This window comes from Triticum aestivum, chromosome 5A (genome assembly GCF_018294505.1).
Source record: "Triticum aestivum cultivar Chinese Spring chromosome 5A, IWGSC CS RefSeq v2.1, whole genome shotgun sequence".
Taxonomy (NCBI): Eukaryota; Viridiplantae; Streptophyta; class Magnoliopsida; order Poales; family Poaceae; genus Triticum; species Triticum aestivum.
The window spans coordinates 445,390,905-445,460,010 of NC_057806.1; the positions used below are offsets into that span (position 1 = coordinate 445,390,905).

Sequence of the window (69,106 nt, forward strand, 5' to 3'; positions counted from 1 at the left end):
AACCACCTTGAGCAGCTGCCGCACACACCGCCGGATCATCTGGTCGAACATGTGTCTTGCCATTGTCCTGTTGGATGAAAATAGGCTTGTACCGATCCTCTTGCGGCCACTTCTCCTTGATTGCCGGCAACACCTTCGTGATCAAGTATTCCCGGCTCTTCTCCATGCCGACTTTATCGCATGGCTTGAGCTCCAACGTTCCTCTAGGCCTGTTTGGGCTTCTCCTCTGTGATGGTTTCCACTCAACATAGGGCCAAATTCCAATTTTACCATCAAAAGTACAATTGCCTTGCATATCATATCTTGGCCTAGCAACAGTAGCAAGAACCATGATCTTCTCAATGTGTCCCTTGTTTTTGGCGTGCCTCACGGGGTTCGGCTCGTTAATGCCCAAATAAACCCCCTGGGTTTTCCTTGTACGATAAAACCACTTTTCATCAATATGGACCACATTAAACGAATCCTTGAAGACAGGGTTCTCCGGCATACTAGCGGGTTCTAGGTTTGAAAGGCAATACATGACACGAGCTTTCTTGTTTTCTTCCGCTAGCATAGGCTTGAGCTCGTTGGTGTGTTTGCGTAACTCATGCTCCTTCAAAAGCCTGTGAACGGTGGTCTTCGCCATGTTCAATGCACCGGCAACATCTCTAATTGTTGTTCGATCATTCGGAGGGACGGCGGCTAAAGCATCTGAGTCCAATGTAACACGCTTTCTACCAACTCTGCCCGGCCGCTTGTTGATAACCGCATTCACACCACCTCCTCTCCTACCATTATCCCATATCCGCCGAAGAACCCTAACTGACACTTTATATAGAGCTGATATTTTCTTAGTCACCCCACGTTTCAATGGACCACGTCCATTTATCTCCAAAATGGCCGTATACAGTGAACGCTTTTCGTCATCAGTATGAAATGTCCTTCTTTTCCTATTGGCCATCACATCTGGGAACAAACATAAGAGTAGAATTTTGTTAAACAACAAGTGTGAAAATAAGTGTTCATACATCTGGGAACAAATATAAACAATATAAAAAAATACCTATTGCTCATTCTGTAAAGTTGCAGGAAATATACATGTGCAAAATCCATCTATGAAACCGATAAAAAATATACGCACTGTTCCATTGCATATTCGAACTAAAAAATAAGTGTTCATACACAAAGCAAGCAAACCTACTTAGATCGATGATGTTGTTGGTCTCATGATCTTCAGCGTTCTGGTCCGTGCCGTCTCCTTCTTCCTCGACGTGCTGGTCCATGCCATGTCCGTGCTCCTCGCCGTGCTGGTCCATGCCGTGGTCGTCCTCGCCGTGCTGGTCCATGTCGTGGCCGTCCTGGCCGTGCTGGTCCGTACCCTGGCCATCTTCCTCGCCGTTCTGGTCCGTGCCGTGGCCTTCTTCCTCGACGTGCTGGTCCATGTCGTGGCCGCCGTACGCGCCGCCATCGTGAGAACGGAAGGCGCCGCCGTCGTGGGCACCGTACGCGCCGCTGTCGTGTGCATAGTACGCGCCACCGTCGTGGGCACCGTATGCGCCGCTGTCGTGTGCACAGTACGCGCCGCCGTCGTGGGCATCGTACGCGCCGCCGTCGTGTGCACAGTACGCGCCGCCGTCTTCGTGCCTTGTGAACCAACGACTGCCCCGCCAGCCGGACATACTACCATTGGAGGAGCTCGCCACCGACGGCAACCGACCAGCAAGACCGAGACGAAGATGGCGTTCAGCGCCGGACGAGCTACCTATGTCGCGAACGGCAGCGTGTCCTCCCCCGAGGAGCGCGGGGCTGTGCTCGCAGCCTTGTCCACGGCCAGGCGATGAACCTATGGATGCAGGAAAACGCCCACACCGGCGTACACGCCCGGAAAGACCGAGGCGTAGCTGGCCTTGCCCGCAGCCGGCATGACCAAGACCTGGCCGGCCTTGCCCGCGGCCGTTGCCGGCTTTGTGGCCGATGTAGAAACATATAATAAGTTCAGGCAATCACCGGAGCCTCTCCGGTTTACTAAATACTACTCCCTCCCTCCGTTCACCATTATAGGATGTTCTAACTTTTTTCTGAAACAGATGTATATAGCCGTATTTTAGTGTATTTGTTCACTCATTTCAGTCCATATGTAGTCCATATTGAAATATAAAAAATATCTTAATAGTGAACGGAGGGAGTAGAAGATAAGGTTTAGAAGTGCTCCTCTACTGCGTATGAACGAAGTAAATTATGGAACTCGCGGCGGATCTTCCTCAAGTATGTACAGATATAAATAAAAGATTGACGTGGGATCTCGGTGCATTTTATTTTCTTGATCAAAAGAGAGGCCCCCCTCTCCGATTTCACTAAGAGAAACCAAGGTTCACAGCTACTACTAGGGTTTTTGTTACCCCGCACACGACATACTATCTTACATGACCGGGATTACGACGAACCCCAGCCCAGCACCTCAAAAGGATCGTGCAAGATCTGAAAATAAAAGCAGAGCACCCACACAACACTTCAGACACAGCATACAGTAGTTGGAAGCAAAGCCTAGCACATCATAGCTAAAGCAAGAACTAGATAACGGCTGAGACAGCAGCAACGACGAAGAAGGTAAGCCACTGGGAAGACGATCGGGACCTCAGCGCATGCTCATACATGATCAAGCATCGACGGATGCAATGTTGGTGGCATCGTTGCAGAACCGGCCGCACGCATCGCCGCAGCGCCCCACGCCGACTTTCGTGTCTTCGCCAAGCTCAGCTGATGACAAGATCAAGATATGTGCAATGCTCATTCCAAACCGAAAAAAAACTTTTCCCTCTTATGATAAATTGAAAGTTATATATACAGATGATGAGTTAATTCAGATACTACCTGAATTGACGTTGTCACAGACTGAGAGCCTACATCCTAATTTGCAGTACTCAATGGCGTCTGGTTCTTCTTCCGCAACAGCAGGAGCAAGCATTAGTCAACCAGCCGTTAATTGCAATTTCTATGCATCTGGGAGCAAAATGATGTAGAGAAAACAGGAAGGGTGGCTTGGGTTCACGTACCAGCTGAACCGGGGAGAAGGTTGAGCTTAGGGTATTCCCTGGGGCATGTGCTGTCCCTTGTGAGCACACAGCCACACATTTTTGAGCAGGGAGTACTGGGGTGCACAAGAAGGCACACGTTGTAACAGTTTCTTGACCTGGTGTCTCTGCAGCAGCTCTTGCCCTCTGCTACTTGGATTTGTCCCTGGACAAGCAGTCCCAGTATCAGTATGAGTGCACACATGATCACGCTCTTGAAATGCTTGCTCTCCATGGCTGCCTTCCCTGCTGCGAAAACGCACAGGAACAAGACTCGTATATATGGCCCCAATTTATAGGAGACGATGCTCCGCATGGGCAGTAATTGTTGAGAAGTGATATGCATGAATGAGCCGTGCTCCGCTGAGAGCCACGTACACGGTTGAGATCGTCTACGTGTGCGCTGCGTGCCCTAGGCGATTATGCGGTGCCCGCTAACTCCTACCTGCCTCGTGCATTAAGTTTTCACGTGCAGCTCTTGTGCCATGGCCGACTAGGATGTTTTTAGGTGTATTTTACTTTACTCTTGTGTTATGGACAGATACGTGGCCACTCGACCGGTTGTCCTCGTCGACGGTACCTCGCCCAGAAGATGCCTACTCTCCATCCTCATTAGCTTCCGTGTTCTTCTTCTTTTTTCTTTTCTCTTATTTATTTTTCAAGAAAACTTCCGATATATTCATCTGCAATCATGGCACTACAACAAACATCTTAAATAATAAAAATTATATCCAGATCCGTAGACCACCTAGCGACGACTACAAGCATTGAAGCGAGCTGAAGACGCGCCGCCGTCATTGCCCCTCCCTTGCAGGAGCTGGACAAAACTTGTTCTAGTAGACAGTCGAAAAATCGTCGTACTAAGGCAACCGCCGCCGATGAAGAGAGTAGTGTAGATCGAAAGAATTCAATCTGAAAACACATGAACATAGACGAACTATGATCAGATCCGAGCATATCCAGCAAGAACAGATCCGCCGGAGACACACCTCCACATGCCCATCGATGATGCTAGACACACCATCGGGAGGGCAGGCTGGGAGAACCTTATTCCATCTTCAGGGAGCTGTTGTCGTCTCGTCTTCTTGAATAGGACACAAACTCTAACAAAATACGAAGGAACAACTGAAAACAAAGCCCTTCCCCAACAAGGGCCGAGATCCACCACACCACCATGGCCCTAAAACCATCGCAGACGACATGTACCGACGACAGTACCAGCAGGAGGTGGGGGAACCCTAGACCAGCAATTTTGTGGCCCAAGTTAGCACCTAGGAAAAATTCTTCTTCTACTACTTCTTCTCTCTTAGGCTGCCCGTAATGGAAGTATCATACTCCCTCCGTCCGGGTTTATTGGGCCCCTGGGCGGAGGGAGCTCGTCCGCTCTTATTAGGCCCCTTAATCGATATGGCTGCCAAAAGCAGAAAATGCTTCGTTGCTTTCTCGATCTCCTCAGCCGCGGTTCATCTTCCGAAGCGCATTAAATTTCCATCCGCTGGCATGCAGAAGAAGCTGCTATACATTGAGCGGACTAGTACTCCTAGCACAACGCCACAACAGTAGTCCCAGGAAAGAAACCAGCGTCTCGCCGGCCGGATGCAGCGATGTACCAGCAATGTCGTCGCGACCGAAGGCGGAGCACAGCGTCGACGTTGATCCGGACGCGGAGACCCAGTCCGGGCTGGGCTTGGACGCGTCGCCGACCAACCTCGCCGCTGCTGGGCACGCAGAGCTCGGTGTCCATGGTGCGTCGCTGGCGGAGCACAGCGTGGACGTCGATCCGGACGCGGAGACCCAGTCCGGGCTGGGCTTAGGCGCGCCACTGCCAGACCTCGTCGCTGCTGGGCACGCAGACCTCGGCGTCCATGATGCGCCGCAGGCCGAGCACGACATGAAGGTCGCTCCCGACGCGGAGACCCAGGCGGAGCTGGGCTTGGGCGTCCAGGACATGCAGGTATGTATGCATGCCTTATCCAGGGATCATGGTGATGTTTAGTCGGTGCAGTTAGGCCGGCCATGGTACTTAGCTTTTGTAGGATGAATAGCAAACGATGCATGCTCCACCCTTGTCTTTACATGATGGCTACATGCAGGGCGGCGTGCTGGACGTGGGGCAGGGCATCCTCGCGCATGCCCACGACGTGCTCGACGTCGCGTAGGGCATCCTCGCGCTCGCCCAGGAGGGTCCAGACCTTGGGGCGCTGCTGGACCAGGTGGAGGCTCTCATGGACACCGTCACGGCGCTCGTCGACGACGCCACGGCATTGGTGAACCAGCGACCGGGTGTGCTCGGCAGGGAGGAGGGATTCGTGGTGCCAAGGAGGACTGCATTCGGACTGAAGAGAGTTGAACACGCCAAGATCTAGGGCGTTAGTGTCCGGAGAATTAGGTGGCTGCATCACAACCCTAATGTCCCAACCACCTTGAGCAGCTGCCGCACACACCGCCGGATCATCTGGTCGAACATGTGTCTTGGCATTGTCCTGTTGGATGAAAATAGGCTTGTACCGATCCTCTTGCGGCCACTTCTCCTTGATTGCCGGCAACACCTTCGTGATCAAGTATTCCCGGCTCTTCTCCATGCCGACTTTATCGCATGGCTTGAGCTCCAACGTTCCTCTAGGCCTGTTTGGGCTTCTCCTCTGTGATGGTTTCCACTCAACATAGGGCCAAATTCCAATTTTACCATCAAAAGTACAATTGCCTTGCATATCATATCTTGGCCTAGCAACAGCAGCAAGAAACATGATCTTCTCAATGTGTCCCTTGTTTTTGGCGTGCCTCACGGGGTTCGGCTCGTTAATGCCCAAATAAACCCCCTGGGTTTTCCTTGTACGATAAAACCACTTTTCATCAATATGGACCACATTAAACGAATCCTTGAAGACAGGGTTCTCCGGCATACTAGCGGGTTCTAGGTTTGAAAGGCAATACATGACACGAGCTTTCTTGTTTTCTTCCGCTAGCATAGGCTTGAGCTCGTTGGTGTGTTTGCGTAACTCATGCTCCTTCAAAAGCCTGTGAACGGTGGTCTTCGCCATGTTCAATGCACCGGCAACATCTCTAATTGTTGTTCGATCATTCGGAGGGACGGCGGCTAAAGCATCTGAGTCCAATGTAACACGCTTTCTACCAACTCTGCCCGGCCGCTTGTTGATAACCGCATTCACACCACCTCCTCTCCTACCATTATCCCATATCCGCCGAAGAACCCTAACTGACACTTTATATAGAGCTGATATTTTCTTAGTCACCCCACGTTTCAATGGACCACGTCCATTTATCTCCAAAATGGCCGTATACAGTGAACGCTTTTCGTCATCAGTATGAAATGTCCTTCTTTTCCTATTGGCCATCACATCTGGGAACAAACATAAGAGTAGAATTTTGTTAAACAACAAGTGTGAAAATAAGTGTTCATACATCTGGGAACAAATATAAACATTATAAAAAAAATACCTATTGCTCATTCTGTAAAGTTGCAGGAAATATACATGTGCAAAATCCATCTATGAAACCGATAAAAAAATATACGTACTGTTCCATTGCATATTCGAACTAAAAAATAAGTGTTCATACACAAAGCAAGCAAACCTACTTAGATCGATGATGTTGTTGGTCTCATGATCTTCAGCGTTCTGGTCCGTGCCGTCTCCTTCTTCCTCGACGTGCTGGTCCATGCCATGGCCGTGCTCCTCGCCGTGCTGGTCCATGCCGTGGTCGTCCTCGCCGTGCTGGTCCATGTCGTGGCCGTCCTGGCCGTGCTGGTCCGTACCCTGGCCATCTTCCTCGCCGTTCTAGTCCGTGCCGTGGCCTTCTTCCTCGACGTGCTGGTCCATGTCGTGGCCGCCGTACGCGCCGCCATTGTGAGAACGGAAGGCGCCGCCGTCGTGGGCACCGTACGCGCCGCTGTCGTGTGCATAGTACGCGCCACCGTCGTGGGCACCGTATGCGCCGCTGTCGTGTGCACAGTACGCGCCGCCGTCGTGGGCATCGTACGCGCCGCCGTCGTGTGCACAGTACGCGCCGCCGTCTTCGTGCCTTGTGAACCAACGACTGCCCCGCCAGCCGGACATACTACCACTGGAGGAGCTCGCCACCGACGGCAACCGACCAGCAAGACCGAGACGAAGATGGCGTTCAGCGCCGGACGAGCTACCTATGTCGCGAACGGCAGCGTGTCCTCCCCCGAGGAGCGCGGGGCTGTGCTCGCAGCCTTGTCCACGGCCAGGCGATGAACCTATGGATGCAGGAAAACGCCCACACCGGCGTACACGCCCGGAAAGACCGAGGCGTAGCTGGCCTTGCCCGCAGCCGGCATGACCAAGACCTGGCCGGCCTTGCCCGCGGCCGTTGCCGGCTTTGTGGCCGATGTAGAAACATATAATAAGTTCAGGCAATCACCGGAGCCTCTCCGGTTTACTAAATACTACTCCCTCCCTCCGTTCACCATTATAGGATGTTCTAACTTTTTTCTGAAACAGATGTATATAGCCGTATTTTAGTGTATTTGTTCACTCATTTCAGTCCATATGTAGTCCATATTGAAATATAAAAAATATCTTAATAGTGAACGGAGGGAGTAGAAGATAAGGTTTAGAAGTGCTCCTCTACTGAGTATGAACGAAGTAAATTATGGAACTCGCGGCGGATCTTCCTCAAGTATGTACAGATATAAATAAAAGATTGACGTGGGATCTCAGTGCATTTTATTTTCTTGATCAAAAGAGAGGCCCCCCTCTCCGATTTCACTAAGAGAAACCAAGGTTCACAGCTACTACTAGGGTTTTTGTTACCCCGCACACGACATACTATCTTACATGACCGGGGATTACGACGAACCCCAGCCCAGCACCTCAAAAGGATCGTGCAAGATCTCAAAATAAAAGCAGAGCACCCACACAACACTTCAGACACAGCATACAGTAGTTGGAAGCAAAGCCTAGCACATCATAGCTAAAGCAAGAACTAGATAACGGCTGAGGCAGCAGCAACGACGAAGAAGGTAAGCCACTGGGAAGACGATCGGGACCTCAGCGCATGCTCATACATGATCAAGCATCGACGGATGCAATGTTGGTGGCATTGTTGCAGAACCGGCCGCACGCATCGCCGCAGCGCCCCACGCCGACTTTCGTGTCTTCGCCAAGCTCAGCTGATGACAAGATCAAGATATGTGCAATGCTCATTCCAAACCGAAAAAAAAACTTTTCCCTCTTATGATAAATTGAAAGTTATATATACAGATGATGAGTTAATTCAGATACTACCTGAATTGACGTTGTCACAGACTGAGAGCCTACATCCTAATTTGCAGTACTCAATGGCGTCTGGTTCTTCTTCCGCAACAGCAGGAGCAAGCATTAGTCAACCAGCCGTTAATTGCAATTTCTATGCATCTGGGAGCAAAATGATGTAGAGAAAACAGGAAGGGTGGCTTGGGTTCACGTACCAGCTGAACCGGGGAGAAGGTTGAGCTTAGGGTATTCCCTGGGGCATGTGCTGTCCCTTGTGAGCACACAGCCACACATTTTTGAGCAGGGAGTACTGGGGTGCACAAGAAGGCACACGTTGTAACAGTTTCTTGACCTGGTGTCTCTGCAGCAGCTCTTGCCCTCTGCTACTTGGATTTGTCCCTGGACAAGCAGTCCCAGTATCAGTATGAGTGCACACATGATCACGCTCTTGAAATGCTTGCTCTCCATGGCTGCCTTCCCTGCTGCGAAAACGCACAGGAACAAGACTCGTATATATGGCCCCAATTTATAGGAGACGATGCTTCGCATGGGCAGTAATTGTTGAGAAGTGATATGCATGAATGAGCCGTGCTCCGCTGAGAGCCACGTACACGGTTGAGATCGTCTACGTGTGCGCTGCGTGCCCTAGGCGATTATGCGGTGCCCGCTAACTCCTACCTGCCTCGTGCATTAAGTTTTCACGTGCAGCTCTTGTGCCATGGCCGACTAGGATGTTTTTAGGTGTATTTTACTTTACTCTTGTGTTATGGACAGATACGTGGCCACTCGACCGGTTGTCCTCGTCGACGGTACCTCGCCCAGAAGATGCCTACTCTCCATCCTCATTAGCTTCCGTGTTCTTCTTCTTTTTTCTTTTCTCTTATTTATTTTTCAAGAAAACTTCCGATATATTCATCTGCAATCATGGCACTACAACAAACATCTTAAATAATAAAAATTATATCCAGATCCGTAGACCACCTAGCGACGACTACAAGCATTGAAGCGAGCTGAAGACGCGCCGCCGTCATTGCCCCTCCCTTGCAGGAGCTGGACAAAACTTGTTCTAGTAGACAGTCGAAAAATCGTCGTACTAAGGCAACCGCCGCCGATGAAGAGAGTAGTGTAGATCGAAAGAATTCAATCTGAAAACACATGAACATAGACGAACTATGATCAGATCCGAGCATATCCAGCAAGAACAGATCCGCCGGAGACACACCTCCACATGCCCATCGATGATGCTAGACACACCATCGGGAGGGCAGGCTGGGAGAACCTTATTCCATCTTCAGGGAGCTGTTGTCATCTCGTCTTCTTGAATAGGACACAAACTCTAACAAAATACGAAGGAACAACTGAAAACAAAGCCCTTCCCCGACAAGGGCCGAGATCCACCACACCACCATGGCCCTAAAACCATCGCAGACGACACGTACCGACGGCAGTACCAGCAGGAGGTGGGGGAACCCTAGACCAGCAATTTTGTGGCCCAAGTTAGCACCTAGGAAAAATTCATCTTCTACTACTTCTTCTCTCTTAGGCTGCCCGTAATGGAAGTATCATACTCCCTCCGTCCGGGTTTATTGGGCCCCTGGGCGGAGGGAGCTCGTCCGCTCTTATTAGGCCCCTTAATCGATATGGCTGCCAAAAGCAGAAAACGCTTCGTTGCTTTCTCGATCTCCTCAGCCGCGGTTCATCTTCCGAAGCGCATTAAATTTCCATCCGCTGGCATGCAGAAGAAGCTGCTATACATTGAGCGGACTAGTACTCCTAGCACAACGCCACAACAGTAGTCCCAGGAAAGAAACCAGCGTCTCGCCGGCCGGATGCAGCGCTGTACCAGCAATGTCGTCGCGACCGAAGGCGGAGCACAGCGTCGACGTTGATCCGGACGCGGAGACCCAGTCCGGGCTGGGCTTGGACGCGTCGCCGACCAACCTCGCCGCTGCTGGGCACACAGAGCTCGGTGTCCATGGTGCGTTGCTGGCGGAGCACAGCGTGGACGTCGATCCGGACGCGGAGACCCAGTCCGGGCTGGGCTTAGGCGCGCCACTGCCAGACCTCGTCGCTGCTGGGCACGCAGACCTCGGCGTCCATGATGCACCGCAGGCCAAGCACGACATGAAGGTCGCTCCCGACGCGGAGACCCAGGCGGAGCTGGGCTTGGGCGTCCAGGACATGCAGGTATGTATGCATGCCTTATCCAGGGATCATGGTGATGTTTAGTCGGTGCAGTTAGGCCGGCCATGGTACTTAGCTTTTGTAGGATGAATAGCAAACGATGCATGCTCCACCCTTGTCTTTACATGATGGCTACATGCAGGGCGGCGTGCTGGACGTGGGGCAGGGCATCCTCGCGCATGCCCACGACGTGCTCGACGTCGCGCAGGGCATCCTCGCGCTCGCCCAGGAGGGTCCAGACCTTGGGGCGCTGCTGGACCAGGTGGAGGCTCTCATGGACACCGTCACGGCGCTCGTCGACGACGCCACGGCATTGGTGAACCAGCGACCGGGTGTGCTCGGCAGGGAGGAGGGATTCATGGTGCCAAGGAGGACTGCATTCGGACTGAAGAGAGTTGAACACGCCAAGATCTAGGGCGTTAGTGTCCGGAGAATTAGGTGGCTGCATCACAACCCTAATGTCCCAACCACCTTGAGCAGCTGCCGCACACACCGCCGGATCATCTGGTCGAACATGTGTCTTGGCATTGTCCTGTTGGATGAAAATAGGCTTGTACCGATCCTCTTGCGGCCACTTCTCCTTGATTGCCGGCAACACCTTCGTGATCAAGTATTCCCGGCTCTTCTCCATGCCGACTTTATCGCATGGCTTGAGCTCCAACGTTCCTCTAGGCCTGTTTGGGCTTCTCCTCTGTGATGGTTTCCACTCAACATAGGGCCAAATTCCAATTTTACCATCAAAAGTACAATTGCCTTGCATATCATATCTTGGCCTAGCAACAGCAGCAAGAAACATGATCTTCTCAATGTGTCCCTTGTTTTTGGCGTGCCTCACGGGGTTCGGCTCGTTAATGCCCAAATAAACCCCCTGGGTTTTCCTTGTACGATAAAACCACTTTTCATCAATATGGACCACATTAAACGAATCCTTGAAGACAGGGTTCTCCGGCATACTAGCGGGTTCTAGGTTTGAAAGGCAATACATGACACGAGCTTTCTTGTTTTCTTCCGCTAGCATAGGCTTGAGCTCGTTGGTGTGTTTGCGTAACTCATGCTCCTTCAAAAGCCTGTGAACGGTGGTCTTCGCCATGTTCAATGCACCGGCAACATCTCTAATTGTTGTTCGATCATTCGGAGGGACGGCGGCTAAAGCATCTGAGTCCAATGTAACACGCTTTCTACCAACTCTGCCCGGCCGCTTGTTGATAACCGCATTCACACCACCTCCTCTCCTACCATTATCCCATATCCGCCGAAGAACCCTAACTGACACTTTATATAGAGCTGATATTTTCTTAGTCACCCCACGTTTCAATGGACCACGTCCATTTATCTCCAAAATGGCCGTATACAGTGAACGCTTTTCATCATCAGTATGAAATGTCCTTCTTTTCCTATTGGCCATCACATCTGGGAACAAACATAAGAGTAGAATTTTGTTAAACAACAAGTGTGAAAATAAGTGTTCATACATCTGGGAACAAATATAAACATTATAAAAAAATACCTATTGCTCATTCTGTAAAGTTGCAGGAAATATACATGTGCAAAATCCATCTATGAAACCGATAAAAAAATATACGTACTGTTCCATTGCATATTCGAACTAAAAAATAAGTGTTCATACACAAAGCAAGCAAACCTACTTAGATCGATGATGTTGTTGGTCTCATGATCTTCAGCGTTCTGGTCCGTGCCGTCTCCTTCTTCCTCGACGTGCTGGTCCATGCCATGGCCGTGCTCCTCGCCGTGCTGGTCCATGCCGTGGTCGTCCTCGCCGTGCTGGTCCATGTCGTGGCCGTCCTGGCCGTGATGGTCCGTACCCTGGCCATCTTCCTCGCCGTTCTGGTCCGTGCCGTGGCCTTCTTCCTCGACGTGCTGGTCCATGTCGTGGCCGCCGTACGCGCCGCCATCGTGAGAACGGAAGGCGCCGCCGTCGTGGGCACCGTACGCGCCGCTGTCGTGTGCATAGTACGCGCCACCGTCGTGGGCACCGTATGCGCCGCTGTCGTGTGCACAGTACGCGCCGCCGTCGTGGGCATCGTACGCGCCGCCGTCGTGTGCACAGTACGCGCCGCCGTCTTCGTGCCTTGTGAACCAACGACTGCCCCGCCAGCCGGACATACTACCACTGGAGGAGCTCGCCACCGACGGCAACCGACCAGCAAGACCGAGACGAAGATGGCGTTCAGCGCCGGACGAGCTACCTATGTCGCGAACGGCAGCGTGTCCTCCCCCGAGGAGCGCGGGGCTGTGCTCGCAGCCTTGTCCACGGCCAGGCGATGAACCTATGGATGCAGGAAAACGCCCACACCGGCGTACATGCCCGGAAAGACCGAGGCGTAGCTGGCCTTGCCCGCAGCCGGCATGACCAAGACCTGGCCGGCCTTGCCCGCGGCCGTTGCTCCCTTCTTCTTCGCCATGAACTTGCAGCTCTGGTGGTATGTTAAGATCGAAAGGAAGCATAGCTCGATGACTTTGTGGTTGGAGGATGCTTAGAGCATGCCTATATTTATAATGGACACACAAGTTCCTTTCAAAGCAAAAACATGGCGCGAGCTCTACTAATCAAAAACATGGCGCGAGCTCAGAACTGCAAAAACATGACGCCAGCTCAAAACTGCAAAAACATGGCGCGAGCTTGCTCTCCAAACCAAAACTGCAAAAACATGGCGCGAGCATGCTCTTCTGATTTTTCCGCTGCTACGTTTGTCTCCCAACCAGCCAATGCATGCGCTTCTAATCCTCCTTGATTGGCGCATGCATGCGCCATGCAGCGTCCGAGCGCACGTGAAAAAGTAGCAGCAGCACCGCGTGTGAAGTGGCGTCTGGTTCGGAAGCGCCAGGGAATTAAATTGAGCGTGGGGCTGCATGCGGGTGAAGTTGGATTTGTTTTGGGCAGTAAATCGTGCATGGAAACCGAAGGACAGCGCTTGTTTCCAGGGAATTAATCACGGTGCCTTGGTACCTGCGATTTGGTTGGGGGGCCTAATAAACCCGGACGGAGGGAGTAGGTAGTATCATGCATGCCAACTAAGCAATTTTGATGAAGTGGCTTAGAATTAAATGAAGAAAGAAAGGCTTGAGTATCATATCATGATACTGTATCATATTAAATGATGTGCTACTTCGTATCTTGCATGGCAATAAATGTAGTCCTCTATGATACCAACATATGATACTATGCATTAGGAATGTAGTATCATAGACTAGTATCATATGCATGATACTAGTATATGATACTCCCCATTACAACCTACCTTATATGTTCCTCCTGTGCCTTCGTTTACGATTCATGAGTGTGTGCTGGACATCAGCTAGGCGAGCAGAGCGAGTACTTGTCCTTATTTGATTATTTATTTATTTATTTGCAGATCTGTTCGGTAAATGGATTTAGTTCTGCTGTATTTGTAGATCTAGTTAGGATGCATTTTGTGAAGCCGAAGCAAATATCTTTTTGGTGATTTTTATTTTATTTTATTTTGAAACTAGCAAAGTGGCCCGCTCAATGTGCGAGCTAGAAATACCTTTAACTATTTATTTCTATTTCTAAATATTGTTAATCTATCACAACATGATAGGTTTAGTGGTCAACGATTGTAAATAATGTACATATTGTTGAAATATGGAAAATGCTTGATGTTTGTAGTGCAAGGAAAATGTTAAAGTACATATTAATATATTTTTTTGAAAAACTGGCTCCTCCTTTATTCAATCAGCAGAGTAGCATCGTTTACACAAAGGGAAATCTAAGATAATAGGGGAAGGGTACTTAGCTAGCCTTAATACATTGTGTTTAGTTAGTAAAAGGTGTCTGAAAATAACATTTTGGAGCATTGGTTTTATTTTTTTGTTACATTTTACAGGGTTGTCATCTGGTGATGAAATTTTGCAAGCTATCAAAACATCTGTCAAAGTTTCACACACATTTTTTTTTAGAATTTTCTGTTTTTTCCATTTTATTTTGATTTTACTGTTCATCCGAGCTCACATGAGCTCGGGACTAGAAAAACACTTTTGCTTACATGTATTACATGCTTATAACTCAAGTGCCACATCGCATCAGAATTTAAGATCTACAAACAATCATGAAGAAACTATGACACATTATTTGCAATATGCTCTGAGGAGCTTAATGGAGATGCATAAATGCAAAAGCATGCCATGCATCCAATTCTTCTTCTCTTCAAATCCCCCTTTCCCTCTACCCTTTGAAAATCCTACAACACAAACTTGAAGAAGCATACCACTAAATCAAGATGTTGCAACATTTCAACACTACTACCCCAAACTTTCTCCCTCTAGCCACAGAGTTAGAGAAGTATATATCGGATGTGATATAAAATACCTTTGTACATACAGTGATTCGTTTATTGCATGGGCTGAGCATGATCGTGCCAACATGGAACTGAAACCTCGGCTGCGAATAAAGGCTAGAATCGACGCAATGTGTACAATAAATCCGCTGTCGTTTTGAAGGACTAAAATCACTAAGATTGGCCATGAGCTTATCATTTTCTTCTCCACTTTGATCTCTTGTGCTCCTTCTTGACATTACGCTTGCTAGTTGTAGCGCATATTAAGAAATACTCTACAAATTTTTTTAGTCTATTAAAGAAATTGCAAAAGCCCCCGCAAAAAAAGGAAATTGCATAAGCTCAATGGAATAGTTATAGTTAACATTTCTTTAGGACAATAATAATCCAGAAATACCCTCAAGCAGTCGCAAGTTTTTTCTATCTACTAGTGGGGAACATTGGAGTAGGTTTTGCAGTTGTTTGTGTGTTTTTTAGAATAAGTTGTTTGTGTTTGTTTGGTTGTCATGTTTTTGTCGTGTTTTCAACATGAATGGACTTTCCCATGTTGTACCAATGTTCGAGTGTGCTCATGTACCGGTATTCTCTAGTTTTTCTGCTAATTAACCTTGAAACAATCCGACGGTTTCACAAAAAAAGTTAGTCCCGCAGGAAGTTAAAGCCAATACCATCATGCAAACTAATTGAGCAAGACAATAAAAAAAAGGAGAATTGGACATGCAAATGATTAGAGTTAATATTGCAAGACTGCATTGACACGTCGTAGTGACGACCTCTACACGACCACACGGTCCTGATAAAACTGATGTGCACTTGATGGGTTTCCTTTGATCTTGGCAAAACCGATGGACTCATCGCCGATGGCACCCTCTGACATCCGCAAGCTGCATCGCCAATGTCTGCAACTCTGTCATAGTGCATTTTTGTGTGCCATCGGCTTTGTGCGGTTTCATCATTCACAACCACTACACCATCAATCATGACTACCTTGACCACGACTACATCATCATGATCGGCTACCTCAACATCGACATACAGGGCTATGTCTATAGCTACTCACCGGCAACAAATCCAGTCAACAGTGTCCATGTCATCACTAACGTCCATGCCACTCCCGCTACGACTGCAAGAGAAATAGAGGAGAGACAGGGAAAGCACCTGGGACGCAAGTCACCGCCCTAGGTGCCGACCCATCAGGGACACAGTTGATGATGGCGCAACGGAAAAGACGACGAAAGCACAAGACTTCAAATTCAGTCGCAATTGTTTGCTTCACTCTCGCTACGACTGATGGAGAGTTAGAAGTATAATTGGGTTTAAATATAAAGATAAGGAGATAGAGACAGAATATGTTTAAGCATGTATTATCTGTCTTGTTCCAAGTCTCTCTCCCTCATATCGCACCTCTCTATATATATCTCATACGAGGTCATATCAATACAACACAAATATTAGCATCCTACAATTTCAACATGCTACACCCATATGGAAGAAGGCCAACGAGTGGTCGCCATGGGTGGGGCGCACGATACCCACAAGAAGCCTGTGTTGCTCATCTCACGCAGCGATGGCGTTGCTTATTTCTGCAACCTCACGCCGTTCAAGCCAAGAGGGCGGATTCGCTGAAACAGTAAGGTTAGAGATTGAGAGGATGCACGAGCTATTTGCATGACGACTTGGGGAATAAGAAGGTCATGGCTTCCAACTCTTGCTTGTGGTTGTCCTAAGAAGGAGCCGAAGGTTCAAATGGCTCCTCGGACATTGAGGGTCAAGCATCTAATCCATCATATCATGTTCTTCATGGATGTAACCAAACGTTGTTTTGTGAAAGCAACTTTTAATCCAAACAAAGAATTACACTATGAACTTCCGTTAATAGAAAAATGAACTAAAACTAATTTTCCTAAAAATTCTCCTAAAACTTATCTTCTGAAAACCTTACACTAATTCTTACACTAATTTTTTAATTTAAATTGATGCTAGGAAATGAGGTCAAAATCTTCACCAAGCTGAGTACAAGATTGAGACGACTGTGATAGAACCATTATAAGATATGAAATTAACACCAATGACAAAGTCTACTTCTTTCGTAACGCCTCAAAGAGAGAGAAATACACGCCCTCGTCGCCATGTACACGTAGAGATGACAAGGACAAGGATCTTCACCCGAAATTCAACCAATAAAAGTTAGCACAACAACAATAAACGATGTTTTCAACAAGATAAGACGAAAGTTGGTCCCCGTTGAGCCCGACTAATAAAAACCATTGCAAAGGTTTCTCACCCCGGACACGAAGCAATGTGCTCCAACACCAGAGCGAGGGTTTTTCGCTGCAAAACCAGTTGAGCTGCGATCTGCAAACCGCGCGAGGCGCGACCCATTTTCGCCCCATCGGAAGCAAATCGACGGTGCGGCAGAAAACCATTCCCGCGCAGAAAACACACCACCAAGCCAAGTCAGACGCAGAGGCGGAGCCAAAGCCAGCCGACCATGTCTAGCCAAGCCCCTCGTCGTCGTCGTCCTCCTCCTCCTCCTCTCCCACCCAACCTGCCCCCTCACATCCCCTACTCCCGCGCGCTGCAGCAGCGCCTCTACCTCCTCGCGCAGCACGCCCGCCGCCGCCCGGGCGCCACCGCCTCCCTCCGCGCGCTCGACCAGCTCCACGCGCAGCTCCTCCTCAACGGCTTCCACCGCAAGCGCTTCCTCCTCGCCAAGCTCATCTCCCTCGCCGCCGCCGCCGCCGACCTCCCCTGCGCTGAGGCCCTCTTCCTCTCCTCCTCCTCCTCCCCGCAGCACCCTCCCGAGCCCCCCACCCTCGCCAACCTCCTCCTCCGCGCCGCCGCGGCGTCCCGCGCGGGGCCTCCCCAGCTCCTCTCCCTCTTCTCCCGCCTCGTCGGCCGCCACGGGTTCCGCCCCAACGCCTTCTCCTTCTCCACGCTCTTCGCCGCGCTCTCCGGCGCAGGCGCGGCCGCGGCCCCCCACGGAGCCGCCCTCCACGCGACCGCGCTCGCCGGCGGGTTCGCTCTGTCCAGCTCGCACGTCATGACCAGCCTCCTTGACATGTACGCCGCGGCCGGGCAGCTCGCGGATGCCAGGAAGGTGTTCGACGAAATGCCCGGCAGGACGGCGGCGGCGGCGGCGTGGAACTGCATGCTCTCTGCTTACGTGCGGTGCCGTGAGGTGGACGCGGCTCTGCGTTTCTTCGGTGAGATGCCTGGGAGGGACGCGGTGGCCTGGACGACGGTGATAGCTGGGTGTGCCAGTGCTGGGAGGGCGGCGGAGGCGGTTGATCTGTTCTGGAGCATGAGGAAGGCAAGGGTCAAGGACGACTCGGTGACGATGGTCGCCTTGTTGACGGCGTGCGCGGAGTTGGGGGACCTGCGTCTCGGGCGATGGATACATGCGCGAGTGGACCAGGAAGGCCATTTGCAGCGGACGGTGTCGCTAGACAATGCCCTCATCCATATGTATGTGAAGTGTGGGGCTGTGGAGGATGCGCACCGCATGTTTCTCGAGATGCCGAGGCGGAGTACCATCTCATGGACTACAATGATTTCCGGGCTTGCGGTCCATGGTCGTGCCGAGGAGGCTCTAGAATTGTTTAACCGGATGGAGGAACGTCCTGATGGCACAACGCTGCTCGCTGTGCTGTCTGCGTGCAGCCATTCACGGCAGGTTGACGACGGACGGCAATACTTTGAGAGCATGGAAAGAGTTTATGGGATCGCCCCAGAGATCCAGCACTATGGATGCATGGTCGACATGCTCTGCCGCAGCAGACGATTGCACGAAGCACTTGAGCTCGCAGAGACAATGCCGTTGCAGTCTAATGAGGCCGTGTGGGGTGCACTATTGAGTGGATGCAAGAGGGAAGATAATCTTGAGCTTGCAGCCAAAGTAATTGATAGATTGACTGAGCTACAGCCTGATCGAGCAGCTGGGCACCTTGTCCTCCTGTCAAACATGTATGCGGGTGTTGGTCGGTGGGAGCAGGCTCGGATTGTGAGGGAAAGAGTGGCTGCACTGCATGCCGGGAAGCCTGCTGGAGGGAGCTGGGTGAATCAAAACGAGACCAGCATGTTGATAGCATGATCTCAACAAATTGTCTAGTTTCACTCACAAAATTTCACATGAAACATTGGGGCTTTGTGTTCCACATTTAAAATGCAGTAATTATCAGAACTCGAGGGAGCACATTGGGGCGTTGCAACCATCAGGTGTTTGCATTGACGTTTATATTGACACAGTAATAGAAAAAAGTTCAGATCTAGAGAAGATGAAATGATCAGTCTGCCACACACTTTCTTTTGACTTTTGGTGCAACTGTGGAATTATGCACCAGTTTCCATCTTCGCTGTTTCAAGGTTAGAACATGATACATTTGACTTGCTATTAATGGTTCTAAACTTCTGTTTGCGGTACTTGCCAGATAATAAGTTAATAACAATGCTAGAAATATGTATAGATCCGTCAATTATTATAGTTGTAATGATGAGGTCTTTGAAGCGTAAACTTCTCTGTCCACCTTAATTCATTTTTGTAGGAAAGAGTGTCATGACAGCCCACCCCGCTCTCGCAGTAATAATTAAACACCAATGCAAAATCATAGCAGAACTACATGCACAAGCTGACCTAGTTCGTCTCATTTTCCTTGCTAAATCTTTCTGAGAGATACGAAAGCATTCTTCTGGTATCAATTTGAACAATGCTCCTGTTCTCTCTTCTATGTAACCTATTCTGTACACCGTTTTTTATATCGGCAAGTTGATAGTTGCTGAATCTAACTCCTTCTGGATAAATTGAAATCAGCTATTCGTTGATAGCAGCAGGGTTGGTTCCAGTGTCACCCGAGAAGCTTATTGCATGTGCCAATGCCAATAGCAGCAGCAAGATGCCATGCAGCATGGATATAGGGGGTCTCTGGGAAGTAATCGTCGGCAATAAACAGCGCACCTCCCAAAAGAGATGACATCTTGTGCAGGTTATGTACGGTTCTGAGCTCTGGTTCAACTGATGCTCTCTTTGCGAAGGAAACCTGCCATTTAAACAGTTTGATTTATCCAACAGTTTTCTTTCAACAAAGACTTGCTCAACAAGCGAGTTTGCTGATCATTGAAATGGTTTGTTTTAGACAGAAGAATCTGCCAGGTCATTTGGATTACTTGCCTCCATCATTCCGGTGTGGACAGCTGAAACCATGAAAGGCTGAAACGGCAGCAGCAATGTTGATGCTGCCATCAGTAGTCCTGGGTTCTCATTCCTAACTGCCCTGGATAAACACTGCATAGAAAAGCATATATGTTTGCTATGATGTGCAAATTCTGATAATTGAACAGCCTTTTAGTGCAAAAATATGACTCACCAGCGTAGTGGTGGCAATCATAGTATAGTCGGCCCATCTCAGGATTTTTCTGATCTCTCCTCGGGAGGAATGATACAGGCCGGAAGCTATTCCTACTCCAACCAGCGAGTTGGCGTAGATGGCAGCGTTCAAGTTCTTCCTGCGGCACCGACTTTTCTTATTACATACAAACTCAGAAACAAATAGAGCAAAGAATGATCTTGTCTCAGAAGATGTCTTGCCTCGGTGTCTGCAGTCCAAGGACGATGAAGGGCAGAGAGGTGACAACATTTGCAAAAGTTTCACCGGCATGCTTGTCACCTGATCAAACAAAACCGTCAGACAAGAGGCTTCAGTTGGCAAATATTGTGGTACCGGTTGCTGGGCAGGCGGAACGGAAGCTGCCATACATGTGATGCTACAGTGGATGGGCTTCAAGCATGAGGGCCTTTGCTGCCACAGTCGTCTGCAGTTGTTACAAACGCAGGGTGTCAGCTCAGTCTGGTGTTGAGTGCATTTCTCCTGATTAATGGAAGCTCACCGTATCAGCAGTCTTTGATGTTGTTGTGTGACTGTTCCACCGCCATTTTGGTGTTCACAAGTTGGCGAATCGGTGAAGCTGGTCTGGGCAGCTTCGCCTTTGCTCGGTGCCTGTGGCGGCCGACGAACAATCTGCACGCCATAGAGCCCATCTAAGATGCCTGGGGGGTTTCCACCCCTCTGGACACACATTTTTGCTTTGCCCCTCCTTTAGCAGCGTACGGTCGATTACTCCTGAGGCCTGCAGGATGGAGTTGGACATGGATGAACATAGCCGCGGTCAGTTCTTCGCTTCATCTGGTGAGCTCTAACAAATTTTCTTCTTCCTTTGGTTGCGGTTGGAAGAAACTAATGCAGTAAGATTGTAGGAAGCGCACCTTAGCTATGCACGGCTGGCTACCCGAGATTGCGGCAGACCTTCTGCCTCTTCTCCGGCGGGCGTTGGTGGATGGCCCGGCCGGCCGGCGACGGCAAGGGGGAATAAATAGCGTATGGGTGCGAAGTTGTTGGAAATCCTGGCGCGCCGCGAGAGACGCAAGTCATGTGGGGAGCAGAGGATGCCGATTCCGAACGGATCTTCCCTCTGCTGCAGCGTGGCCGTGGCGCTCGGTCCGAATATCCTCTTGTCCACGGCGCGGCATCGTCAAAACTTACACGGAAGACAATTCCATGCAGGAAAAATACTACGTGGATTCTGAATGGCGCCAACCGAGCGATTAAGACGCAAACAAAGTACTAGAAAACTTGCTGGTGGAACTACGGAACGTCTTGCGACCGCACCAGTTTCTGCTTGGCGGAGGCGTGAAAGGTAGTACCACTAAAAACGAAACTTTGGCGAGTCTCCTAAGAGGCTCGGTAATTATTGGAAATGCATCTACTCTCTCCATCAATATAGTACTCCCTTCGTTTCAAAATATAAGTCTTTTTAGAGATTCCAATAGGTGACTACGTCCAGAGTAAAATGAATGAATTTACACTCTAAAATATGTCTACATACATCCGTATGTTGTAGTCCATTTGAAATGTCTAAAAAGACTTATATTTCGGAACAGAGTGAGTAGTATATAGTAATACTATTCATCATTCAATAAGTTATTCTTTACCCGAGGTAATTTTATGACCGTTTCATAAATAAATTATAATTGGAATACATTTAGTTATATTTGTATTGATTCACTATGTAAAATTTGGCATAAAAAATAAAAATATATGTCATAAGACTAGAAAAAAATGTATTTTATCTATGTTTTACACTATATTTTTACGTTTGTAATTTTATGTAACATATATGTTTTAGAACGATTATATATTTTTTTAGGTTCTTTTTTTACATATGAAATAAGACAAAAATGAATCGGAGCAGTAATATATGACATGCGTGTTACACAAAGCATACCGTTAGATTCATATGTGAAAGGACTTTTTAATGGTATAATTTTTATAGCATACATCTCATGTATTGTTAATCTTGTCAATGGTCAAATGCAACCTAAAAAACCGTATACCTTATATATAGAGAGAGGGAGGGAGCACAACTACCAAACTTATTAGTAGGCGTGCAGACTCAGGGACAACTGTGCTGTTGGTCATCAAACTTGCTATGTTATTATCTTCATAATGGGTATATTGATATCATGCAAGTTTTTATTTATTTAGATGTAGACTCATTTTGCATTGGGTCGCGTTATGTTATGGTATATGTTACCACAAGCACATCTTTCCTCATTAGCTACGTGCCACGTAAACAAACTTTTCTTAGGGTGGTCTAAGTTACTCCTACTACGACCAACCTAAGAGCATCTCTAGCCCTTTCCCTTATATTTAACTTCTCCAAGGACCACTCAAAACATAACTCCTTAAATTTGAGGAGTTAAAAAGTGTGCGCACTTAGCCTAAACCTTAGCTCCCTATAATTTTTCCTTCGCCATATCTTCCGTCCTTTTGTATACAAACTCCGTCTCAACCACATTTGTACAATACATTAAATTCAATACTTGATATTTCTAATGCAAGTATTTCAACAACATTTCAAAACAATGTTTTTAGATTTAAATATTTAAATTCAAACGCAACATATGGTTTGAATGAAAAAGTAATCCAAATAAAACATCATAGAACAACATTCAATTGTTGTGAAGTGCCCACAAATGCTCAATAAGATCTTTTTTTGAAAAAAAGTGCTCAGTAAGATCATCATGAAGTTGGTGACGAGCTTCTTGGTTCTCGATGCTGCGATGGGTTGCGAGGAATCTCCGAATCCTTCTTAGTCGATGTTCTGGCAATGCCACGTGCATGCCCAAAGCATACAATCAAAGGATCGAAGCATCCTCAGACAAAGACTTGTTAAAAACATTTCCCACAACCTCTTCATCTAGACAAATGCAACATGCAATGAGCAAATTGAGTGCATAAATGAAGAAAAACACAGAAAATGGGAAAGTTTAACCTTTGGGATAATTCGCCGAACTCTTTGCGGACAGAGAGAGGTTTGAGTGGCTGTGACAGACGTTGGTGCGTTGTCGATGCTGCCAAAGACGAAGATGATAATGAGGGAGGCATGGACGCTTCAAGAACTGATTCAAGCCTTGTCGTGATGTACATGCCGCCAAGGAAGCATGTGGTGACTTGGCTCCAACTTTTGGAGGATTTATGGTGTGGAAACAAGATGGATGCCAGTATCTCCCACATAGGTCAGCTAGACCTTTTGCTCCTGTGGCGGATGTGTTCCCATGGAACCATGGCGTCAAGGTGGTGTTCGATGCGGCGGCAAAAGGCGGTGATCTGGTGGCAGGGCTGGCCGATGGGCGAGGAGAGGGTGGGGGAGTCGGTAAGGTTGCGGGCGGGGTGGGGAGAGGGGTCATCATGGACAGTGTGGAGGGTTGGCTAGTCATCGATGTGGAGGTGGGCAGCAGCGGACGGTAAGAGATAGAACATGCGCGTCATGGGAGGAGAGAAAATGTTTAGGGAGATTTAAGATTCCTGGTCAAATTGAGTAAGGATTGATGGTTTGAGGAGTTTCTCCTAAAAAAAGAGTTATAGGATTTTATGGAAGGGCTAAAAGGGTTCAACTTCTCAAACAGAATTTTTTTAGGGAGTTAAAGGGTTGGGGAAAAGGGCTAGACATGCTCTAAAAGAGTGCATGCTTTACACATGTTGTATTAGGATGGAAGGGGGTTTCTCTTCCAGAGTTTTTTCTGTTTTGCCTCCTCACTTTTGCATATCTGAATAATACTAACGGACCAAATATAGTCATTTCTTAGGCCCCGCTTGGAAGCCCCGAAAAAATCTTACAGTCGGAACAAGTTACAACCGCATAATACTGGTCTCCAGTAATTTACAGCCGGATACAATTTCCGCTTGTAAATTCTGTCCTTACCCTTCACGGTTCCCACGTCCATAATCACGCGTCTTCTTCCTCATTGGCTGTCGTGGGGGATGAATGGATCAGGAAGCTGCCGCCGTCGCCGCCGCTCCCGTCCACCCCCTCCCCCCGCTCAAGAGGCTGCCCTTGCAGTTCCTGCTGCCCGACACCATCCCGATCTCCACCTCTCTGGTCAAGGCCGTCGGCCGTGCGCAGCCGGCGGAGAAGTCGCGCGGTGGCGGGCGAGCTGGACTAGGTCATCGGCATCAACAAGGAGATCTGACGCGTGGTGCGGATCCTATAGCGACGCGCATGAACAACCCCGTCATCACCTAGCCGCCGTCGCGGTCAACGTCGCCGGCGCCTCGCCGGCGCCAGAATCAATCATCGCCGCCGGCACTCCATCATGGACGCTGGCGCCAGAGCCTGCCGGTCCGTGGTGGTTGCGGCGGCGTCGCGGCGAAGCCGTCGACCTCGCCTAGGCTCAAAAGAGGAGAGGATTACGAAGATGCTGGGAGAAACGACGGGCCGAGGTCTGTACCAAATACCGGTTAATTACAGGTGTAATCGAACGAACCTGTGTAAATATTACGGACCAAAAACGATCAACCAAGCAGCCATGCGTAGCCGGTCTGAATTTTCCATACGGAGGTATATTTTACCGGTGTATTTGCCCTGAAAACGACAATCCAAGCGGGCCCTTATGTGCGAGTGGCCCGTCAATGTCTCCCAGTCAGTGACGACTTTGTTCGTTAGTGCTCGATATCAGAAGGGCTCCAACCGGAGTTTTATTACTAACCGGCTCTAGCCTACTTTCTTATTAGTGATGTAAATTATGCCTGGCAGCAAAAGGCCGCACTGTTTGCAGTCTAATAAATCATTGCATCACATACAAATATCCTCAATACTCCATTTCATATGCACATACACAAAATCTTTTAGAGCATCTACAACCGGGTTCCTCAAACGCCCTCTATATGTCTGTGCGGACGGCTTGGTCAATTATCGGTTACAAAATCTCGACCCAGCCGCACCCCTCATACCGGCACTAAACATCCGGACTAACCAACACCCCTTATATCCAGCTCATATCTGAGACGGATATGGGAAGGCCCGGACGCGTCTGGATGCGTCCGCCACGTTGGACTGACGTGCAGGACCCACACGGAAAACCGTGGAAACCCAGCGGTGCGGTGAGAACGCCGCTCAGGCGTGCTGCCCGAGGGGCCAAATACAACTCAATCTTTTTAACTGTGCGGCAAAAATCAAGAAACGTCACCGGCATGACATTTTTTCTCACAATGTACAAAACATTCTTCTAAAAAAGATTTTTGTACAGTACACAGGAAATGTCATGACAGCAACGAGATGAATCATGTCTTCATGTTTGCCAAAAATATGCAAAGTATACTCAGCTAAGCACAAAACGGAAAACAACACCAATTACTTTATCAACTTGCCTAGCAGAAACATCCACCCAAACATTCCAGGTGACAAAATAGTCGCTCCCAACAAACGATAAATAACCAAGCATAGCCAAAGCGATTTGGAGCATTGCACAACATACTGTTCGCTGCCACATCAACTTGGAAAACAGCCGTCCAATTCACACCTCAACACGGTGACGACACCATGAGCCCCATCCCCTCCCCGGCCATGATCATCTGGCCCGCAGCTTCCCCACCCTTCCGCACTCTCCACACGACCCGGCAGCCGGCACAAAAGCGCCATGGACCAGTGCTCTTCCTGAGCGAGCCCGCCACCACGACCGCCACAGCCCGCCTTGCCGACGCCATACCCGGCCGGCTGCTCCGCGACGCCACGCGCAATGCAGTTCCTCGCGGCTTCAGCCCCCTCGTCCACCGCGCCGCGGCTCCCCCAGCCCTCCGCCCGCCTCTCGAGGCCCCATCCCTTCGCGCACCTCCGCCGCCGCTGCGCTCCCCACCTCCCATCCAAGCCGCCGCCCCTGGCATCCGTGTCTCCGGTCCTGCTCCCACGGGCACGGCGCTCCCTGGCTTGCACGCCCCGCGCTCACAGCAACCACCACGGGCACGGGCACCATGGGCACGGGCACGGGCACTGCCATTGCCACCACGGCTCGAACCTGCATGGGGGAGGCGGGGGCGCGACGGTCATGCGGTTGGCGAGGGCGATCGGGTGGGCTGACGTCGCCGACGCGCTGCGGGGTCACCTGCAGGCCTGCCGCATCTCCCTCGGTCTCCTCCTGATCGCCGCCGCCTGCCCACACGTGGCGCCGCTCAACTCCGTCGGGCGTTTGCAGGCCGCGCTCATCGCCGTCGCCTTCCCTCTTGTCGGGGTAATGCACTCTCCCAGCTAATTTGTCAGAGAGAAGTGCATATTTCAATTCTGAACTTTTGCCCTAGTCTAATTTACAACCCCGAACTTCAATACCGTCTAAATTACACCCTTAACTCTCAAAACCGGCCAGGATTCAATCATCCCTTCTTTGTTGACCAGTTTTTACCTGGTTGATCGGTTTTGACCAGTCAACAGGTCCAGTCAGCATCCCACATCAGCAAAAAATGCAAAATTTCCTAGAAAACAACCTGTAAAATCGAAGAAAATCCAGAAAAAGAAAGAAATCCAATTTCCGAAAAACACGGAAAACAAAAAAACGAATTTCCAGAAAAAAATCCTGAAAAAACCCAAAAACTCAAATTCCAGAAAAAAAATTTATCAAAAAAAAATCATTTTTTATTTTCCTAAGCTTTTTTCACGAACAATTTTTTCGGAATTTTGCTTTTTATATTTTTTCCTAATCTTACAAATTTTTATTTACTTTTTCTTAAAATTTTGAAAAGAATTCTGACGTGGCATGCTGATTGGACCCGTTGACTAGTCAAAACTGGTCACCCCAGGTCAAAACCGGTCAATAGGGAGGGGAGGGTTGAATCCTAGCTGGTTTTAAGACTTGGAGGTTGTAATTTAGATGGTATTAAAGTTCGGGGTTGTAAATTAGACTAGGACAAGAGTTCAGGGTTGAAAAATGCACTTCTCTCGTCTCAATTTGTTACTCCAGTTTTTCTCTCGAGAATACCTGTTAGTTTTGATTTCTACAGAAAAACCTCCTCTCCTCTGTAAAGAAATATAAGAGGCAGCTTGATGACTGAAAAGTTCTACTCCTTCCATTTACGCCTCTCCTCTCGCGACCGCGTCGCTCCCGCGGGCGACCGGCCGTGCGACGACCTCCTCCTCCTCTACCCCTTCCTCCGGCTTGGCCTCGGGGATGCTGGTGGCAGCGCCCCCTGACCTTCCCCTCCTGGTGGCTCTCCGGCGCGGGGCGGAGCTGCAACCGGGGGGGGGGGGAGGGGGGGCTCCTAGGCGACGCGGTCTAGCTGGCGGCTGGGTTCCCCGACGCAGCGTGGGCGGGCGGTTGGGAAGCGGTGCCGTCGTTGGCAATAGGGTGGCGCGGCAGCGCGGCCTGGCGGCGGCGCTTTGCCCAAATCTGGGCCCATCTGGGCCTAGGCGGGACGGGTCTGCGGCGTGACTCCAGGAGGCGGGGGAACAACGATGAACGGCAAGGTGCTGCCGGCGCCGACGCCAGCCTGCTGCAGCGTGACCAGCGGGGCTTAGCAGGCCCGTTTTGGGCCTGGCCGGGCCAAGGTTGCCTGGTATGCCCTGCTGTCGTGTCTGGACGGCTACCACAACAATGCCGGAGGCGCGGGCCTCTCACACGATGGCGATGGAGGTGGTTCCCTCCCACTCGGCCTTGGTGCTGCTACTCCCGTTGCTTGGCTCTTCTCTTCGATCTTTTTGGCTTCGTGTTGGTACTCGACGTGAGACGGAGTGGGTGGCGGCGCAGCCGTGATGGCACATGGTGTTGGGTGGTGGTTTGGCTGGTCGGCTCTGGTTGGGTGATGGGGTTTGGAGTGGGGGAGAAATCCTTGCCAGTTCGTCCGGCTCCGATGTGGTGACACCGGCGGGTGCCACTATTCCTTCTTGGAGGGTGTCGGTAGTAACCATCCCCCACCTCCCTCCGCGTACTGGGGGAAACCTTAGGATCGTCCGGGCAGTAGCACCGTCGGCGTCGCATTCCTTCTTGGAGATGCTGCTTAGTACGCGGTAGATCGGAGCTTCATGTTGTGGTAGTTTGTTTTCGAAGGACGCAACGGTTGTGGGTCTTTCACGCTTTGTCGAGCTTCCGCTGTTGGCATTTGTTTCTTCTTCTTTTCCTTTCAGGCTTGATGTGCTTCTCGCCCCAGCATTGCGTTGTGTACAATGATGGTTTGCTTTGGAATACAAAATGGGGGAATCCTTTTTTAGTAAAGAAATATAAGATCGTTTAGAGCACTAAGTAGGGTCCAGGTCATCATTTTGAACACTAAACAAAACAGACATATCCTTCTACCGATACGATTGGCTTGAGATTATATGAACTCGCCCAGGTCTGGAGGGCCTGCCACTCATGTCCCAAAGCCTAATGGGCAAAACTTCATCAAAAACAAATATCAGGAAAAGTAAAGAAAATATGGGCCCTAGACTTCGGGACACAACAAAAGGCACACATCATTGCTAGATCCATATCATTTTTCCACCTTTTGTCCTCAAGGGAGGCGATCATGCGGAAGCTATCATACGGTAATCTTTATCAATGAAAGAGATGCTCACCATAAGATTGGGCACAATGACAAAGGGCACAATATGATAGCTCATGTGGGATATGTCAGAGCATACAGAAGCACTCGGTATTTCTCTAAAATTCACTGCACCAAACACACCCCTCTTTGATTTTGAAGATTCAGCTACTCCTAGTAGGTTTGCGTTTTTCAAATCATGCAATTCAAAGATGCCCTTAGTTTAGCAGGTCCGGTTGACGCGTCCCCATCCTGTCAAAATGCTGCCACATCGGCCGACTTCGGCCACTGACAGGTGGGCCCGCCGGGAATCAGGCCCACATGTCAGTGCCCCCAACGGCATGTGTAGTACGTCAGGAGAGCTGCTTCCCATCACCTGGTCCTCCTCTCCGTCGCCATCGCCGTCGCTGGCTCGCCTCCTTCTCCCCGTCCCTCCAAGCGGCCTCCGCCAGTGTCAAGGACTAGCTGCGCCACCAGAAGATGCGGCCCGACCCCGGCCGCCCGCGGCGCCCCCCGCTGCGGATCGCTGACAGGATGAAAAGCCCCCAGACGATGCGCAGAAGGTACTGAGCCCCTTGCCCCTTAAGCGCGCCTCCACCGCCGCTTCCGCGTGGTCTCCGGGTAAGGCGCTTCCACCGCGCGCTCTTCGGCCTCTCGGAGTCGGAGCTCCGGCAGCTCGCCGTCGACCTAGTCTGTCCTTTGCTGCTGCTTACGCTCACACCCATTTTACAAAGGAATCTATGCCATGGCCAGCCATGTTTCATTGAATAGGAAATTTTGCTATGCTTGCGTTGCTCCCGCACACGGAAGAAACTGAAGAGTTCGTCGATTTGGGATTGCTTGCCAATGTACTACTCCGGTGACACATTTTTCCTACTTACTTTGCAGGTTTCTGCAGCACTTGATGCTCTTGTGGACATTGCCGATGGAAGAATAGATATCCATGTCCTCATGGCTCTTGCAGCATTTGCTTCTGTGTTTATGGGGAACTCATTGGAGGGTGGCATGCTTCTTGCCATGTTCAGCTTGGCTCATACCGGTACATATGTTGACAAATACTGAAACTCTGCCCATAGTAGCTCCTGTTTGTGTGCACACTGAAAACTTGTTTTATTTGCTGATTACAGCCGAAGAATACTTTACGAGGAAGTCAATGGTTGATGTGAGAGAACTGAAGGAAAACCATCCAGAATTTGCACTGTTATTAGAAACGAGTGGAGACGAGTCAACACGGTTTTCTAATTTAAGTCATACCAAGGTTCCTGTGCAGGACCTTACAGTGGGTTCTCATATTTTGGTCAGAGCTGGTGAGGTGTGTTGTTTGTCTATTTACAAAGTCCACTCCTTGTCCTTGTATCTCCAAGTTCTGTTTCATTGTATCATGTCTTCATGGTTGATAGTTATCTCAATGTTTCTATCTCTTGTTCTTCAAAAACGGAAATTAAGTTCTTCAAAAAAAATGTTTCTATCTCTTTTCTGTTGGATTTTTAGTGTTTCTAGTAGCATCCTGGTACTCCCTCCCTTTCAAAGTAGATGATGTTTTAGCCTTACTTTTTCGTTCTAGGCATGATTCTTTCTTTTTTTACAATTTTGGGGCAAATATTTAGCGATACTCTCTGTTATGTCCTCTGTTTAATGCATGCTGAGTTACCATGAAGACATGCACATTTATGAGGGTATATAGTTTCTTAAAACTCATTTCTTAATTTTCTTGACAAGAACTCAAGGGTCTCATTAAATTGGAACAGAGGGACTGTACCCTAGTATCTTCTATCCTCATGTTGGTATTATTCTTCTGGCCCATATTGTTTGGATCTCTATCTCATTATGGTGCAGTATTCTTGTATTCCTTAGGCTGTGCCTGTTGATGGAGAAGTTTACCAAGGTTCATCGACAGTCACAATCGAACACCTCACTGGTGAAACGAAGCCTCTTGAAAGGACAGTGGGGGATGCTATACCAGGTGGTGCTAGGAACCTGGAAGGAATGATGATAGTACAGGTTACCTTCTTTCTCTCTTCACTGAGGAGACTTTTTTCTTTTACGTTTTGTTCTCTAGTCCCAGGATAGCTCATTTTTCTTAGCCGGTTTATTTAATGATTTCAGTACGTTAATACTCCACAAACACTATTACAATACAGCTGGTGGAACTCTTTAGTAGATTTTATTCATTATTTTTTATCTGAGAAATAGCAATGGCTGCTTGGTATGACAAAACCAATAAAATCAATATTTCCCTATTCAGGCACTTTTGGATGAGGTGTGAAATAAGATAGATTTGAGGTGGTTCTCTCCCACTCGGCCTTGGTGCTGCTGCTCCCGTTGCTTGGCTCTTCTCTTCGGTCTTTTTGGCCTCGTGTTGGTGCTCGCCGTGAGACGGAGTGGGTGGCGGCGCAACCGTGATGGCACATGGTGTTGGGTGGTGGTTTGGCTGGTCGGCTCTGGTTGGGTGATGGGGTTTGGAGTGGGGGAGAAATCCTTACCAGTTCGTCCGGCTCTGATGTGGTGACACCGGCGGGTGCCACTATTCCTTCTTGGAGGGTGTCGGTAGCAACCATCCCCCACCTCCCTCCGCGTACTGGGGGAAACCTTAGGATCGTCCGAGCAGAAGCACCGTCGGCATCGCATTCCTTCTTGGAGATGTTGCTTAGTACGCGGTAGATCGGAGCTCCATGCTGTGGTGGTTTGTTTTCGCAGGACGCAACGGTTGTGGGTCTTTCACGCTTTGTCGAGCTTCCGCTGTTGGCATTTGTTTCTTCTTCTTTTTCTTTTAGGCTTGATGTGCTTCTCGCCCCAACATTGCGTTGTGTATAATGATGGTTTGCTTTGGAATACAAAATGGGGGAATCCTTTTTAGTAAAGAAATATAAGATCGTTTAGAGCACTAAGTAGAGTCCAGGTCATCATTCTAAATACTAAACAAAACAGACATATCCTTCTACCGATTCGATTGGCTTGAGATTTTATGAACTCGCCCAGGTCTAGAGGGCGTGCCACTCAGGTCCCAAAGCCTAATGGGTAAAACTTCATCGAAAACAGATATCGGGACAAGTAAAGAAAATATGGGCCCTAGACTTCGGGACACAACAAAAGGCACACATCATCGCTAGATCCATATTATTTTTCCACCTTTTGTCCTCAAGGGAGGCGATCATGCGGAAGCTATCATACGGTAATCTTTATCAACGAAAGAGATGCTCACCATAAGATTGGGCACAATGACAAAGGGCAGAATATGATAGCTCATGTGGGATATGTCAGAGCATACAGAAGCACTCGTTATTTCTCTAAAATTCACTGCACCAAACACACCCCTCTTTGATTTTGAAGATTCAGCTACTCCTAGTAGGTTTGCGTTTTTCAAATTATGCAATTCAAAGATGCCCTTAGTTTAGCAGGTCCGGTTGATGCGTCCCCCATCCTGTCAAAATGCTGCCACATCGGCCGACTTCGGCCACTGACAGGTGGGCCCGCCGGGAATCAGCCCCACATGTCAGTGCCCGCAACGGCATGTGCAGTACGTCAGGGGAGCTAATTCCCATCACCTGGTCCTCCTCTCCGTCGCCGTCGCCGTCACTGGCTCGCCTCCTTCTCCCAGTCCCTCCAAGCGGCCTCCGCCGGTGTCAAGGACTAGCTGCGCCACCAGAAGATGCGGCCCGACCCCGGCCGCCCGCGGCGCCCCCCGCCGCGGATCGCTGACAGGATGAAAAGCCCCCAGACGATGCGAAGAAGGTACTGAGCCCCTTGCCCCTTAAGCGCGCCTCCACCGCCGCTTCCGCGTGGTCTCCGGGTAGGGCGCTTCCACCGCGCGCTCTTCGGCCTCTCGGAGTCGGAGCTCCGGCAGCTCGCCGTCGACCTAGTCTGTCCTTTGCTGCTGCTTACGCTCACACCCATTTTACAAAGGAATCTATGCCATGGCCAGCCACGTTTCATTGAATAGGAAATTTTGCTATGCTTGCGTTGCTCCCGCACACTGAAGAAACTGAAGAGTTCGTCGATTTGGGATTGCTTGCCAATGTACTACTCCGGTGACACATTTTTCCTGCTTGCTTTGCAGGTTTCTGCAGCACTTGATGCTCTTGTGGACATTGCCGATGGAAGAATAGATATCCACGTCCTCATGGCTATTGCAGCATTTGCTTCTGTGTTTATGGGGAACTCATTGGAGGGTGGCCTGCTTCTTGCCATGTTCAGCTTGGCTCATACCGGTACATATGTTGACAAATACTGAAACTCTGCCCATAGTAGCTCCTGTTTGTGTGCACACTGAAAACTTGTTTTATTTGCTGATTACAACCGAAGAATACTTTACGAGGAAGTCAATGGTTGATGTGAGAGAACTGAAGGAAAACCATCCAGAATTTGCACTGTTATTAGAAACGAGTGGAGACGAGTCAACACGGTTTTCTAATTTAAGTCATACCAAGGTTCCTGTGCAGGACCTTACAGTGGGTTCTCATATTTTGGTCAGAGCTGGTGAGATGTGTTGTTTGTCTATTTACAAAGTCCACTCCTTGTCCTTGTATCTCCAAGTTCTGTTTCATTGTATCATGTCTTCATGGTTGATAGTTATCTCAATGTTTCTATCTCTTGTTCTTCAAAAACAGAAATTAAGTTCTTCAAAAAAATGTTTCTATCTCTTTTCTGCTGGATTTTTAGTGTTTCTAGTAGCATCCTGGTACTCCCTCCCTTTCAAAGTAGATGGTGTTTTAGCCTTACTTTTTCGTTCTAGGCATGATTCTTTCTTTTTTTACAATTACGGGGCAAATATTTAGCGATACTCTCTGTTATGTCCTCTGTTTAATGCATGCTGAGTTACCATGAAGACATGCACTTTTATGAGGGTATATAGTTTCTTAAAACTCATTTCTTAATTTTCTTGACAAGAGCTCAAGGGTCTCATTAAATTGGAACAGAGGGAGTGTACCCTAGTATCTTTTATCCTCATGTTGGTATTATTCTTCTGGCCCATATTGTTTGGATCTCTATCTCATTATGGTGCAGTATTCTTGTATTCCTTTGGCTGTGCCTGTTGATGGAGAAGTTTACCAAGGTTCATCGACAGTCACAATCGAACACCTCACTGGTGAAACGAAGCCTCTTGAAAGGACGGTGGGGGATGCTATACCAGGTGGTGCTAGGAACCTGGAAGGAATGATGATAGTGCAGGTTGCCTTCTTTCTCTCTTCACTGAGGAGACTTTTTTTCTTTTACGTTTTGTTCTCTAGTCCCAGGATAGCTCATTTTTCTTAGCCAGTTTATTTAATGATTTCAGTACGTTAATACTCCACAAACACTATTACAATACAGCTGGTGGAACTCTTTAGTAGATTTTATTCGTTATTTTTTATCTGAGAAATAGCAATGGCTGCTTGGTATGACAAAACCAATAAAATCAATATTTCCCTATTCAGGCACTTCTGTATGAGGTGTGAACTAAGATAGATTTGAGGGCTGGTGCTACATTATGGCCAGTCCCCACATCAGACTATGGGTGGTTTACTAGGGAAGCATATTTCTGCATCTGGATTACAGACTATGCCTACCTTATGGATTGCAGCCCACCGAGGAAACCTGAGAAAATCCGGATCATCACAGCTGTGGGAAGCACCCCGGGAGGCGCTTTCTCTCTATGCATAGGCTCTGCGGTGGCTTCGTAAAAAGCCAAATCAAAAGACTGTGCGTTTGGTTTGGTGACTGGCTTTTTTTCAATGGAAAACCAATAGGATGCCCAAAGAAATAAAACCTCAAGCCATCTCATTGCTACCTATAAACCGTTCAAAAACTGAGAGCCACCTATGTATTTTGACTTAGAAATCCCCATCAGCCATGTATTTCTTATGGAGCAATTGGCATGTTGTAGAGTTATCCTTCTGGACAATCTTCCACATCTATTTGTTGATTAGGCATAGGTTTATTATTCTGCTAAGCACCTCACACATTATATTCATTAGATCTGCAATCACTGCAATTTATCTTGCAATATCTGAACTTACCTACCAGGTCCTTGCCAGAAGACTATTATCCTGTATTATCCTGATCGAGTCCATGTCTTTATATATGCCGCCGTTCAACAGATTAAGCCCCATTGTGTACATAGGAGTGCTGCTCAAGCACTAATTGTTAAGGATCAGTTTATCCCCTGAAGACAACAATTTACTCTTCCAAATGCATAACCTTTTTGTCAACTTGTTAATCAATCCTTCACTTGGGAATGTTGATTCTTTTGTTTGACACTGAATCGCCCTTTTGCAGGTGACCAAGTCATGGGAGGATTCCACACTCAACAGAATTGTCCAGTTGACTGAAGAGGGCATGATAAACAAGCCAAAGCTGCAAAGATGGCTAGACGAATTTGGAGAGCACTATAGCAGAGCTGTTGTTGTACTGTCTTTAATGGTTGCACTACTGGGACCATTACTCTTTAAGTGGCCTTTTTTCGGTAACTCAGGTATTCCTCTAATGTCACAGTACATTACATGCTTCAGTAATTTGTGTTGGACTGCGTATTTTTTCCTTTTGTATTTTGACTTGGTACTTCTCCAATAGTAAATGCTATGTCTTGGAAAACTGTAGCACTGATTGTTTGGCAATTTATACTGAACTGGTACACTTGGCTCTAGCATTGAACTTTCTGTGTTCCAATTTTGTTTAGTTTGTAGGGGTTCAATTTACCGTGGATTGGGGCTTATGGTGGCTGCATCTCCATGTGCATTGGCGGCTGCTCCCTTAGCATATGCCACTGCTATCAGTTCTCTTACAAGGAAGGTATTGTTTGAATCTTGAAGTCTTTCTTTATAATTGGTTACTTTCTTCATTCAATGTAAGACACTGCCATTTCAGCTTCTAAATTTCATGAGAACATTTGGTTCTTAATCCAGATTGTTTTTGTCAGGCTAGTTTCGATCTACTTTTCTTTAATGGTATGTACTTGTATCGTATGCACAAGTGGTGATGGAGATCAGAGGATATTAATCTGAATCTTCTGTTGAAATGATTGGTGTTGCACCTATGAAGTGCCTACTAGTAGTTTGTCCTGAATGTCTTTTGATAATTTACTATGACCTTTTTTTAGATGAACTTCTTTCTTCAGAATTTTCCGGTATATTGGTTTCATTCAAGCTCATTTCCGCTCCTTCTGTAGGGAATTTTGTTGAAAGGCGGGCATGTCTTAGATGCTCTTTCGGCTTCTCAGTCTATTGCATTTGACAAGACAGGCACATTGACAACCGGGAAGCTTATGTGCAAAGCAATTGGGCCCATTCATGGACATTTGAATGTGAGAAATGGTCTTAACGTTTCTTCTTGCTGTACTCCCAGCTGTGAAAGTGAAGCTCTAGCAGTTGCCGCAGCCATGGAGAAAGGATCAACCCATCCTATTGGGAGGTAAGAGAATGGATAACTTTCTTAAACATGTTTTTTTCATTTGCATACATTTTTATAAAGTAGAACTCTGCCACACTTGGGAATGCCAGGCATGACTTGAATCTAAGTTGTTATGACCCAATATAATGGCATGCTCTGGGCCAAGCATCGCATGTTTAGTATAGTGTTCTGCTGTTGTCTATTAGGACATTGTAAAAAATGATGTTGGATATTTATTGCTTTTTATTTTGTTTGGGATGATTTTTTTAGAACGTGTTTTTTCAAGATGATGAGACCAAAGTTAAACAGTATAATTTACAATTACTTTGAAAATCTACTCTTCTATCATGAATTCATGGTTACGTACATCCACCACTAGCACATGATTTGATTGAAAAAACATAAGAAGCTGCTGTGCACAGCACACAATGCTATTAAACGTGAAACCATGTCAGGATTGGTCGTGGTGCTATTTAGTTAGCTTGACTAAGTATATGACAACGTAAAACAGAAAACTTCCTGATGATATCAACTTAGGCTTGGCTTATCCCTGAAGCCTGAAAATTCCTATTCTGGAAAAATTAGGCATGGTTCTTGCTTGATTTTCCTCGTTGTAAGATGCTAGATCACTCAAGAATAGGATTTTCTTTTGGGTTTCTGTATCAGCTGGCTTCCTGGCCCATTCTGGTTTCATGCAATGCTTATTTCTGTGTTTCTCATATGCACTAGGGCTGCCTTGCACTGAACCAGCATGATTCCTGGTTGGCTTGCATGACACTGAGCTTGTGCACCAAGGAGGCAAAAATAACACTTGTCTTCCATTTTAAATTTGATGTTAAATTGTCTTTCCCCATCATTTTAGAGAACCGAGCGTCGCTCAGTTGGCTTGGGGTGCGAGTGCATGCTCAGCTGACTTGGGTTAGAGGCCTGGCTTTCGTGGGGAGTGCTTATGGATGTTTCTAGTTAAAAATGCAACAGGTACTAGTGTGTCCTGGTCAAGTTTTCCTTCCCACAATTTTAAGCATAATTTTGAGGCTTTCAAGGTATAATTTTGTTCATCTTCATGGGTCAAGCATGGACATAAATCTTTGCTTCATGAATGCCTGAAAAAAACATAATACATCTAGACATGTGGGCCTTTGCAATAGACATCTGTGAAGTTAGAGTAAATTCTACTTTGTACCCCTAAGTGTCCAAAATTGACACAAAGCACCCCATTTCAAAATTTAACCACTTTGTATTTAGTGCTACATTTTCCACTTTGTACATGATTTATCAAAATGTGCGGCATCTGACAGATGAGACCCTACTGATGTGGCATCTAAATATTTAATAATCATCCAGCTCAGGCTAACGAGAGGGCCTATTTGTCAGATGAAAAATTTGATAAATTGGGTACAAAGTGGAAAAGGCAACACTAAACGGGGGTAGCAAATGGTCAGGTTTTAAAAATATGTTACTTTCTATCAAATTTAGACACTTAGGGTTACAAAGGGGAATTTACTCATAGAGTTAATAAAATGCAATGTTTGCTCGAGATGCGGATGGGAACGACTCCAGCTGGATGAGGTGGATGGATTGTTCAAGTTGCGGCACGCTGAAGATGGATCGAGAGGAGCTTGACAAGAATGATGAATCGAGAACGAGGTTGACTGAAAAACAAATTGACTGTGAGGAGAGAAAGCAACTTAAACCCTAAAACATTGCTCTCATACCATGTGAGGAACTTGACTTATATGTTCCAGGGGCTCAAGGCCAATATATACAGTGCATGTACATGTGTTGTATAAGGATACCAAAAGCAGCTATAATACATATCTAACAGAATATATCACAGGCAATTGACACACTGAGTTTATGATTCATAGGGCAGTGTTACATCACTCTGTTGGGAAGGACAAGGACCTTCCAAAAGTTGTTCTACAAAGCTTCGAGTCCTTACCTGGTAGAGGAGTTTTTGCTACTTTAAGCATCACAAAGGTAATGTGTACATCCGCAATATATTTCGACCAGCAAAGTCATCTTGAATCATTAGATATATCAAGCAAAGATTTTATGTTGTTCTATGGAATTTCGTATATTTGATTTCAACAATGAACAAGAATTCATTTCTGTACAGAAATAACTTTTTAATAAAATGGAAGTAGGAAACTCTCCTACTGTTCTGGAGTACAAAAAAATACAATGAACAGCGAGGTTTTTTTTAAAATATCCTTACATGTTTATTCCATCTCAATTATTTGAGAAACGGAAGGAAAACAATTGTATAATATGTCTTCTTTGGTCGAAAGTTAATTTTGACAATATTAAGAGATTAAGAAAGAAGCCGATATAGCACACCTATCTCCATGCTCTTTGAAGCTGACTGTTTTCATTGAATGGTGTATTGAAGACTAGCAGTTGTTTTGTTTGATCAGTTTTGAGTATTGGGAAGAGTTGTACCTTTAATTCCTAGCTTGGTCTCTCATATACCTGTGTTACAGGCATCAAACAATGAAAACAAACTCTCTACGGCTGCTATCGGTTCTGTGGAATATATTTCTTCGCTATACAGATCAAATGGTGAATGTGAGCAGGTACAAGAGGCAATAAAAAGTTCTGCATATGGTCCTGAATTTGTCCAAGCTGCTCTATTAATGGATAAAAAGGTGAGGTAAATTAGAGCAAAACCTTCTCATTTGACAGCACGCTTCTCCCCGTTTATTTTGATATCTTTTTTATGTTGTTGTGCAGATATTTCTGTTCATGTTTGATGGAAGCATTCATGTATAACTAGGGAAATCATAAATAAATTTTGTCTTTATCGTTAATCTAAGGTGGATTGGAGTCCAGGCTTTCAAATGCTGATAAGTTGTCCTAGTTAAAAATGGATTATATTGCAGACTTCCACATGCTCATAAGTTTTGTTACTTCAGTAATAATTTGTGATGTGTGAATGCTCTTATGCTTGTCGCTTGCTGGTTTGCTGACATTTAGGCTGCATCTTCAGTTGATATTATATTAACTAATAGAGCAAAGTGAAAACTAAAACATTAATCAGATCAAGTTTGAAATATACAAAAGCACTGCTAGTTTGTAGTGGTGTACACAAGTTTGAGTATATTGTTAGTGCATGCAGTAGGAAACTTAAGACATACAGTGCTATGTTCAGGCATGCTTTCAAGGTACATTTCATGGAAAATGTAGCTGAAATTAAATCAGCTAATTCCGTTGTATACTGTGTGGAGATGGGATTTTTTTAGTTAATGTAAGATAAATTGGGATTACTTATCTGGCCATTTAGTTCCGTTGACCTTTCGTGGCCTCAGCAATTAAATCACTCATGTCCCATCTATTTATAGCACAATTCAGGTTGGACATTTGAACCACAAAAGCTGCCCAGATGGCCAAATATTTGGTCCATCTGCTATGGATAGCCTGTCTGTTTTGTGCCCCTCCATTCACAATTATAAGATGTTTTGGATATTTCAATATAGACCACATACAGACTGAAATGAGTGAACAAACACACTAAATTGTGTCTATATACATCTGATTCAAATAAAAGTTAGAACATCTTATATTTGTGAACGGAGGGGGTACCTTCTTTAGGTCTTTGGCCCTGATAAATTTTTAATCTTAATGTGACTGCATTTGGCCTGACTTGGAAAACAGAGTCCGGACCTATGCTTGCAGTCTCAACAGCAGTCTTGCTTTATTTGGTCTGGCCAAAGGCCAAACCAATGGCAAGAAGCTCCACTTGACCACATAGTACCATCTTTCTGCCAGTTTCTTCTGGTAACATACATTCAAATGTGTCATTACCATATAAAATGTAGGTTATGTAAGAACTGCCCTCCAACGCATTATTTATTCGCTGATTGATTTTTTTCCAGATGACCCTTTTCCACTTCGAGGATGAACCCCGTCCTGGTGCCCGTGAAGTTATATCCGCCTTAAGAGAGAAAGCAAAACTTCGCATCATGATGCTCACTGGAGATCATGAATCAAGTGCTCTGAGAGTTGCTAAAGCTGTTTGTATTGATGAAGTGCACTGCTGTTTGAAGCCAGAGGACAAACTGAGTAAAGTAAAAGCAGTTTCAAGGGGAGGTAGTTCATATCTTCTTTTCTATTTTATTGTGAACCGAAGCTCAGTATCCCATTACTACCAGATTTCAGTTCTGCGATTATATCGGATTCTTTTAGTTTTCTCATATGTTATTTAATTATCAATATATATGTCCATAATTTAATCACAGTTGTTGCTTTCTACATATTTTTGCCATCGTGCTGGCTCTCCATGATTCAATCCAATAATTCTAACTGTTGTCTTCCAACTTCAGATTACTATTGTGATGTTAGGTAAAACCTACCAGCTACGACCTCAGCATCTTTTGCCCTTAACAGAGCAATTGTTGTGTATAACTTAACTGTTGTATCTTTGAAACATTGTGCACTTCTTCAACTATGCATCCTTAGAGCTTCTCTTCTGCCAGCCAATATGATTAGTAAGCGGTGTGTGGGATTCACTTTGCTCCTTTGTTTGAGAGGGAAGTTACATTTCTTCTGTATTTGTTTCCAGGTGGGAGTTTAATAATGGTCGGCGATGGTATAAATGATGCGCCAGCTCTTGCAGCTACAACTGTTGGCGTCGTTCTAGCTCAACGTGCCAGTGCAACAGCAGTAGCTGCTGCAGATGTTCTGTTATTGCAGGATAATATCTGCGGGGTGCCATTTTGTATTGCTAAAGCTCATCAAACAACTTCACTGGTATTTTCACTTATGGGCATCACAGCAAAACACATTAACTTGAGATATAATGTTACTGGTTCTTACACTTTTGGTTCATCCTTACAGGTCACGCAAAGTGTAGGGCTTGCCCTAACTTGTATCCTTCTTGCTGCGCTTTCTTCTGTCTTGGGATTTCTTCCTCTTTGGTTGACGGTGAGTTTGTTCCTCCATGCAGTATGCTGCCTGGCTAATACACCTGTGGTTCAATGAATTTTGACGACTGATTGATCTAGTGACCATATCCTAACACTTGTAGAGGATGAATCAAAATTGTAGAGCTAAAAGTTGAAGAAATTTATATTGACAGTCAAACGCTACAAAAAAATAAATTTGGACGATCATCGATAATGTTGTTATGCTGTGAAGAAAATCAGTAAAGCTAGACTGGGCCGTAGGTTTAATTTGTGTCGTTGTTGGAAACTTTGGTAGTTCCATTTGAAATAACCCAATGCTACCACCGGATATGTGATCTATGCCTGAGCAAAAAAATAAAATAAAAATGCAGGTGCTTGTTCATGAAGGAGGAACCCTTCTTGTCTGCTTGAACTCGATACGAGCCCTCAATGCCCCTACATGGTCTCTGGCAGATGAGATCCGACAACTTGTTGATGGCCTGAGGAAGTATATCTCGGCAAAGTTGAACAACTGCTCAAATTATGCAGCTAATACTGCCCGTTGTAGATTTGTATAGTGACAAATATCTACATGAACCGTTGGAATTTAGGTGGAGGGGTTATGGACCTAATATTTGTAGGTTGTACTCAGCTCACCACCATGTAAGTAAATAAACAATGCTGATCATCCTGTAACTAAACATCTGATCAGGCTTGTTCGATCCTTCGTAAATATTTTACTCCTGGTGTTTTTAGGGGTATTTACTCCTGGAGTTAATACTGTGCTTGGTCATTGAATTATTGTTACGTGTCTCAATTTAGGCCTTGAACTAATATAAAGAGTTAATTACACCCATGATACATAAACTTGCAGTGCAGTAACAATATCATGCATACTCTTGAAAACCTCATAAAAATGATACAACACCTTTTTTTAGGGAAAAATGATACAACAACTTTCTTTTTGAGGAATCGGGGGGGGGGGGGGGGGGGGGGGGGGCGGAGGATCCCCACCTGAATTGAAATTACTCAAAGCTCAGCCAAGGCCAAGGAGAAGGTTTTACAGGGTTACGGCAAGCCGTGAGGAAAGCTACGTCAGCTAAGACGTGGCTGACACCTTATCTACCGGTACATGGAATCGGTTGGCCCAGAGTTCAAAATCATTACAAATGTTGGTTATGGTAATGAGAGCAGTGTGATCTTCTTTCTTGAATACAACGACATTCCGAGAGTCCCAAATCTTCCACAGAATTGCAAGGAGCACCTCGGGCCATATAGAGGAGGCCTCAAGTCGAGGCATGGGGGGAGCTCAGCAAGCCATAGATCCTGGAATCTGCCAGTCGGGGTAAGGCCGAGCTGCAGCCATACCAGGTTTGCTTTAGGGCATCAGATGAAGAGATGAGCTGTGTCTTCAGAGGTGACCGAACACCTTGGACACATAGTGTCATGGAATTGTCACGGCAGATGTCCTAGTGTGAGGACTTAGTCGTGAGGCCAACGCATCTTTGTAGTAGTTTGAGAGGGGTTGAACGGAATCGAGAGACGCAACACAAGACAAGGATTTAGACAGCTTCGGGCCCCGAGAAACATCATCCGGTAATAGCCCTACATGCTGTTTGTGGCTAGATCTCATTATACTCATGGGAGAGCCGCCGCATAAGCCGGCTCCCCTTTGTGTCTAGCCTTAGAGATTGTTTCTTGTTGCTTGTCCTCTTTGGGGTGCCCTGCCCCTCCTTATATATGTTGAATGGGCGGGTTACATGACTAGTCCTAGTAGGATTAGAATTACTCTATTACAAGTGGAGTCCTAGTCTTGCTTCCTTTTGTAGGAGAATATTCCTTATGTCTTCCTCTTAAGCCGGCCCACCATCACATGAACCGCCCTTTTGGGCCTTGGGCCTTGTCATCCATCTGACCCGCCGTTGGGTCATCAGTAAGTCACCAAATATTCGTCGGGTCTCTGTAAGCCGCCAAGTCCATCCGGGTTATACTTCCGGCCGGGTCATACCGCAGGGTATATCCCCGACATTAGCGTCCAATTTAATTTGGATTTATCCATGTTAAACGGATCTTGCAAATCAAGACCAACTTTGATAGATTATACGCCTGGTCGAAGGTTCTTCTGAGCCGGCATTTGATCAGCGTTAAGTCCTTGTCATTTCCTTGTTGATATGTGCATGTCCATGATCTCATAGCAAATCTTCTTTAGCAGATATGTTTCAACTTTGTCAATGCAAAAAATCTAGATACTTCTTTTGAAAATTCCGGGTCAATAGGATAGCTTCAGAGTCAATTTGTTGACATTGGTCTCTTGTAGAAAAATATTGTGAAGAATAATCCATTTGAGTCGGCTTCCAAAGCGTCGGCTTAAAGAATATTGGTCTTGAAATACTCATCTAATATTCAGCCGGTTTGAAGATGTAAAACTTGCCGGTTTATAAATATTGATGGCATAATTGTTGTCTTCAGAGGTGACCGAACACCTTGGACACATAGCATCCGTTCCAATGTGCTTATGGAACAGGTTTGCTTTGGTGTTCAGACGCCCATGGAAGAGTAGCCAGGCGAAGAGCTTCATAAGCAAGCTGTCATTTTGTAAAGATAAATCTTTGATGCCTAGACCACCAAACTCTTTTGGTTTACATATGTTAGACCAAGCAATAAGGCATTGGGCACCCGAACAGAACGCATCGGCAGCCCAGAAAAACACGTGTCTAATGTCATCAAGCTTTTAGATCGTCTTTTTGGGCAGTTTAAACACATACATGAAGTAGGTAGCCAGCGAGTCGAGCATAGAAGAGATGAGGACCAAACGACTGGGGTGAGAGAGGAGCTTGGCACACCAACCAGGAAGGTAATTAACGCAGTTCGTAATGATGGGTTGAAAGGCCGCGGTAGTAAGCTTAATGGGGGAGAGTGGCAGACCCATGTATGTTTGCGGAAAGCAAGAGACAGGGCAGTCCAAGGTTTGTGCGATTTCCAGGGTGCTCGCATCATCGAGGTTCATAGGGACGAACGTAGTTTTTGAAAAGTTAATTCGCAGTCTCGTGGCCTGGGCAAACTGTTCTAGGAGAGAGTGTAGAAGAACGGCGGCGTTAGATGAAGCATGCTCGATAATTAGCGTGTCGTCAGTGTATTGCAAGATGGTCGGGGGGAGATCAGGGTAGATTGAGTGGCGAAGGTCTGGGCAAGAGGTGGCTGAGGTTAGTATAAGCTGCTGTAGAACATCGACAACTATTATGAAAAGGTAGGGGGACACGGGATCGCTTGGGCGCAGTCCATTCTTGCAGTTGATCCAATCACCCTGAACACCATTTAGCATGACAACAGTTTTCCCAGAGGTAAGCAGGTCGTTTATCCAGGAGCAGAAACGGGTGGGGAAACCCCGATGCTGCAGGATGTGGAGAAGGGTGTGCCATGACACAGAGTCGAAAGCTCCATCGCAGTAGTCTTACGCTTATGACATGTGTTTATGAGGTCTGCGGCATACATGAAGTTTTCGGCGATGCAACGTCCTGACATGAAACCAGTCTGATCCCCATGGACGAGCAGGGGGATGTAAGTTTTGAGTCAGTTGGTAAGAACTTTGGCCATGCCTTTGATAGGGCAGTTCTGTAGGGCGATAGGGCGAAATGCGTCTGCAGATTGGGCGTTAGTAGCCTTGGGCAGAAGGACCATAGTGGATTGGTTGAACCGTTTGGTTTCCACAGTTTGGTTCTCAAAGTCTTTGAAGAAGGCGAGGAGGGGTTTTTTGATGTTGTTCCAAAAAGATTTGTAGAAACTGGGACCGAAGCAATCAGGCCCGGGGCTGGCGTTGGAGTTCATCTGGAGGAAAGCCTGTTTGATCTCATCCTCAGAGAAGTTGGAATCTAGGTGTCGTAGTTGTGGAATTTGGGTTGGGTAGAGGTTTGCAAGGCTGAAGCTCCAGCTAGTGTCCACTGCGACGCTAAGCAGTTTATGGTAAAAAGATTTTAGAATGTGAGCTTTTTCCGCATGCGAGTGAAACTCTGTTCCCTGGTCGATTAGAACCGGAATTTTGTTCTTTCGGAAGCGTTGGGAAGCCGAGGCATGGAAGAACTTGTTGTTTTCGTCACCGAGAACGGCACCTTTGATCTTGGCACGCTGGCGAAGGAGTCTGGATCGGTCACGTGTCGCTCTTTGGAGAGTAAGTTTCAGCACGTTACAGAGAAGCTGGGCTTAGGAACCGGTGTTCCTCTTTTCGGTCTATAAGATAGATTACACGTTTGCATCTAGCTTCCCTAACATGGGCGGGGGAGATAGTTCTGGCCCAACGTTTTAGGCGGGAGCGGCAAGTTTGAAGAGTGTGGGCTAGGTGGGCCGAGGCAGAAAGGGTAGGAAGCTGGGGCGGGCCGCAGGCTTGGGCCACAATTTGCCTACAAGCTAGTCATGAGGCCCAGAAACGTTCAAATCGGAAATGGCGGGAGCAGGGTACTGAGGTGGAGAGAGAGATTCGGAGGTGCTGCGGGTGAGCGATGTAAGGTTGGAGTTGGGGAAGGCATTGTTCCATGGTAGGTTAAAAAAGGCCCGATCCAGGCGTTCTAACACCGGATATTCTCTGTTGTTAGACCACGATCCAGGAGGGGTAGTTCTAGAAGGGCAAATGAGTGTAAAGTCTCATTGAAAGCGGAGGCCTCGTTGGAGTGAAAGTTGCCGTTGTTTTTCTCATGTGGGAAGCGAATGAGGTTAAAATCCCCGACGATTAGCCAAGGGGAGTGATCGGGCGGTGCAATAGAAACCAATTCAGAGAGGAATTCTGACTTAAGGGCGCGGTTCATGGAGGCATACACATTTGTAATGGTCAGCGCTAAAGGACTCGCTAAGGATTGGATTTGAACCGTCGAGCAGTAAGTATAGTTCGTTGTGATAGAATTGTGAGGAAGGAGGAGTTAGTGGCTGTGAGCAGCCCACCAGAGGTGCCTGAGGCTGGTAGCGTGACATGCATGTCGAGTGACGGGGAGAAAAGATCAATTTTTTAGTATAGACGGGGCAGCAAGTTTCGTTTCTTGCAGAAGCAACAGATGAGATTTGTTGGTTTTGTAATCCTGTCGCTAGTAGTGTTTTAGTTTCAGTTTTTTCAGGCTTAGCAAATAAAACGTCAAGTACATGAGCCTGTTCATGTCTTGACCGAATCTTTAGTAGCAGATAGGTAGTTTAGGCGGCCGTGCGCGTTTCGTGGGATGGCATGAACCAAAACGTGCATGGCGGCATCAAGGGCTTGGCGACTTGGTCGTGGGATGGCGCGGCCGAATAGCTCGGGCATGACCCCCTTTTCGTTCTTTCAGTTTGTTGTTGTTAATAAGAGAAAGGGAAAACGCTGCAAGCTGTGCGCAGCACAAAAACTCTATTGTCTCTCCCAAGTTTCCTGACTAACACTGGCATCAGAGCCTCGTTGTAAGGATCCGGTGAGTCCGCTATGACTGGCGGCGAGAGGACTGGAGAGGACAGCGACAAGGCGCAGAGGGGAGCCACGTCGAGATCCCCGACGCGCACGCCAACACGAGCGCCCCCGCCTCCGCAGGAGCGCGGACGAAGCCTGGTGCCCAGGGGTGGCAACGAGATCGTCGTCCACGAGTGCGTCATCTAGGAGAGCCGCGGCGGCGGCAACATCGTCTACCCCACGCTCACGTCCACGAACTACATCGAGTGGGCGTTGGTCATGAAGATCAACCTACGCGCGCAAGGTCTCTGGGAGGCCGTCTCCGGCATGGGCGAGCCGGGCGATCGCGAGGACATGGCGGCGCTCTCGACACTCCTTCGTGCGGTGCCACCAGAGATGTTGCCGGTCCTAGCCGTCAAGGACACGTCCGCGGAAGCGTGGGAGGCGATCAAGATGATGAGGATGGGCGTGCGTCGTGCACGCGAGGCGACAGCACAACGGCTTCGAAAAAAGTTCGAGCAGATCGCGTTCAAGGACGGCGAAACACTCGACGCGTTCGGCATGCGCATCACCAACCTCGCCAACACCCTTCGGTCGCTTGGGGACGTCATTGATGAGGTAAAGATTGTTCAGAAGTTTCTACGTGAAGTGCCGCCGCAGTACTCGCAGATTGCGTGTTTGATCGAGACGCTCCTCGACCTCAACGGCATGTCCGTCGAAGAGCTGATCGGCCGGCTGCGGTCGGCCGCGGAGAGGTGCGCGATCGGGACCATGGATGGGACCGGCTCCCAGTTGCTGTTCACGGAGGAGCAGTGGCCGGCTCGGGCCAAGAAGAAGGAGCAGGGACAAGGATCCGGCTCCAACGGCGGCAGCAGCAAGGGAAGCGGCCGCGGCAAGCAGGAGAACCGAGCCAACCACGGGCGCGGCTCCAACGGCGGCAACGGCAAACGTGACATGTCCGGGATCAAGTGTTACAACTGCAATAAATATGCATGACACATATCCCGGGACTGCCCCGAGCCTCGCCGCGAACGCAAGCAGAAGGAGCAGCACATGCACCTGGCTGCGGCAGAGGAAGAACATCCCGCGCTGCATCTGGTGCGCGTGTGCACCCTCAGCGACGACGATGGGCCAGCGCTCATGATGGCCACCACTACTAGCGTCGGCACGCAGACGGGGACGCGCGTCGATCTTGTAGAAGAACGTGTCTTCCTCACCTCCTCCGACCACGACGACGACACCTGGTTCCTGGACACGGGCGCCAGCAACCATATGACTGGGCGGCGCGACGTCTTCGCCGACCTGGACACCAGCATCGGAGGCACGGTGAAATTCGGGGATGGATTCGTCATGGAAATCAAGGGGAGGGGGACAATCTTGTTCGCCTGCCACAACGGCGATCACCGCGCGCTCACCGATGCGTACTACATTCCCCGTCTCTGCAGCAACATTGTCAGCCTGGGGCAGCTCGACGAGAACGACTGCCGGATCGACATCGGCCATGGCGTCCTGAAGTTGTTCGACAGACAGCAACGTCTCCTTGCAAGGGTGCCACGGGCGCGCAACCGGCTGTACGTCGTCGACCTCGACATCGCGAAGCCGGCGTGCCTGGCAGCAGTGCACACGGACGACTCCTGGAGGTGGCACGCACGGTACGGTCACCTGAACTTCGATGCACTGCGGAAGCTTGGGCGTCTCGGCATGGTGCGCGGTCTCCCCTGCATCGAGCACGTCGAGCAACTCTGCGATGGCTGCTTGGTCGAAAAGCAGCGCCGTGCATCCTTCCCGCTGCAGGCAAAGCGGCGGGCAGAGGGCCTGCTTGATCTTGTGCATGGTGACCTCTGCGGCCCCATATCGCCAGCGACACCTGCAGGGAAGCGTTACTTCCTGCTGCTGGTGGACGACAAGAGCCGGTACATGTGGCTCACGCTGCTGCAGTCGAAGGACCAAGCTGCAGATGCGATCAAGAGGTTCAAGGCAGGAGCCGAGGTGGAGAGCGGGCGAAAACTACGCCTGCTCCGGACGGACCGCGGCGGAGAGTTCACTGTGGCCACTTTCGCCACGTACTGCGCCGACGAGGGCATCGGGCGTCAACTGACGGCGCCGTACTCGCCACAGCAGAATGGCGTTGTGGAACGCCGGAATCAGACGATCGTCTCCACCGCGCGCAGCCTGATGAAGTCGACGGGAGTCCCTCCGAGGTTCTAGGGAGAAGCGGTGACCACGGCGGTGTACCTGCTAAATCGGTCGCCCACAAAGAGCGTCGATGGGCAGACTCCTTTTGAGGTATGGCATGGGTACAAGCCCGATGTGAGTCATCTGCGTGTGTTTGGCTGTGTAGCTCATGTCAAGGTGACGAAGCCGAACCTGGCCAAACTTGAGGACCGGAGCATTCCCATGGTGCTGCTCGGGTATGAGCCGGGCTCAGCGGCGTACCGCGTCTACGACCCCGTCAGGAACCGCGTGCATGTCTCCCACGACATTGTGTTCGACGAAGGTGCGCGGTGGGACTGGGACAAGGCCGGAGAAGAAAGGGAGGCGGGGTCGTTCCACGTCGAGGTGTTCGTCCACACCACGACGCGTGCGGCAGAGAACCTTGCTGGACATCACCTGGCGCCTGAAAGTGCTCCTGGAGCGATGCAGACGCCCCAAGATGTCGTCGCCACGCCCAGGAGCGGCGGGGTGCACTCACCACTCCAACATGCAGGAGGGACGACGCCACGCTCTACACCGATCTTCTCCCCTACCCCTGTAGGCGTGGACGAGGAGGATGCTGCTCCACCACTGCAGCCACAGCACCCGATGATCACACGTGCACGCGGCGGCATCGTCAAGCCAAACCCCATCTACAACGACTACGTGATGACGGCCGATGCAGAGAAGTTCGTCGACGATGAGCTGTGTCTGGTGGCCGCAGAGGAGCCTGCATCACCGGACGCAGCTCTAAACGAGCCAAGCTGGAAGGAGGCAATGGACGCGGAGCTCGCCTCCATCTGCAGCAACGAAACGTGGGAGCTCGCCGCGCTCCCCGCCGGGCACGAGGCCATTGGGCTGAAGTGGGTCTTCAAGGTAAAAAAAGGACCCTGCTGGACAGGTGATCAAGCACAAGGCGCGGCTCGTGGCAAAGGGATACGCACAGCGTCAAGGCGTGGATTACGAAGAGGTCTTCGCGCCGGTGGCGCGCATGGAGACCGTGCGGTTGCTGCTCGCACTCGCCGCTCACCGTGGGTGGCAAGTGCACCACATGGACGTCAAATCGGCGTTCCTCAACGGCGATCTCAAGGAGGAGGTCTACGTGCACCAACCACCCGGCTACATCGTCTCCGCGAGGAACATAAGGTGCTCCGGCTGCGCAAGGCCCTGTACGGACTGCATCAAGCTCCAAGGGCGTGGTATGCCAAGCTGGACACGTCCTTGACATCCCTCGGTTTCGAGCGAAGCCCTCTGGAGCATGCTGTGTTCAGGAGGAGCACGGGCAAAACGGCGCTGCTCGTCGGCGTCTATGTGGACGACTTGATCATCACGGGCACGGACGCCAACGACATCTCCACGTTCAAGCAGCAGATGCACAGCCTGTTTGCTATGAGCGATCTCGGCCTTCTCAGTTACTACCTGGGAGTCGAGGTCAAGCAGGAGGCGGGCGCGATCACGATCTGTCAGAGCGCGTACGCCCGTAAGATCTTGGAGGCGGCAGGACTGAATGAATGCAATCCCTGCCACACGCCAATGGAGAATAGGCTCAAGCTGCGTAAGGGAGAAGCTGGTGATGTGGTGGATGCCACAGGCTATCGGAGCATCGTCGGAAGTTTGCGCTACCTGTGCAACACTCGTCCTGACATCACTCATGCGGTCGGGATGGTGAGCAGGTATATGCAGGCACCCACGGCGGCACATTGGGCAGCGGTAAGGCAGATTCTGCGCTACATCAGGGGCTCAGTTGGGTATGGCTGCAGATACAAGGGGAGCTCCAGTGGCGAGCCCAAACTGGTGGGTTTCAGTGACAGCGATCTAGCTGGGGACGTCGACGACAGGAAGAGCACCACGGGCGTAGCCTTCTTCCTCGACTCCAGCATCATCACTTGGACTTCACAGAAGCAAGCTGTGGTTGCCCTCTCGTCATGCGAGGCAGAGTACATCGCAGCCTGCAACGCTGCCTGTCAGGCAGTCTGGCTAAGCAGATTGCTAGGTGAATTACTTGGAAAACCACCTGCGGCTGTAAAACTGCTTGTGGACAACAGATCTGCAATCGAGCTGGCCAAGAACCCAGTGCACCACGAGCGGAGTAAGCATATCGATCTTCGTTTTCACTTCATTCGTGAATGCATTGAGGAGGGCAAGGTGGACATCGAGCACATCATCACAGATGGCCAGCTTGCTGATGTTTTAACGAAGTCACTGGGCCGTGTCAAGTTCTTGGAGATGAGACTGAAGCTCGGTGTCATGGAGGTCTCTTCGGGGCGCCAGGATTAAGGGGAGAATTGTTGGTTTTGTAATCCTGTCGCTAGTAGTGTTTTAGTTTCAGTTTTTTCAGGCTTAGCAAATAAAACGGCAAGTACATGAGCCTGTTCATGTCTTGACCGAATCTTCAGTAGCAGATAGGTAGCTTAGGCGGCCGTGCGCGTTTCGTGGGATGGCACGAACCAAAACGTGCATGGCGGCATCAAGGGCGTGGCGAGTTGGTCGTGGGATGGCGCGGCCGAATAGCTCGGGCATGACCCCCTTTTTGTTCTTTCAGTTTGTTGTTGTTAATAAGAGGAAGGAAGAAAACGCTGCAAGTTGTACGCAGCACAAAAACTCTATTGTCTCTCCCAAGTTTCCTAACTAACAAGGTTTAGTAGAGGAAAGTTTCGAAAGTACATCCTTACATTTGTCGACATCACCCAGACCTCTAATGTTCCACGAACAAAAAGATAAGGTAGCATTACTCATCTAAGGAAGCAACATGACACTAAAAGACGATACAAATAGATAGACCGCACACGGATCCTACGATAGTCTTGTGGGGAAGACGATCAGGCATGATCACTTGCGGGCAGCAAACATCGCAAAGGCGACGAGGTCGGCCTCCTTCATGGAAGAGCCACAAGCCTGGGCCAAGGCCGCTAGGGCGAAGGGGGAGGCTGGCTCCAAGTCCTCAGCGTCCAGCTTGGCGTCGCGAACGGCATCCTCAAAGTCCTGGGCACCCTGCTGCAGGTCCAGGCGTTTTGCCTTGGCCTTGGACATCTTGTCCATGTGTAAACAACCATATGGCTTAGGCTTAGTCAGGCGCGTGCTCCGGCACACGTGGACAGCATCCTTGGCCCGCTTCTTCATGTTGCGGCGCTGATCCGCCACGGCAACTTTGTAACAGCACATTCATACATTTTCATCAAATCTGACAGATGCCGTTTGTGTTGGTCCATGTCAGCTCCCTACGTAATGTGTGGGTCCTACGAAATGCCCATCAGCTCCCTATGTAATGTGTGGGTCCTACCTCTCATTGAAACAGAGAAAGAAATAGTATAGAATAAAAATGGGAGAAAGGGAGTTCAAACCCGAGACCGGCGACTATTTGGGCTTGTAGACTTTGGTGTGGTCACGAGCTTGGCACTTGCCACCCACGGTATATGGCTAGGAATACAGTATTTGTCACTATTTGTTGGTACTTAAGGATGTCTGATGGTCACGAGCCCTTAAAAAATACAAACAGAGTGGCAAATGGGTTATCACAAAAATAAGAAACAACTTATACTCGCTCCGTTTCAAATTACTCATCGTAGAAATGGATGTATCTAAAACTAAAATACATCTAAATACATCCATACATACGACAAGTAATTTAGAACGGAGGAAGTACATTCGAAAGAGCGATCAATTAAAGATGTTATCCGACAGCATAAATGTCAGCCTGTTGTTATCTTATTTTTCAAGAACACCTCAAGAGGGGAAGAGGGTTTCTATATTTCATTAAAAAGAGAATTGCCCGATTATTTTATTGAAGGTGTTGGTTCGAAAATTTTCTTAAAAAGTAGTAGACTTTGGTGTGGCTTCTAGTTGAACCATGGACCAACCAACAGCTGCGGTGATTCGTCCTAGAAGGTGTTGCCTTGGAGGGTTGCACAATTTATTTGCCGATACATTCTCCGTCCGTATGGTGATAGGATTTAAAGATACTGCAACGAGATTTGTCCTTTCTTTCTTTAAGCTGATTTGTTTGCATATCAATAGTTAATACTAACAGTTTGTCTAATTCACATTTAGATGTTTTTAAGGATGTCATAACCTCCCACAAACATATAATGCAGCAACAAGAAATTAAAAAAAAATAGGACAAAAAAAATAGACCACAAACAGAGTGAACATCAGCTTAAATGTAACATAATTATATCACATCTAGATGTGTCCTATACAGACCCTAATACTAATATATGACTAAGTGCATCAATTGATGCAAAGGTTGAGGGTTTATCCTCATTTTGAAGGAAAAAAACGACATTCACGTGTTTTTCCACAGGTATATATATATACGCGTTTGTCCTCAATGTGCTGGCCCGGTAAAAATTGTGGGATGTTGGAATGCTGTAGCATGACCCGTCATTTCTGCCGTAGAAGAAAATGAGAAAAAAAAGGAAAACAAGAGGGAATCGAAGGATGGAAAGGGATTGGCTAGAGGTCAATCGACCGACACAAGATAGGGGTCAGTCGATTGTTGCAAAAGTACAAACAAACCAATCCAATAGAAAACTGACTGACCCAAAACTGGGATCAGTCGACAACCCAATAATGCAAAAAGGCTCAGTAGTTTCTGTTTCTTTCTTCTGCTATCTGTCTAGCCCAGAAAGAAAAAGGGCCTGAAAACCCGCTAAACTAAAGATCCAATAAACGTACAGCTCACTAGGTCTTCCTCCTTGCCCCCTCTGCTTTGTTCCTCGACATCCACACAGCCGCCACCATGGAAGCAGAAACAAAGCTCAGATCTCCTCCTGTCTTCTGATATTTCTGGGTAACTTCTCCACAGGATTATTGCTGGCAATATACTTCTCCTTCGATTTCCCAAAGTTTAGTTCCTCTGATTCATACACAGATCACAGATCTACTAAGAAATGGATGACCCTCAATTTCATACCCAGATCACAGATCTGTCATCAGGAACAAAAAAAACGAAGAACAAAGAAACCTGGAGATCAAATTGCTTCTGATCAGGCAAAGGTATATCATTATTTGCTGCCCCATCTCCAGTATATTTTGTCTGAATTTTATTTTAGATGCTGCATCTTCTGAAACCACCTGCAAAAATAACCAGAGTGCCTAAAAATAACCAGAGTAGAAAATTGTGAAATACAGAAGCAAATCATGATGGAAATCATGAAAATGCATTGAAAGTTAACTTGATGGTGTCAACGTTCTTCACGCATAGTAGTTAAAAGTGTGTTCAACTACAGTCCTATCAGAAAACCACCCTAAATACACAAACTACAACATGGATGTTCATAAAAGTAAAATTGCAATTGTTTCTCTAGAGTATACTTGACTACAGTTTGTCCAGAGATACAAAATTTCATCAGAATTACTAAATTTGCACCTTCAGTCAAAAAGTGGATATCAAATAAAAAGTATGTGAAGTATGTCGACCGAAGTGAGTTCCATAAATCATATAAAAATGTGTCAACCACTATATTTGCATTTTCAGGTACCAAAAATTGCACATAATGCTCTCCAGCAAGAATACAATGAGAGTGCAGGTAAAAGGCAATACAACACGGTAAGGGAAAAAAGATTTAATGCAGCATTAGCAAGAGATTTATTTTTGAATCTCATAAGTTTTAAAAGAATATTTTCTTTCTAAACAATTTGCATACAAAATCTGCAGGTGCTGAAAATTTTGTATGAAGGCAACGAACATATGTAGTCACTTAAAAATCAATCAATGGATATTGTGAGGTTAGTTTGTATTCATTTACAAATTATGATGACATAGCAAACTAACATGCTGTATAATGCTTTCTAACAGGTTGCATTGCTTGGACAAAACATTGCGGGAGGACAAGAGCAACACTATGTTGCTAAACACAAAGAATCAATTCAAGAGGTGTAGTATGACAAAAGATGCATCAAATAATAAAATTTATGATTGTAAAATTTTGCATACAAACATAATTAAAGCTCCCAGTTATTAATTGTGCAAGGACAATTTTGATTTATGTGTTGCAGGAGTCAAATGAGGTCCAATTAGGAAAGCAAAGATTCCAAAGGGTTAATGAGTTGCTACTACTACAAGGAACCACACAATCTTACACAGAACTAATGCAACAAATGACAACATGACAATAATATAAGCAGTTTCACTTCATTCTTAACTTGCACACACTATATAGTAGAGTTGAATCCATAAAAAAATTGCACATCCATTGTACTGAACTTGCACACATCTGACAACAAAAAAATACTGGGGTTTACTGGTAGATACATTAGTTTGAACACAAATGGATTTAAACTACATGGATTACTGGAGTTAGATACATGGACGTAGCTAACTCAATACTCAAATAGAACGACAGCAACAAAACTAGCATATAAAACTAAAAAATATTCAAAATAAACTTGGATCGACATGATACTAAACTTGCACAGTACTATATATACAAATCATCTTATACTGAACTTGCACACACTTTATAATAGACTTGAATGCATAGAAAAATTGCACATTCATCATAGTGAACTTGCAGACATTTGACAACAGCAAAAAAATACTAGGGTTTACTGGTAGATACATTAATATGAACAAAAAAGGATTTAAACTGCACGGATTACAGGAGTTAGATACATGGATGTAGCTAACTCAATTCATAAAAATAACTACAACAACAAAACCTAGCCCACAAAAGTGAAAATATTCAAAATAAAACTTGCATCATCATCATACTAAACTTGCACACTACTATATAAACAATGAATTAAACTGAACTTGCACACACTTTAGACTAGACTTGTATCCATAAAAAAATTGCAAATTCATCATACTGAACTTGCACACATTTGACAACAGCAACAAAACCTAACCCACAAAAGTGAAAATATTCAAAATAAAACTTGCATCGTCATGATACTAAACTTGCACACTACTATATAAATATTGAATTAAACTAAACTTGCCCACACTTTATACTAGACTTGTATCCATAAAAAAATGCAAATTCATCATACTGAACTTGCACACATTTGACAACAGCAAAAAAAATATACTGGGGTTTACTGTTAGATACATTTATTTGAACAAAAATGGATTTAAACTACATGGCCATAAAACTCAAAATTTTCAAAAAAAAACTTGCATCCTCAGGATACTAAACTTGCACGCACTATATATACATTGTTTTTAACAAAAAGGGATTTAACCTCCATGGATTACTTGGAGGTGGCAAAATTCATTCACAAAAAAACTACATCAACAAAACTAATCCATGAAACTAAAAAAATTGAAAATATAATTACACACACTTTACAACCGCCAAAAAATTCATGAAAAACTTGAAACAAAATGATAAAATGAACAATGGAAACTTCTCTAGGAAAGAATCCAACACTGAATTTAAATATGTACGAAATGGTATCCTACTTTGAGGTTTACTGCATGAATTACATTGATTTCAGCAAAAGGAATTTAACCTATGTGAATTATATAGTACCTCAGTAAATACACAAAAATAACTACAAGAAAAGAACTAATCCTTAAGTTTGCACACAATTTATTACATTGCACATTTATTACAGTAAAATTGCACACATTTTACAATAGCAAGACTAATATTAGCCTTGTTGATATCGTAAATTAAAATTTACTGGAAGTAGATACATTGATTTATACAAAAGGTATTTAACCTACATGGATAACAGGGCTGCTAACTCAAATTGGCAATTATAAGTACAACAACAGAACTAATCCATAAAATTCAAAATTTACAAATAAAACTTTTATCCACCTCACAAATACTAGACTTGCACACACTTTATACATTTTCATCATACTGAACTCGCACACACATTATACTAGAATTGAATCCACACAAAAAATTGCACACTGATCATAGTGAACTTGCACACATTTTACAACTGCAAAAAACTGGGGTTTACTTGTAGATAAATTTATTTGAACAAAAATGAACTTGATTACAGTAGTTATAAACATGGACGTAACTAACTAAATTCAAAACTAAAATTACAACAACAAACCTAATTCATAAAACTCAACATTTCCAAAATGAAACTTGCATCCTCATGATACTAGAGTTGCACACACTACAAGAGAGGAAAGAATTAATAAAAATGTATACTAAAAGAATATCCTAGTTTGAGGTTTACTACAAGTATAAACATTGAATTCAACAAAAGGAATTACACGAACTACACAGTACCTCAGAATTGAAAAATATAAAATCATTAAAATTCTAAAAATAAAGAATTTGCAACCTCTTACAAGGGGATACCAAAAAACAAAGAATGTAAATGGATATGATTAATACAACTCACCATCCTCGTAAAGCAAAAAATCATCAAGGACAACATCAAAAACTTCAAGGACTTCATCAGCTGGCACAAACGAAAAGCATGGAGCACCAGGACAGCAACAAACAGGGCAAACCATACCTGTACAAAAAATAAACATATGGTTATTCTACATGGATAACTTACAATGAAAGATCTCAAAATGAAGAAGTTCCCTAAAAAAGATTAAATCTAAATTGCATCTCTAAGCAACTAAACTTGCATAAACTCTTCGGATATCAATTGGGAACCATACATAAATAAAAGCTGATAACTGTAAAAAATAAGAACATTCCAAGAGTTCGAAAAAAATCACAACTAGCACAAATACAACACACCCATACACACATAACAAAGTACCAAAGCTAAAACATACAAACTGACTACCAAACCTAACCACTTAAAAAACCAAAACAAATAATTTGGTATCAGGGGTTCAAATTACACCTGCATCAATAGCTAAAAGCTAAAAAGAGAGCATTACATTAAGTATACAAACAGAAAAGATTTCATCTTTGGACAGATGTTGCAAAACTCATCTCACCCACTAATAAATAAATAAAAACCTAACCAGTAAAACTTAACATAATCAGTCAAAAGATTCCTAACCATACTACTCCTACTACCACCAAATACACAAAAAAGTCTAGACTAACACTAACCAACCAGAAGAACCATACCATACTACTCCTAGTACCACCAAAAAGACGAATCTAAAAAGTAAAAACACTAACCATTGTACTACTACAAGCACGTAGTACACAAAAAAATAATCTGAAATTACCCTAACCAATCAAAACAACGCTAGCAAATACTACTACTACCACCAAGAATACAAATCTAAAAGTAAAACACCTAACCACACAAAATAAAGACCAAATCTGAAGCATCATACACAAAAAAGAAGACTAAGCACAGAGTAGAACTACTACTAAACAACAAGAACACTACAGTGGTCACCTAATAAGTTGAACGAACAGATCTAAAGGTAACAGAAACACAAACCTAACAAATCAGAAACAAGAAACCCTAAAACATTACAAAGAACCCTACCACTAAACAACAAGGACCATGCACTAGTCAGCTAATCAGTGGCAACATTAGATCTAAAATGACTACAAAAACAAACAACAAAGAACATCATAGCAAGAAAGCTTAAAACGATACATAGAGGGGATTCAAAGAGAATGAGAAATTACAAAAAAGGAGCAGATTCGCCAAAGTAAATCCTTGATCCAAGAAAATCCGCAGTTACTGATCCTGCATACACAAACAGCTTCAAAACATCAATACCTTCAAAACCTACAACACAAATAGCATGAAAATAGAGCAGAGAGCAGAAACGAGCAACATAGCCGAGGGAGGAGAAAAAACAGCAGAGCTCCGACGAACCCTAGCAGGATTAGTAACCCTACACGAGAAGAGAAGAAGATAGGAACGGGAGAGCTCGAGGGGAAAGTGACTGACAGGATTCCAGACAACGAAGAGATAAGAAGGGGAGCGGCCGATGCTAGCGATTCTAGAAGCGGGCTGGGCGGGGCCGGTGGGCGCTAAGCTAGGCTAGAAGCCTGTTAACGGGCGGACAAAAGAAAAAAAACGGGCGCCCGCAAGGCTGAGCGAGCCCAATAGCAGAATCGAATGACCAGAAACAAGTATCAGTCGATTTGAACTAGGCCCAGCACACCACACAAAACAGAACAGAAAAAACCAACGCACACATCTCAAAGCACAAATCCAACAGCCAGAAATTCGACTGAGCCAAACTGAAAAAATCAGCTGACTGAAAAGTAGCTAAATTGGATGGAAATGGAGTAGCCATTGACTTCCAGTATCATCATGCCGCTCAGTGTTCGTCCCCTCCCCAGAGCACGTCGCGCCTGCGCACCGGCCGGCCTGGACCTGTCAATCGGGCACGGATCATGGCCGGCAGCGCCTTCCATCGGTAATTGTAGCGACACTGGCAGAGGCAGCCTCTGACATGACCTCCACGCCTGAGTTTTGACACACCAACTTGGCAAAAGTTTCTTCCTTCTTTTCCCCGGCCTATTTGTGCCTGTGCTGCCCGCCACCATCATGATTCATGCCTCTTCCTTTGTCCAGGATTAGTCAGCCTGTTCAATTCACATAAGCCATGATCCATTTTATTGGACGGTATCAGGGTTGGGTGTTGCTCCTTGGCCAAACCGAACCATGGCAAATAAAACGAGGCAAAAATAATTTGAACCGATGAAAGCATCTACAACTGGGCGCACCATATCCGGCCCAAACATCCGGACGGGCTGCACAGTCACTGGCCGAATAGAAAAAAGTCACCCAACCAGGTTCCTCATACGCGGCCCAAACGTCCGGGCTGTTCGGTGTGGGGCCGAATATGGGAGGCCTGGACGTGGACACCGCCGTCACGTTAGACCAGCCCAGTATGGCCCACGTCACCCACCACTGTCCCTATAAAACCTCAGCCGGTCGTCCGAACCCTAGTCAAACCTCACTCGCACGAGTCTTCTCTCCCACTCAGCTCTACTCCTATCTCCTCTCCATCTCCACAATCTCTCCCATCCCCTCCGCCATGGCCGAAAGCAGACCTGAGAGTGGCTCCGACAAGATCGACTGGGCTAAGATGGCCTCCGACTCGTCAAGCTCATCTGTGCTGGACGAGGAGGAACTCGTGCTCTGCATTGCTTTTCGTCACTCGTGGCCGAAGCTGCACGGGAGCTCCTCCTCCACGACGTCGCCAGTGGCCAAGGTAGGCAACTATAGCTCCGCGGCGCCCTGACGCCGCCCTACGAGGTCTGCCTTCCCCGGTCAAGCGGCAGGGTGATCAGCGGCACCCGACACCGCTAGCAATTGCTCTTCCTGGGAGCCACTCGGTGCTAGTGCCCGCATCGTCGAGCCCGCAATCACAACAGCAGTAGACGGAGACGGAGGGGCGGTTATTATATCGCCATGAAGAAGGTGGCATAGGCCGCGTCAAGCCGCTACGGCTGCGAGTCCTCCAGATATGAACCGGAGCTGTTACCGCCTGCCTCCGACGACGGCGAGGCACTTCATGACGCAATTCGCCGCTCCTACACGTCAGCGGAGACCAACACCCACCGTCGGTGACGCAAAAATGCATCGACGCTTCACCTGGCGCTCGAGGAGCCCGAAAGGTTGGCGATGCAGAACCACAAAATATATCAGCAAAAAACGTCGTCGAAACAATCCCTATGTTTGTCTAGCATTGGTTGGTTCCAAAGACCGTTTCGACTTCCCATCATAAAAAAGATTGTTCTAACTTTGCTTGGCTACAATGTCTAATAGGTCGAGGAGGCATGAGATCACATAATGCATCCGCTTGATCCCCATCGAATGGTACAGGCATGCCAAATTCTTCACTGGACAGTTGCACGCCGGTCCATAATCAACCCGCCTACCCAGATAAGGACAACCCGAGAGACATCAATAACCACCACCGTCCTAGGACGCTGATCATTTGGATCTCGGTGCCCCGCCTTGTGCTAGGGCCTGCGAGCGATGGCAAACAACTAGATCTTGCATAATGGCAAAGCAGTAAGTGGAAGAGTGAAAGAGGAGGAAGTGAGTTGACGGTGGAAGGGAGAGGACTCGGTGCACATAGGTGGAAGGAGGCGGCATCAAGGGAGTTCCATAGAATAAGTACAGACTAGGGGATGTCGTGTTTATGTGGCCTAGAATAGATTTATATATTTATACATAATAATAAAGAGGTTATTGCTTCTGTCCATCCGTTCAAAAAAAAACCCTGGAAATTACTATAAATTATCCACTATGCCACCCATAAGTGAAGAAAACAATCCATTTTTCTTTCTAAGTCAACGTCGCGCTTCATTGTTTTATAGTAAATGTGATATCAATATAAATCATAGACGCACAAGTAGCACTGTGGCTAGCGCCCCAACCTGCACATTTTTTCCCTCCATTTTCTCACGCAAGTCCTCCCCCACACATGCGTTCATGGGCCGGCCATGTGCGGGGCTTGACTCCCCATTTTTTTCATTTCTTTTTTCATCTTGTTTTCTTTCTACTTTAAAACAATTCGGGATCTCTAAATTTTAAAAGTTGTGAGTTTTCAAAAATATGTTCGAGAAATCATAAAATGTATGTGAACTCAAAAAATGTTTAGGAAATCATAAAATTTTTGCGGATTCAAAAAATGTTGGTGGTTTTGCAAAACTGATCACAAACTATAAAGAATATGCAAAATTTGGAAAAAAAATGGTCGGGAAATAAAATCATGAACATGATTTTGGAAAAAATGACCATGTATTCAAAACATATTCGGGAGTCTGAAAAAATGTCCATGAAATTGTAGAAAATATTCACAGAAATTCAAAAAAACACAATTTTTAAATTTTGTTCCCTAATTTTTTTTAAAAACTCATCGATTCAAAAAATGTTTGTTGAGTAAAAAAATGTTCATGAATTCGGAAACTGTTCATGCATTTCAAAAAATGTTCGTAAACAAAAATAATGTTCATGATTTTTTTGAGAAAATCTAAAATTTCAAAAAAAAAAAGTCCGTCGATTCGAGAAACTGTTTACCGATTCAAAAGTCTTTTATGTCTAGAATTTGATTAGTTTTTTTGGAAGTCTTTATATATCTAGGCGTTGGGAGTAGTTCATGGTTGATGAGATTTGTTCTTAAAGTTTTAACCATTCCCTTGCGCAACATAATAACAAGTGTGTCATGTAGTGGCAAGCTCATAGCCTTGGGATTGCGATCACGTGGACAACATGACTATCATCGGTGAGGGTGGGAAGAAAAATAAATGGCAACATGGCGAGCCACTGTGTTTAAATAGAGGATGCTCATATATCAGCGTATTGAGTCATACTTATTCGGCTAGTTCATAATTTTTTTTCTCCCGTTGCAACACACAGACATTTGCTAGTATATTATTAACATGGGTAATGCTTTCTTGATAAAGTTTTTTTATTTAATCTAAGTTTGAGTTAAATAGAAAAAACATCGACAAACAAACAGGGTTATTCCACACATCCAATTTACATAAAAAACACTTATAAGACATCTTATATCTAAAAATTATCATAAGGTAAACAGGACACAAATTCGAAGGATTGTCCCAATATTGCTTTGATCCTCCTCGAACGTAAAAATAGACGAACGAGGCATCCGTCACCGAGTGGCGTCCACTGGATCCCCATCCAACGGTGCAGGCACGTCAAATCCTTCACTGCCAGACAGTTGGACGCCGGTCCTTAGCCACCCCCGCCTACCCATCCAGATAAGGCGCCAAGGCCACCTGCCGTCCAAAGCTGTTGCCTGCCACCAATGGAGACCACCGCCTCATGGCGCCTCCTCCCCGCTGCGTCCTCGCCGCGTCCCTCCCTGCTTCAAGCCAGACGGCAGGCGACCTTCCCTTCGTCTCTTCAACAGCCGGCGATCTCCAAGTCCAGGATCCTCTGCCTTCTCCATGACAAGGTCTCAGCTAACCACAGCTTCACACATATGTATTTGCGAGTTGTGGCATCTGATCCGCCTTCTTTCTTGATTGCTTGCGTAGCCTGCCCCTACCTCCGAGAGCTCGCAGCTGCAGAAGCTGGCCTCCGTGTTGCAGTGCGGCGCCGTCTGGGCAGCAGTATGGACGGACACCTTTAAAATTTCATTTGAGCTTGAATGAACCGGCCGTGCGGCAGTTCACATACATGCATGGGTATTAATCAGTGATCGCGCTGCGGCGAATTCGTGTGTGTTTTGGGTGCACGCGTGCAGGTGCAGGCCCCGGCTGCTTTGGCGACGGTGAGCGGGGAGGAGGACCTTGACCTCCTGGGAATACTGCCGCCGGTGGCTGCGATCGCCTTCGTCTACCTCTTCGTTGCTCCCGTACGTGAGCCTAGCTACTTGTTCTGACCCGATTTGGGGAATAGTAATGGGTGGTTAGCTGATTGTGTTCCGGCGGTGTGGCGTGCGTGCAGCCGATTATCATGAACTGGATGAGACTGAGGTGGTTCAAGCGCAAGTTCGTCGAGACGTACCTGCAGTTCATGTTCACTTACCTCTTCTTCCCCGGGTGAGTCGTTGCCTTTCAACAGCTAGCTGCTGCTTAATTAGTGCTTATACAAATAAATAAAAACAATCAAGGCAAGCTCTATATACTACTGTCGACGTAATCACACTTGTTGTTGCTTTATATATAAAGCGGGACGAAAGCCTGTTTCGAGAGGTAATCGTGCGTACAGTATCATGTGGCACCTAGCTAGTTCGGTTGAGAATCTGGCGCGACAGTTTGTATCCTCGTACAACCATTTTCTCATTTTCTTTTGAAATGGAAGTGTATATCAGTAGAAATTAAGTAGTCTTCTACCCTCAGTAATATCATCAACTGAATTCAGCATATATTCAACTGCAGGTTGATGCTGTGGGCACCGTTCGTCAACTTCAGAAAGTTCCCAAGGGATAAAACCATGAAGTACCCTTGGTCAAAACCCAAGGAAGGCACCCCGCTGTTCAAGGACAGATACCCACAAATTGACTCCTTCAGAGAGAAGTACTACTAGTATATACGTACTGTAACAAATACAGATATGGATGATCAGGAGCGACGTTTCTTTTACAGATCCATGTGCCTCTGTAACATATATTTTTAACATGTTCTACTTGGACGCTCCAAGCATATTCTGGGGCCCACCATGAGCCCGTAAAGGAAAATTTAGGGGAATGGCCATAATCACCGTTGACGTGTTTGGTTGCTCACACCGTTTTTGGCCTCTTCCGCTCGTGGCCAGGCGGGGAATGCAGGCTCTAGGTCATGTTTTGCAACTTGCTTTGTTATCCACAAATCCCTAGTCTGCACGAGAGGGCCTCAATGCTCCCCGGTGTTTGGTTGCCCGTGTTTTGGGATTGTCTTGGGCTGATGCAGATATTGTGTTTGGTTGCACATTTTTGACCTGTTGTGATTACCATGCACCCCCTATGTGGTGAGTTTACCGGCTACCACTGTTGTCATCGCATTGTACTTATGATCATGCATAGTTAGGATAACAACAAATATACAACGACGACATATTGGACGAATATTATGAAATCGTTCAACCTACTTGACCCGATATGACCTGCACCCTGGCCTACTCCATGCCCGCTCTTCTCTTTGACTACGAACTTGGAGTAATCATCATCTACCTCCACTTTAGTCTCAAACCCTCTATGACAACTATTCTTGTAACCACTCACTTGCTCGTGGAAAGTATGTCATGAACCATAGACTCCTCAAACCCTCACTGAGTACACCACATACAACTTCATCTACGAAGGCAGAAGAAGAAAATATCAACATGGAGGACAAGCAATCATATATGGTGGATAAGGCTGGGTTTCCGACAGAATTAGGCCATGACTAAACTCAACGTATTTCAATGCCTACAATGGTTAGCATCAGTAATAGCAATGTGAATAAGAACAATGCATCACTACAACGGTAAGCATCAGGGTAAAAATGTTGAGCATGCATCATTGGGTAAGGCATGAATAATCTTCACTGCATGTTGTCATGTAGAAGGGGGAAGCTGATATAAGGATGAGAACTACAATGTGTAGAACCAACCCTCATAAGAACGATCGCCCTGATACATGGACTGCACAACAATGAAATCATGAAGCTCAACACACTACCACAAAACATGCATCTAGCATACAACATATGACAAAGATAACATATGATCTACAACGTCCACACATAAATTTGTGAAATAGACATGCAGAACATGTCATACTAGCACATAAGTATGAATTTAGGACAACACAATCAACATCATCACTATCGGCAAGCAAAGCCTACCATACCAATAAAACGACATATGATCTACCAAATCCTGAGACAACACCATGAAGCAATACTTTCAAAACCTATCATACTATCTTCATATCTACTCACACCTACCACATGCTCAAAGATCTAAGCTAAAAAATTGGAGTTTGATGTTACTTACACTCATTAGAGGAGTGAAGGAGGCATGAAAAAACTCAAAGAAGAAGAGGAGGAAGAAGGCTTGCCGCCACCGACCACCGTCGACCAGAGAAGATGGCATCACTTACTTGCTCGTCGGCGAAGAATCTTCTTGGTACAGAGAGTTTGAGGGGGGGGGGGGTAAATGGTGGCTTGGTTTTAGCGGTGAGCCGAAGGAGGGTAAATAGGGCGAGGGATTTGGTGGGCGATGACCAAATTTCTCAAGTCATTTTTTGCGGATACGTGCAAGCTGGCGTATCTCCTCGCTCGCACGAGCTCGACACCGCATTCCCCCTCCCTGCATGCGATGAGGTTGGCTCTTCGGAAACATCTGATTTGGCATTCATTCGGATTGAGTTTCATGTGGCCCACTTTCTCCATGGAGCTCAGGTAACAGAATGGCCCAAATTTCCCCCCAAGCCTGCATGGATGTCTTACGAGCAACCAAACATGCTTGAAGTGTATTGTTTCATGCTTGAGAGATGAAGGAAATATGCCCTAGAGGCAATAATAAAGTTGTTATTTATATTTCCTTATATCATGATAAATGTTTATTATTCATGCTAGAATTGTATTAACCGGAAAGTTGATACATGTGTGGATACATAGACAAAACAAAGTGTCCCTAGTATGCCCCTACTTGACTAGCTCGTTAATCAAAGATGGTTAAGTTTCCTGACCATAGAAATGTGTTGTCATTTGATGAACGGGATCACATCATTAGGAGAATGATGTGATGGACAAGACCCACCATTAGCTTAGCATAATGACCGTTAAGTTTTATTGCTATTGCTTTCTTCATGACTTATACATATTCCTCTGACAATGAGATTATGCAACTCCCGAATACCGGAGGAACACCTTGTGTGCTATCAAACGTCACAAACGTAACTGGGTGATTATAAAGATGCTCTACAGGTGTCTCCGAAGGTGTTTGTTGTGTTGGCATAGATCAAGACTAGGATTTGTCACTCCAAGTATCGGAGAGGTATCTTTGGGCCCTCTCGGTAATGCACATCACTATAAGCCTTGCAAGCAATGTGACTAAATAGTTAGTTACAGTATGATGCATTACGGAACAAGTAAAGATACTTGCTGGTAACGAGATTGAACTAGGTATGAGGATACCGACAATCGAATCTCGGGCAAGTAACAGACCGATGACAAAGGGAATAACGTATGTTGTTATGCGGTTTGACCGATAAAGATGTTCGTAGAATATGTAGGAGCCAATATGAACATACAGGTTCCGCTATTGGTTATTGACCAGAGATGTGTCTCGGTCATGCCTACATAGTTCTCGAACCCGTAGGGTCTGCACGCTTAAAGTTCAATGACGATTTGTATTATGAGTTATGTGATTTGATGACTGAAGTTTGTTCGGAGTCTCGGATGAGATCACAGACATGACGAGGAATCTCGAAATGGTCGAGAGGTAAAGGTTCATATATTGGAAGGTTGCATTTGGACATCGGAATGGTTCCGAGTAGTTCGGGCATTTTTCCGGAGTCCCGGGAGGTTACCGGAACCCCCCGGGGAAGTTAATGGGGCTTAGTGGGCTTTAGTGGAAAGAGGGAAGAAGGGCCACGAGGTGGCGCGCGCCTCCCCCCCCCTGCCCAAACCGAATTGAACAAGGGGTGGGGGCGCGGACCCCTCCTTCCTTCTCCTTCTCCCCTCCTTACTTTCCCTCCGGTGGAAGAAAGGAAAAGGGGGGGGGGCGAATCCTACTTGGACTAGGAGTCCAAGTAGGACTCCCCCCTGGCGCACCCCTCCTGGCCGGCCTCCTCTCTCCCTTCCTCCTTTATATACGTGGCCAGGGGCACCCCAATTACACAAAAGACAATCTCTTAGCCGTGTGTGGTGCCCCCCTCCATAGTTTACCACCCCGGTCATATCGTCGTAGTGCTTAGGCGAAGCCCTGCGCCGGCAACTTCATCATCACCGTCGCCACACCGTCGTGCTGACGAAACTCTCCCTTGTCCTCAACTAGATCAAGAGCTTGAGGCACGTCATCGTGCTGAATGTGTGCTGAACACGGAGGTGCCGTATGTTCGGTGCTAGGATCGGTTGGATCGTGTAGACGTTCGACTACATCAACCGCGTTACTAAACGCTTCCACCTTCGGTCTACGAGGGTACGTAGACACACTCTCCCCTCTCGTTGCTATGCATCTCCTAGATGGATCTTGCGTGATCATAGATTTTTTTTTGAAATACTGCGTTACCCAACAGTGGCATCTGAGCCAGGTCTATGCGTAGATGTTATATGCACGAGTAGAACACAAAGAGTTGTGGACGATAATAGTCCTACTGCTTACCACCAACATCTTACTTTGATTCAGCGATATTGTTGGATGAAGCAGCCCGGACCAACATTACATGACCGCGTTCATGAGACTGGTTCTACCGACGTGCTTCGCACACAACAACTTTATTTGAATCAAGTTTGACTATGGCCGATCCTTGTTGAAGGTTAAAACATCACAGTTGACAAAAAATCGTTGTGGTTTTGATCCATAGGTAAGAACGTTTCTTGCTAGAAGCCCATAACAGCCACGTAAAACTTGCAAGAACAAAGTAGAGGACGTCCAACTTGTTTTTGCAGGGCATGTTGTGATGTGATATGGTCAAGACATGATGAGGTATAAATTGTTGTATGAGATAATCATGTTTTGTAAAAGTTATCGGCAACTGGCAGGAACCTTATGGTTGTCTCTTTATTGCATAAGATGCAAGCGCCATATAATTGCTTCACTTTATCGCTATGCGATAGCAATAGTTGCAAAAGCAATAGTTGGCGAGACTGTTGGGGAACGTTGCAGAAAATTAAAATTTTTCCTACGGTTTCACCAAGATCCATCTATGAGTTCATCTAAGCAACGAGTCTAGGGAGAGAGTTTGCATCTACATACCACTTGTAGATTGCGTGCGGAAGCTTGCAAGGTGATGATGTAGTCGTACTCGACGTGATCCAAATCACCGATGACCAGCGCCGAACGGACGGCACCTCCGCGTTCAACACACGTACGGGACGGGGGACGTCTCCTCCTTCTTGATCCAGCAAGGGGGAAGGAGAGGTTGATGAAGATCCAGCAGCACGACGGCGTGGTGGTGGATGCAGGGCGTCACAGCAGCAGGGCTTCGCCGAGACTACGAGGGAGAGATGTAACGGGGGGGAGGTGGAGGCGCCAGGGGCTGGTGTATGAAGTCCCTCCTCTCCCCCACTATATATAGGGGTGCCAGGGGGGCGCCGGCCCTAGTAGATGAGATCTACTAGGGGGGGCGGCGGCCTAGGGGAGGTTTCCCTCCCCCCCAAGGCACCTAGGGGTGCCTTCCACCACTAGGACTCCTCCTAGGGGGAAACCCTAGGCGCATGGGCCTATAGGGGCTGGTGCCCTTGGCCCATGATGGCCAAGGCGCACCCCCTACAGCCCATGTGGCCCCCCGGGACAGGTGGCCCCACCCGGTGGACCCCCGGGACCCTTCCGGTGGTCCCGGTACAATACCGATAACCCCGAAACTTGTCCCGATGCCCGAAATAGCACTTCCTATATATAATTCTTTACCTCCGGACCATTCCGGAACTCCTCGTGACGTCCGGGATCTCATCCGGGACTCCGAACAACATTCGGGTTTCTGCATATACATATCTTCATAACCCTAGCGTCACCGAACCTTAAGTGTGTAGACCCTACGGGTTCGGGAGACATGCAGACATGACCGAGACGCTCTCAGTCAATAACCATCAGCGGGATCTGGATACCCATGATGGCTCCCACATGCTCCTCGATGTTGTCATCGGATGAACCACGATGTCGAGGATTCGATCAAACCCTGTATGCAATTCCCTTTGTCAATCGGTACGTTACTTGCCCGAGACTCGATCGTCGGTATCCCAATACCTTGTTCAGTCTCGTTACCGGCAAGTCACTTTACTCGTACCGTAATGCATGATCCCGTGTCCAACACCTTGGTCACATTGAGCTCAATATGATGATGCATTACCGAGTGGGCCCAGAGATACCTCTCCGTCATACGGAGTGACAAATCCCAGTCTCGATCCGTGTCAACCCAACAGCTACTTTCGGAGATACCTGTAATGCACCTTTATAGTCACCCAGTTACGTTGTGACGTTTGATACACCCAAGGCACTCTTACGGTATCCGGGAGTTACACGATCTCATGGTCGAAGGAAGAGATACTTGACACTTGCAAAGCTCTAGCAAAACGAACTACACGATCTTTTATGCTATGCTTAGGATTGGGTCTTGTCCATCACATCATTCTCCTAATGATGTGATCCCGTTATCAACGACATCCAATGTCCAT

The 69,106-nt window shown here is 46.9% G+C and overlaps 7 protein-coding genes across 11 annotated transcripts; 3 read left to right on the top strand and 4 right to left on the bottom strand.

Moving 5' to 3' along the window:
• Positions 1-2,268: 2,268 nt before the first annotated feature.
• On the bottom strand, positions 2,269-3,320 carry LOC123107118 (probable leaf thionin). Of its 3 annotated transcripts, none has more exons than XM_044529126.1 (3): positions 3,033-3,320; positions 2,851-2,910; positions 2,269-2,736 (listed from the first exon to the last, which is right to left on the bottom strand). In XM_044529126.1, exons 1-3 carry the CDS (start codon positions 3,283-3,285, stop codon positions 2,636-2,638), a joined length of 414 nt encoding a protein of 137 aa, XP_044385061.1. In that variant the 5' UTR covers positions 3,286-3,320; the 3' UTR covers positions 2,269-2,635. The 3 variants fall into 3 exon arrangements, with proteins under 3 accessions (XP_044385061.1, XP_044385060.1, XP_044385059.1); XM_044529125.1 differs by having other exon boundaries at positions 2,851-2,916; positions 3,033-3,318; XM_044529124.1 differs by having other exon boundaries at positions 2,851-2,919; positions 3,033-3,318.
• A 4,432-nt stretch (positions 3,321-7,752) lies between these two features.
• LOC123107120 (probable leaf thionin) lies at positions 7,753-8,787 on the bottom strand. 3 transcript variants are annotated; one of them, XM_044529129.1, is made up of 3 exons: positions 8,503-8,787; positions 8,321-8,380; positions 7,753-8,205 (listed from the first exon to the last, which is right to left on the bottom strand). In XM_044529129.1, exons 1-3 carry the CDS (start codon positions 8,753-8,755, stop codon positions 8,105-8,107), a joined length of 414 nt encoding a protein of 137 aa, XP_044385064.1. In that variant the 5' UTR covers positions 8,756-8,787; the 3' UTR covers positions 7,753-8,104. The 3 variants fall into 3 exon arrangements, with proteins under 3 accessions (XP_044385064.1, XP_044385063.1, XP_044385062.1); XM_044529128.1 differs by having other exon boundaries at positions 8,321-8,386; XM_044529127.1 differs by having other exon boundaries at positions 8,321-8,389.
• Positions 8,788-19,416: 10,629 nt separating this feature from the next.
• On the bottom strand, positions 19,417-21,244 carry LOC123103909 (uncharacterized). The gene is made up of 7 exons (XM_044525608.1): positions 21,047-21,244; positions 20,671-20,910; positions 20,540-20,595; positions 20,372-20,450; positions 20,151-20,289; positions 19,955-20,068; positions 19,417-19,823 (listed from the first exon to the last, which is right to left on the bottom strand). The coding sequence occupies exons 2-7, from the start codon at positions 20,859-20,861 to the stop codon at positions 19,632-19,634; spliced, it is 771 nt and encodes a 256-aa protein (XP_044381543.1). The 5' UTR covers positions 20,862-20,910; positions 21,047-21,244; the 3' UTR covers positions 19,417-19,631.
• A 4,531-nt stretch (positions 21,245-25,775) lies between these two features.
• Positions 25,776-26,368, top strand: LOC123101368 (probable cadmium/zinc-transporting ATPase HMA1, chloroplastic). Its single transcript, XM_044522854.1, has one exon. It carries the CDS (start codon positions 25,859-25,861, stop codon positions 26,366-26,368), a length of 510 nt encoding a protein of 169 aa, XP_044378789.1. The 5' UTR covers positions 25,776-25,858.
• Positions 26,369-29,446: 3,078 nt separating this feature from the next.
• Positions 29,447-41,642, top strand: LOC123103910 (probable cadmium/zinc-transporting ATPase HMA1, chloroplastic). The gene is made up of 15 exons (XM_044525609.1): positions 29,447-29,664; positions 29,753-29,937; positions 30,480-30,626; positions 32,683-32,833; positions 32,928-33,101; positions 33,670-33,794; positions 34,881-35,076; positions 35,281-35,393; positions 35,770-36,011; positions 37,859-37,970; positions 38,474-38,638; positions 39,866-40,079; positions 40,552-40,739; positions 40,827-40,913; positions 41,266-41,642. Exons 1-15 carry the CDS (start codon positions 29,472-29,474, stop codon positions 41,449-41,451), a joined length of 2,478 nt encoding a protein of 825 aa, XP_044381544.1. The 5' UTR covers positions 29,447-29,471; the 3' UTR covers positions 41,452-41,642.
• Positions 41,643-52,896: 11,254 nt separating this feature from the next.
• LOC123101369 (uncharacterized) lies at positions 52,897-58,735 on the bottom strand. The gene is made up of 6 exons (XM_044522856.1): positions 58,577-58,735; positions 58,188-58,345; positions 57,995-58,055; positions 56,781-56,897; positions 53,428-53,537; positions 52,897-53,319 (listed from the first exon to the last, which is right to left on the bottom strand). The coding sequence occupies exons 1-6, from the start codon at positions 58,733-58,735 to the stop codon at positions 53,271-53,273; spliced, it is 654 nt and encodes a 217-aa protein (XP_044378791.1). The 3' UTR covers positions 52,897-53,270.
• A 3,233-nt stretch (positions 58,736-61,968) lies between these two features.
• On the top strand, positions 61,969-63,512 carry LOC123107121 (NAD(P)H-quinone oxidoreductase subunit L, chloroplastic). The gene is made up of 5 exons (XM_044529131.1): positions 61,969-62,256; positions 62,339-62,413; positions 62,548-62,658; positions 62,751-62,845; positions 63,185-63,512. The coding sequence occupies exons 1-5, from the start codon at positions 62,107-62,109 to the stop codon at positions 63,330-63,332; spliced, it is 579 nt and encodes a 192-aa protein (XP_044385066.1). The 5' UTR covers positions 61,969-62,106; the 3' UTR covers positions 63,333-63,512.
• Positions 63,513-69,106: the final 5,594 nt, after the last annotated feature.

Bases quoted from the DNA above. Each gene is read 5' to 3' on its own strand.
- LOC123107121 (XM_044529131.1), top strand. From the start codon at position 62,107: ATGGAGACCACCGCCTCATGGCGCCTCCTCCCCGCTGCGTCCTCGCCG. The intron at 62,414-62,547 runs GTATGGACGGAC...GCACGCGTGCAG, and splicing joins GCGGCGCCGTCTGGGCAGCA to GTGCAGGCCCCGGCTGCTTT. The intron at 62,659-62,750 runs GTACGTGAGCCT...GCGTGCGTGCAG, and splicing joins TCTACCTCTTCGTTGCTCCC to CCGATTATCATGAACTGGAT.
- LOC123107118 (XM_044529124.1), bottom strand. From the start codon at position 3,285: ATGGAGAGCAAGCATTTCAAGAGCGTGATCATGTGTGCACTCATACTG. The intron at 2,920-3,032 runs GTACGTGAACCC...CTGTTGCGGAAG, and splicing joins CCTTCTCCCCGGTTCAGCTG to AAGAACCAGACGCCATTGAG. The intron at 2,737-2,850 runs GTAGTATCTGAA...TCTTGTCATCAG, and splicing joins CTGTGACAACGTCAATTCAG to CTGAGCTTGGCGAAGACACG.
- LOC123103910 (XM_044525609.1), top strand. From the start codon at position 29,472: ATGTACTACTCCGGTGACACATTTTTCCTACTTACTTTGCAGGTTTCT. The intron at 35,077-35,280 runs GTATTCCTCTAA...AATTTTGTTTAG, and splicing joins GCCTTTTTTCGGTAACTCAG to TTTGTAGGGGTTCAATTTAC. The intron at 35,394-35,769 runs GTATTGTTTGAA...CTCCTTCTGTAG, and splicing joins TCAGTTCTCTTACAAGGAAG to GGAATTTTGTTGAAAGGCGG.
- LOC123101369 (XM_044522856.1), bottom strand. From the start codon at position 58,735: ATGGAAGGCGCTGCCGGCCATGATCCGTGCCCGATTGACAGGTCCAGG. The intron at 56,898-57,994 runs GTAATTTCTCAT...TTTTTTGTACAG, and splicing joins GGCGAATCTGCTCCTTTTTT to GTATGGTTTGCCCTGTTTGT. The intron at 53,538-56,780 runs GTGAGTTGTATT...TTATTTTTGCAG, and splicing joins TTTTTTGCTTTACGAGGATG to GTGGTTTCAGAAGATGCAGC.
- LOC123101368 (XM_044522854.1), top strand. From the start codon at position 25,859: ATGCAGTTCCTCGCGGCTTCAGCCCCCTCGTCCACCGCGCCGCGGCTC.
- LOC123103909 (XM_044525608.1), bottom strand. From the start codon at position 20,861: ATGTGTGTCCAGAGGGGTGGAAACCCCCCAGGCATCTTAGATGGGCTC. The intron at 20,069-20,150 runs GTGAGTCATATT...TTTTCTATGCAG, and splicing joins TGATTGCCACCACTACGCTG to TGTTTATCCAGGGCAGTTAG. The intron at 19,824-19,954 runs GCAAGTAATCCA...TTTAAATGGCAG, and splicing joins TCCACACCGGAATGATGGAG to GTTTCCTTCGCAAAGAGAGC.
- LOC123107120 (XM_044529127.1), bottom strand. From the start codon at position 8,755: ATGGAGAGCAAGCATTTCAAGAGCGTGATCATGTGTGCACTCATACTG. The intron at 8,390-8,502 runs GTACGTGAACCC...CTGTTGCGGAAG, and splicing joins CCTTCTCCCCGGTTCAGCTG to AAGAACCAGACGCCATTGAG. The intron at 8,206-8,320 runs GTAGTATCTGAA...TCTTGTCATCAG, and splicing joins CTGTGACAACGTCAATTCAG to CTGAGCTTGGCGAAGACACG.